General features: G+C 44.2%; 3 protein-coding genes across 3 annotated transcripts; 2 read left to right on the top strand and 1 right to left on the bottom strand.

Moving 5' to 3' along the window:
• The first annotated feature begins 6941 nt into the window (after positions 1 to 6941).
• Positions 6942 to 7886, top strand: LOC129374657 (psychosine receptor-like). Its single transcript, XM_055053174.1, is given in 1 exon segment — positions 6942 to 7886. A coding segment is annotated over 1 exon segment (945 nt).
• An 8512-nt stretch (positions 7887 to 16398) lies between these two features.
• On the bottom strand, positions 16399 to 35487 carry kcnk10b (potassium channel, subfamily K, member 10b). The gene is made up of 7 exons (XM_055053518.1): positions 34783 to 35487; positions 28557 to 28972; positions 23135 to 23249; positions 19580 to 19740; positions 19196 to 19388; positions 18977 to 19119; positions 16399 to 18070 (listed from the first exon to the last, which is right to left on the bottom strand). Exons 1-7 carry the CDS (start codon positions 34835 to 34837, stop codon positions 17420 to 17422), a joined length of 1734 nt encoding a protein of 577 aa, XP_054909493.1. The 5' UTR covers positions 34838 to 35487; the 3' UTR covers positions 16399 to 17419.
• A 3438-nt stretch (positions 35488 to 38925) lies between these two features.
• On the top strand, positions 38926 to 48428 carry LOC129374781 (F-box only protein 33). Its single transcript, XM_055053419.1, has 6 exons — positions 38926 to 39796; positions 42022 to 42132; positions 42649 to 42809; positions 42892 to 43100; positions 43172 to 43469; positions 43825 to 48428. The coding sequence occupies exons 1-6, from the start codon at positions 39369 to 39371 to the stop codon at positions 44088 to 44090; spliced, it is 1473 nt and encodes a 490-aa protein (XP_054909394.1). The 5' UTR covers positions 38926 to 39368; the 3' UTR covers positions 44091 to 48428.
• The last annotated feature ends 23241 nt before the right edge of the window (positions 48429 to 71669 follow it).

Below are 71669 nucleotides of genomic sequence, written 5' to 3'. Positions count from 1 at the left end.
TTCAAAAAGCTCTGATCGTTCTTGGAGTTAATTTAGAAATATTTACTGTGACTGAAACAGACGTTCCTGTTCTGGTGACTCAGAAACACTTTAACGTGTGACACCATGGCAGCCTCAGGTTAAGTCTTTATTTTATATCAAAGTTGTTTGTTGTAAGAACTTTTTCAACCCAAATAAGAGTAATTTTCTCTGGAGGATATTTCTTTTTTCCTTCTGCAAATTAAGCAACACATCTTCCAAGAGTTTTTATTAGTTTAGTGGGAATATTTCATCTTTTCTATTTCCCAGCTACACAGATGATCTCAAGAGAATAATTCCTAAATTAAATCTCCACATATTGTGTTTTGTCCACATTGTATGCTGTGCAGGGAGAAAACATGAGTCTTTACTTGGTGAGCTGTTACTGACCTGGCAACCTGTCAGCTCCTAAATGTCAACATATTGTGGCAGAACTGTAAACAGCTGCGTGTGTTATCTGGTCAATGTCACTTTCAGTGCAGGGAAACAAGCCTCTGCAGCACTATATGTACGCATATATCAGTAGGTAGACTGCTCTTTTCACATGACACTGATACTTAAAGCAAAGTAATTCACATGTTACCTGGCAACCTTGGATGAGCTGAGGGTGTGTGGTTATTTTGTCCTCTCAACGTTTGACGCTGTGATACAGAAAAGATGAAACACACATTGAACTTCCATTAACATGTAACAGGAAGGTTTATTGTTCTCATATGACGTACTGTTTATTCAAACCTTTTGCATTTTTAACTATCAAAATAAAAGCACATGAATTAACTATTCACAGCTTTCACAACTTTAACTCTGTACAGATAAAATGTACTTTAATATTTAAACATCTTAGCTTGTAACTGTATTGTTTTACTGAATAATAGTATTTTATCCGTTACCAAAAACCTACAAAACTGAAAAAGGTGCAATGCTCCTTTAATGCTGGTCTGTTCACTAAGCTTTGCTCATCAACAGCCGTTAGTTCACAATGTGGTAACAATATGGTTTCACTGGTTTTTCAGAAAGAAACTCCATTTCACTGATAAAGACATTAAAACAGCGAAATGTACAAAATCCAACAGTTCAGTGAATCCAGGAGTCCTGCTGCTGTTTCTCAGCTGCTCAACAGTCTGCTAGCATTAGCATCAATTAGCCTCCAGACTTATGTCCCGTTTTCTACACAGTACTCATCACAAACTGCATCACGTGACTCACTAGTTGACTCCCGATTCAAAAACCTCTTCAGCTCCTAAAGGTCATCAACATTTATGCATCAAGATACATTTTACTGACCTGAGAGGCAGAAAACATGACACACAAACGTTGCGCTTCCATTAGCATCGAGGAAGGTTTATTCTTCTTCTGCGTGCACAAACACCAATGCGACAGACGCCCCCCAGCGGTGGTATGTGGAATCGCGCTGAAGCTGAAATAACGCTAAAGAACGTCTTCCAATGAGAAACTAAAGATAAAGAAATAATGTTGGTGTCTGTGTTTGTTCTCAGTGTTTTCATCACTTACAGCTTGTTTGTTTTTCACGGGTCGACACACACAAGTTAATTTCGAAAATAGCTAACTCTTCACAAATTATTGTATTCATATATTCCAAAAAAAAAACTGAGTGGAAGGAAAAGTTGTGGTAGAAAAAAGTGCACAAAAAGCAGATATCAGCATTGTGAGATTGTTTTAATGATTTTATTCTATTTTCAGAAGATGAGCCTGATATGTTGTGTCTGCATTAGAAAGCTTTAATGTTGTCATCTCTACCTCAACTAAACTACCTGGTTCCAAACTTAGAAAGGTCACACATCTTGGTTACTAATAAAAGGAATTTTTTCTAAGTTTAGCTGAAGTTGTTATTAAAACAACCTGGACTTCCTGAACAGAACCGCAGCCTGATGTCCTCCATGCCACGCTGCATTGAAGCAGTAAACAGGCCCACCTTTCTGTATTAAATATCCTTTAATGGTGTTATATAACATTCTAATCTTCTCATTGTTTTTTTTAATTTCATTTCATTTTGGAGAATAAAACTAAAAACTCTGCATGCATGTTCTCCCGATTCGCCACATGGGGGCGCTGTTGTCCTCCACGTCCATCCTTCATGAAACAGCAACACTGAAGAGCAACCAGAGACCTGCAACATGTTTCAGGCAACTCCATGTTTCCAATGAGCAGCAAAGAGAAACTCAACTCAGAGACTTTCTGTCGTTTCTGTGGAGACAGAAAAAGACATGAGGTTTTAAACGCGCTGAAGGTAAAAGAGCTTTATTTTAAACAGGAACATGTAGAGCTGATAAGTGCTCTGTGGACATGGCAATAATGACCGACAGCCGACAGCCAGTCATGATCATCACCAACGTAACGACGCCACAAACATGAAGCCTCTCACTATGTGTGCAGATTAAAACTGGCCTCTGTTTGTTTTTCTCCTGATGGACAGAAACATGAAGCGGGACTAAACTACGCTGCAGGTAGAAACTGTGAGTAATCAGCTTTGAGTTTTAAACCTGAAAAAACTGAACTTAGTTCTTCATGTGTTAAAAATAGTATTTTATTTCTTTTATCCAAGTTGTTGTCCAGAACTAATGTTTGATGAGTGTCCTCCGGTCGGGTCAGTGTGGATCCTTTCACCAGAACTGAAATGTTAGAAATGTTAGAAATGTTTCATTTCATCCAAAAGTTCAACGCTCCAATAAGAAAAACATCATAACTCTGTTTGTGGAGCTCTGATGAATGAATTCAATTGAACTTCTGTAATTTAACTCATGAACTCTACATTATGACCTCTACATTGTGACCTCTACATTGTGACCTCTACATTGTGACCTCTACATTGTGACCTCTACATTATGACCTCTACATTGTGACCTCTACATTATGACCTCTACATTATAACCTCTACATTGTGACCTCTACATTATGACCTCTACATTGTGACCTCTACATTGTGACCTCTACATTATAACCTCTACATTGTGACCTCTACATTATGACCTCTACATTATGACCTCTACATTGTGACCTCTACATTATGACCTCTACATTGTGACCTCTACATTATGACCTCTACATTATGACCTCTACATTATAACTTCTACATTATGACCTCTACATTGTGACCTCTACATTATGAAATCTACATTATGACCTCTACATTGTGACCTCTACATTATGACCTCTACATTATGACCTATACATTGTGACCTCTACATTATGACCTCTACATTATGACCTCTACATTATAACCTCTACATTATGACCTCTACATTGTGACCTCTACATTATGACCTCTACATTATGACCTCTACATTGTGACCTCTACATTGTGACCTCTACATTATGACCTCTACATTGTGACCTCTACATTGTGACCTCTACATTATGACCTCTACATTGTGACCTCTACATTATGACCTCTACATTGTGACCTCTACATTGTGACCTCTACATTATGCCTCTACATTGTGACCTCTACATTATGACCTCTACATTGTGACCTCTACATTGTGACCTCTACATTGTGACCTATACATTGTGACCTCTACATTATGACCTCTACATTGTGACCTCTACATTGTGACCTCTACATTGTGACCTCTACATTATGACCTCTACATTGTGACCTCTACATTGTGACCTCTACATTGTGACCTCTACATTATGACCTCTACATTGTGACCTCTACATTATGACCTCTACATTGTGACCTCTACATTATAACCTCTACATTGTGACCTCTACATTATGACCTCTACATTGTGACCTCTACATTATAACCTCTACATTTTAACCTCTACATTGTGACCTCTACATTATGACCTCTACATTGTGACCTCTACATTATGACCTCTACATTGTGACCTCTACATTATGACCTCTACATTTTAACCTCTACATTATGACCTCTACATTATGACCTCTACATTGTGACCTCTACATTATGACCTCTACATTGTGACCTCTACATTATAACCTCTACATTTTGACCTCTACATTGTGACCTCTACATTGTGACCTCTACATTATGACCTCTACATTGTGACCTCTACATTGTGACCTCTACATTGTGACCTCTACATTATGACCTCTACATTATGACCTCTACATTATGACCTCTACATTGTGACCTCTACATTATGACCTCTACATTGTGACCTCTACATTGTGACCTCTACATTATGACCTCTACATTATGACCTCTACATTATGACCTCTACATTATGACCTCTACATTATAACCTCTACATTATGACCTCTACATTATAACCTCTACATTATGACCTCTACATTGTGACCTCTACATTATGACCTCTACATTGTGACCTCTACATTATGACCTCTACATTGTGACCTCTACATTATGACCTCTACATTATAACCTCTACATTATGACCTGTACATTGTGACCTCTACATTGTGACCTCTACATTATGACCTCTACATTATGACCTCTACATTATGACCTCTACATTATGACCTCTACATTATGACCTCTACATTATGAACTCTACATTATGACCTCTACATTATAACCTCTACATTGTGACCTCTACATTATGACCTCTACATTGTGACCTCTACATTATGACCTCTACATTGTGACCTCTACATTGTGACCTCTACATTGTGACCTCTACATTATGACCTCTACATTGTGACCTCTACATTATGACCTCTACATTATGACCTCTACATTATGACCTCTACATTGTGACCTCTACATTGTGACCTCTACATTGTGACCTCTACATTGTGACCTCTACATTATGACCTCTACATTGTGACCTCTACATTATGACCTCTACATTATGAACTCTACATTATGACCTCTACATTGTGACCTCTACATTGTGACCTCTACATTATGACCTCTACATTATGAACTCTACATTATGACCTCTACATTGTGACCTCTACATTGTGACCTCTATATTGTGACCTCTACATTATGACCTCTACATTGTTACCTCTACATTATGACCTCTACATTATGACCTCTACATTATGACCTCTACATTATGACCTCTACATTATGACCTCTACATTATGACCTCTACATTGTGACCTCTACATTATGACCTCTACATTATGACCTCTACATTGTGACCTCTACATTATGACCTTCATTGTGACCTCTACATTATGACCTCTACATTGTGACCTCTACATTATGACCTCTACATTATGACCTCTACATTATGACCTCTACATTGTGACCTCTACATTGTGACCTCTACATTATGACCTCTACATTGTGACCTCTACATTATGACCTCTACATTGTGACCTCTACATTATGACCTCTACATTGTGACCTCTACATTATGACCTCATTATGACCTCTACATTATGACCTCTACATTGTGACCTCTACATTGTGACCTCTACATTGTGACCTCTACATGATGACCTCTACATTATGACCTCTACATTATGAACTCTACATTATGACCTCTACATTATGACCTCTACATTATGACCTCTACATTGTGACCTCTACATTGTGACCTCTACATTGTGACCTCTACATTATGACCTCTACATTATGACCTCTACATTATGAACTCTACATTATGACCTCTACATTATGACCTCTACATTATGACCTCTACATTGTGACCTCTACATTATGACCTCTACATTGTGACCTCTACATTATGACCTCTACATTATGACCTCTACATTGTGACCTCTACATTATGACCTCTACATTATGACCTCTACATTGTGACCTCTACATTATAACCTCTACATTGTGACCTCTACATTATGACCTCTACATTGTGACCTCTACATTGTGACCTCTACATTGTGACCTCTACATTATGACCTCTACATTATGACCTCTACATTGTGACCTCTACATTGTGACCTCTACATTGTGACCTCTACATTATGACCTCTACATTATGACCTCTACATTATGACCTCTACATTGTGACCTCTACATTATAACCTCTACATTGTGACCTCTACATTATGACCTCTACATTGTGACCTCTACATTATAACCTCTACATTGTGACCTCTACATTATGACCTCTACATTATGACCTCTACATTGTGACCTCTACATTATGACCTCTACATTATGACCTCTACATTGTGACCTCTACATTATGACCTCTACATTGTGACCTCTACATTATGACCTCTACATTATGACCTCTACATTATGACCTCTACATTATGACCTCTACATTGTGACCTCTACATTGTGACCTCTACATTATAACCTCTACATTATGACCTCTACATTATGACCTCTACATTATGACCTCTACATTGTGACCTCTACATTGTGACCTCTACATTGTGACCTCTACATTATGACCTCTACATTATGACCTCTACATTATGACCTCTACATTGTGACCTCTACATTGTGACCTCTACATTGTGACCACCGTTCAGTAGGATTATAAAGTTAGTTCTGGGGATTTTGATAGTTTGGCTCCAACATGGTTTGGGACGTGGCCTCTAAATAATTTTTCTCTGATAAATTTGGGCAAACAGCAGACACTGACCAGAGGATGTGACAGATGTGCGTTTTCTCATTTTAAACACATTGGACCTTATTAAGAGCATGAAAGTATTATGACAAAGTGAGCTGATTGGAGGCATTATTGGCAACATCCAAATGAACTGAATGGACTTGAGAGAAAGAAACTGGAGGAAACATCAGAAAGAGAAACTATCTGAATGTATTTAGATGTGAAATAGTAACAAATCTTATCTTTATGTCGCCAAACTCTCTTCTTAAAGCAGTTCAGTCAAACTAAGAAACGGCAGACAGAACTTTAATATTTTACCCTATTAATCTGACACACAGTGAACTCAGTGAATGTTGCATCAGTTAATATGGAAAGGTTTTCCATCAGTTGCTGTTTGTTTCTCTTCCTCCTGTTTTCCTCCAGAGGTCGGAGGTCATGGAGAACCTGACTCTGGCGGCCAACGCTTCAGGATGTTTCCCGGTGGAAACGCCGCTCAGGAGGAAGCTCTTCCTCCTCTAGTACCTGACCATCATCATCCTCTCCATCCCTGCAAATGCCTTCTCCCTGTATGTGTCGTGTCAGCACATCAGGCAGAAGAACGACCTTGGCGTTTACCTCTTCCATCTGGCGTTGAGCGACCTGACCTTCACCTTTGGCCTCTCGCTGTGGATGGACTTCCTGTGGAGAGGCGTCTGGACCCACGGAGGCTACGTCTGTTTGGCCTCCATCTACTCACTCTACACCAACTTCTACACCAGTGAGGCTCTCCTCTGCTGCATCGCTGTGAACCGCTACCTGGCCGTGGTTCATCCGCTCAGGTTCGGCTGGATGAGGAAGGTCAGCACCGCCGCCGGGATCTCCGTCACCGTCTGGGTTTTGGTGATGGGCTTCAATGTGTGCACCATCACCTGGGCGGACTCCTACTATGAAAACAACATGTTCTCTTTGTGCTACGATATCTTCCTGCCGCTGTCTAGTGCCAGCATCGCTCGCTTCGTGCTGGGCTTCGTGGTTCCGGTTCTGATCGTGTTTTTCTCCAGCCGGAGGACGCGCCTGGCAGTGAAAGCCAACAGAGCCACGATGGACCAGGAACGGCTGCGGATCTCAAAGCTGCTGACGGTGGTTCTTCTCTGCCTGTTGGTCTGCTTCGGACCGATCCATGTTGCTCTCATGGTCCGCATGCTGTTGGACGGCTGCGAGAGTTTTAAATGGTTCCTCCACATTTACAAGGTCAGCACTGCTATATCGACCATGAACTGCCTGGCAGACCCTCTGCTCTACTGCTTCATCACCAGAACAGGGCAGGAAAACATCCAACAGGCTCTGCTGTTCTTCTTCAGGAAGCAGAAAAGGACAGAAGTCATGAACTGTATCACTTAAAGAGGAAAAGTTTTTGCAGAATCAGCAGGTTTTCATTCTGCTGCCCACTGATTTGAATGTTTAAGCTGAACATAAACATAAGTGGACATTAAATTCCTCCTGGATGATGAAGCATTTCATCCTGTCTCTACAGTCAGACGTCCAGTCAGGAAACTCATTTTTCTGTCTTTTAATTTAATTACTACCAAAACCTCGACGCCATCAGGTCCTCATGTAGGAGGAAACTTCACCGTCTGGATCTGGTTTTCTGGTTTTCTGGTTCCAGGGTCGATGGCTGCTGCAGGATGAGAGAAACTGCAGCAGCAGCCTGCAGTTAGTTTCAGTTTAATGCAACATAATGACCCAAACCAGAATGGCCAGTGTGTTTTTAAAACCATCAAACTGGTTCAGGATGAACTGGAAACAACATGAAGGCGTCGGACATTAAGACAAGAACATCCTGAAGATTATCGGATTTCTGTTGTAGAAGAAATATCACAAATTAATTCAGCTCTTCAACCAAAGGTGACTTTGATGTTTTTATAAAGATGATCTATACCTGCATTTCATAGAACGCTGAGAAATAAAATTGCATAAAAAAGAAAAATTGTTGTTCTAAACCTTTTAACTGATGTTTGAAGAGGAGTGTGAAGGTCAACCATTTAAAATGATCTGAACCTTTTGATGGATGCTGTAACTCATGCTATGTTTAATGTGTTTTGTATTCATATGGTCACATGAATCCCATCCTGACGATCCGGTTCAGGCTTTTATCTTGGCTTCCTGTGTTTCCTCAGGTTTTGCCAGGTTTTTCTGTCCAGTTTTCTGTATTTGCAGGATGAGGAGCGATAAGGTGCTGCAGTCTCTGCTCTTTAATAACTGGACCAGTTAATGAGCAATTGTTACCATGAGACGACGGTTTGAACTCCGGCCTCCTGACTGTCACAGCTCAGTTTATTACTCTGTTTTGGGAAATATGTTGCTTTAGGTAAATATAAATATTTCAATGTTTAATAGTTGCTATAGTCATGTTTCAGTGTTGAACACACATACTGCTGAGATGTGAATAAATATCCTGGAAACTCCAGGCCTTCCTGTGATCCATCCTTCATTTTTACTTTATGTTTTCATTTCTCCCACCAGGTTTGGTAGTTTAATTAAAATCAGTTTGCAGGACGAACTTTATCAGCAGAACCTCTGCTGTGATTCTGCTAACAGGAACGTTTGTTTTCCATCTGCCCAGCAGGGAAACATCAACTGATTTTAACCTTTCACCTTTCGTTGTTTTTATAACAGACGCTTTATTCAGCCCAATTTCTGTTTAACTGCATTAACAGATAAATATCCATGACAAACAAATATTATCACAGTTTATTCCTTTGCAAATTTGATTAATATGCATTTATTAGTTTTCAGTTTCTTCACATTTCTGAACGTTTTAAGCAAAAATAGAGACTTTAATAATTTCCATCCTTAAAAGGGAAAACGTCCCACTTTAAACTGTAAATATTATTCACTCTGTGGTTGTGAAACGTTTGCAACAGACCTGTGGATGTATGCTGCTCTCTGGTGGACATTGTAGGAAATGCAGCCACACTGATTTGCAGTTTAACTTCATATTTTTCTGTGATGCCAGGCAGAATAAAAACATTTGTTCACTGAATGAGAATCATCTAAAGCCAAACTTTCATTCCTCTCATTGATGACGATAATCAAGATTCTATTTTGGCTTATAAAGTCTATCTAAACCCACAGACGTTCAATAAACAAGAACATTATTGAAAATTATTTGAGGAACTTTCACTCGTTATATAAAAATATTATTTAGATAAATTACACTGTGATCAATATTTGCAAGCCTCTATTTCTGTTACTTATGATGATTTTCCCAGGAAATGAAAACATTGATTTTATTAGATAAAATCAGTAAGAATTCATTGCTGATTAAAATAATTACGGTAAGTGGAGTTGTTTGTTTTTGATAATATTATTATATATGTTCACAAGTGTTTCCTCTAATATTCATCACTGTGTTCATTTAGCAGAATCTAATAAACATGAATCATTAAAAACTTGTTAATTATAGAGTTCAGATGAACATAAAGTTCAACAACATCAGTTTGGGAAAACAGAGCTGAAGATTTGAATTTAAAATGTACATTTCTGCAGGTTGACACGACGACCTGCAGGATTGTCGTCTCCAGTGTGAAACTTTGTTCAACAAACTGCAGCTGCTTCACATTTATCTCGCTACAAACGCAAACAACATGTTGAATGTTGCATGTCACCAAAAGCAGATTATAGTTTGTGAAGTGGAAAGAAAATGAGATGATTTTCAAACAAATGCTACAATCAAAAACAGAGAAGTTTGATGTGCTTTCAAGAGTAGCAGGTCTGCTGATGTCACGGACTTTTGTCTGATTTTATGAAAAAAATCATAAAATTGAGCCAAGAAACCAGGAAAAGTGTTGATGATTGTCTGGTTCATCCTTGAAAACAGATCCACATTTATCCATTTATTAAACAGTAAGTTCGACAGCGAGGAAATGTCCGGTTCAGAGATGGACGGGTTCTGGACGGGTTCTGGACGGGTTCTGGACGGGTTCTGGATGGGTTCTGGACGGGTTCTGGACGGGTTCTGGACGGGTTCTGGACGAGTTCTGGACGGGTTCTGGACGGGTTCTGGATGGGTTCTGGACGAGTTCTGGACGGGTTCTGGACGGGTTCTGGATGGGTTCTGGACGAGTTCTGGACGGGTTCTGGATGGGTTCTGGACGGGTTCTGGACGGGTTCTGGACGAGTTCTGGACGGGTTCTGGACGGGTTCTGGATGGGTTCTGGACGGGTTCTGGACGAGTTCTGGAGGGAATCGTCTGAATCAACCTGGAACAAACTAACAGCTGAGTTCTGTCACCAGCAGGGGGTCCAGCTAACGAGCCTCAGGAACCCGCTGGGTTCATTTGTCTCAGAGTCTCTGTGTGACAGACCGGCCACCTGTCCAGGGTGACCTCTGCCGCTCAGCCAGTGACCCCCGACAGGGCCACAAATCTGCTGCTTGCACATTTCACTGGGTCTGAAAAAGACTAAAAACCAGCAGAACGAAGAGAGAATTTACACATGAAGGCAGCATCTGCTGTTCCTCACTTGTTCCCTTCACAATTCTCCCAGCAGCCAGAAGATGTTGTGAGGAAGTGAAGAGGTGATGCACTAAGAGCGACAGGAAGAGGAAAAGTTGGAGGAAGTGCCAGACGGTGGCCCCGAGCGGCGCAGCGGGTTTGACATGAACTGAAACGCAGAGACGAGAACGCCGCCTGGCAGCTTCGACATCTGACACTGAAATGAAGAGGTGCGACGTGAAGTCATCAGAACCGAACCGGACCGGACCGGACCGGACCGGAGATCCGGAAGAGCAGCTGGTTCCAGGAAGGTTTCATCAGAACAGGAGCAGTTAGCTTCATTCCACCTCAGTAAATGTGCTAAAACTGTTGAATGTGACTGAAACCATTCAGTTACTGCAATAAAAATGTGCATTATTTTTAGGTTTGTGGCATAAATTCATTCCCAGCTTCAGAGGCGTCAGAATCTCTTTTCTTCTTCACACTTTGCGCCACACAGTGGATATTTTTAGAGACGGAAGATTTCCGACGAACTGAATGAAAGTAAAGCAACAAGTAAAAACATTTTCCAGGTCAGAACAAAATCTGAGCTCGCTTTTACATTTTGCAACAAAAATATGAATTCTGTAGTATTCTGGTTTTTCTACTCGGCTGGTTTTTACCAGATTTCTGTACATTTCCTGCATAAATACACGCAGTTTTCTCTGTCTGACATGAAGTTAGGCTGAGGTTTTATGTTTGTTCTTCTGAGTTTTGTAGATTTAAGCTTTCACTGCTTTGGTAAATCATTTAGTGTGTTCGTGTTTATTTTGGTTTTCCTGAGTGGAGCAGCAGCATGATGCTGCCACCACCGTGCCTCGCTGTGTGGATGGTCCTGCCCAGTTTCAGTGTTTTTATACATATTTTACCCCGAGGTTCAGTTCTGATCTCTCATCACTGAGCTGGTAAATGTTTGTGGAGTTTCTACTATTTTCATCTTGCATATGAAAGATCAGAAAGTGCGTAGGAAGCTCTAAGTTACGATCTTTGTTTGGGAACTATTGACAGCTGGGTTTGAACTCGTTTCATGCTCCTCAACCTTCCTTTGATTGCTCTGGCTAATATTAGGTTGTGAGCCCACGCATGCTGTCAGCGGCTCCGGATGGAGCCTTTATTCTCACACACACACACACACACACACACACACACACACACACACACACACACACACACACACACACACACACACACACACACACACACACACACACACACACACACACATGCACCCACGCACAGACTCCTCACTGATGAATTGCTCCATTAAAGACGCCTCAACAGTCTCTGTGGTGGAAGGAAAAGTAAAGTAGCTGCTTCTAAACTCTGGTACAAATCAAGAAGCTCGGTTCCTAAAAAGATGCAACAGGTCGAGACTTTCAGATGAATAAACTCCTAACAGTTTGTTTCTTCTCATTGTGTTGGTTTTTCTGCTTTTATTCACACTTTAACTGTTCAGGATGAGATCAGACTCTGGTGGTAAATACACACGTTTACAGTTGTTTAAAAAAAGAAACTTTTATCTTTATCACAACAAAATATGGTGCTCAACTTTAAGTCCCTCCTTCACAGACGCATGGTGGTACCAGGCTGGGATGAGGTTCTGAGACCGACCCGTTCCTTCATAAACAGTCTGCTGAACAGCTGCTGAACAGGACTGGTGCAGATTTCATTTCAGAATCAATACAACTTGATTCCAGCAGACTGACTCATTAGTAAGTCAAAGTGAGTGAAGGTTGGATGGTTTCTGCTGCAGATCGGGTCGTTGCTCCTCCTGACAGAAGATGCAGAGTTATGTAACACTGCAGCACACCGGAGATTTATTTAAATATCTCTCAGGCACCAAAAACCATTCATTGCATTTTAGAAATGCCGATTCTTATGGGTACGTTCGCTTCTCCTTTTGCCACTTTATTGCTGCTGAGTCTGTTTGAATTGATTTTCTTTAACGAATCGCCTGCCAGCTTCCTGCCCTGTAAATAACTCTGACTGTCCACCACGACAATGTCCAGCCAACGATGCGTCCAGAGGAAAAGCATCTAAAGAGCCGCAATAGAGGCAGTGGAGAGAGGGAGCCTCAGTGGGACGGGGGGCAGAGGTCACATTCACCTTGAGGTGAAGCTCTGCAGACACACACACACACACACACATACCCCCCCCCACACACACACACACCCACACACACCCTCCCCCCCCCCCCCCACACACACCCCCCCCCCCCCACACACACACACACACACCTCACACACACACGCGCACACACACACACACACACACACACACACACACACACACACACACAATCTTATTATTAATGCCTCCTGCCCTGCCTGGCTGCCTAATTGCCTGATGACAGAACCGGACCCGCGGTTCGGTCCGGTTCTGTCTGTGGCTCAGAGGGAGGGAGATGAGCGCACGCGAGGACCCGGAGCTGCAGCACGCTGCAGCACACTGCAGCACGCTGCAGCGTGCTGCGGGTCACTCTGTCATTTAATTACCTGAAGCTCCAAACACACCAGAGGAGAAATCAGCTGCAGGCTGAGAGACACAGAGCCGAAAGTTTGGCTTCAATTCAAGATGCTTTATGTGCCTTTTGTTTAACAATTCAGTCCAATTTAAATTAAGAACTAGTCTCTGGATTCCAGATGAAGAACAACAGAAAACCTACAAGTTTTTCATCTTAAGTATAAATTTTATTGTAAAAGAGCAAATGTAACGACTTCCTGTTTGGTAGAGTTGATGCTTTTAATACCAGGATTTTCTTGGTCAATATGAATAAAACAGAAACCAAAACTTTGAAATCAAACTCAAAACAAAGAAAGTTATTATTATTAAATATATATGAAAAAATAAACTTCAAAATCAAAGTTTTTTTTTCTATTTTATGAAGTGTTTAAAATATAAATAAATCTCTGCGTTTATATTCATCAGACATTTTAGCGGCGCGATCTATAAATGTCTGATTAATCCTATCAGGTTAATATTGTTTTTACTTTTAACACATTAACACAATCTGTCACAGACTTTAATAAGTGATCAAGCGTCACAGCCAGAGGACAAAAATAATGCTGATGATGTCAATAAGAAGCTCAGGCTGCAGAGGTCGGTGGAGGTCATCCCAAAGCCTCTGAAGTTTTGGTTTCACTCTCAGCCAATCAGGGCGCTGCAGCTGAAGGCCAATCAGGACTCAAGTATCGAACAAGAGTCACTGAGCTGGAGCCACAAACCACACGTCTCATTTCAGGGAACATCTGTTCGCCACAGTTTGTTTCTGCTTCACCTGAAAGGGCAGCGAGTCTGAAGGACGGAGCAGGAACTTCGGACCCGCATGAGAACACGCCCTTCTTTCTGCTGGTTCTGCTCAGCATGACCTTTGGTTTATAAAGAAGTCTAGTTGTCTCGGAGAGAAGAATGTTGCATTAAATAATGTCACTTACAAAAACATGTCTTTCCAATAATTATTAAAACTGTGACGATTTGTTATGAGACAGATAATCTCTGACAAAAACAACCAATCAGAGCCAGGAGGCGGCTCTTAGTGCTGTAGGTCAAGCTAGTGCACTCGCTGCTAAATGTGGAGAAACAACTTAACATGACAGGAAAACCATTCACATGTTGTTGATTAGTTAGCAGTGAGCATGCTAACTGGTCTTAGCATTTATGGCAGCTCTGCTGTGGTTAACCAGCTGTAAGCAGAGAGCAGGGGACGAGTGCGAGCAGCGCCTTCATGAGCCTGACTGACAGCGCTAAGACCCTCCTCCTGGCTCTGATTGGTCGTTTCTGACTGAGTGGTGTATTTCTGTGGTTGGTACTGGGAGTACTGGGAGAAGGCACAGATTTTTCCCAGGTTATCTGGTCATATTATGACATGGTGACAGTTTGATATGTTCCATATTAAAGCCATTTTGGATTTTCATTGACTGTAAACCAGAATCATCAAAAAGAAACAAACTTAAAATGCATCTTTTGTTTTGGTCTGGATGCAGGAAGACGACGCCGTGTCAGCATGAGCTGCAAACATCAAAACATTTTCTGCTGTAAGGATTTAAAACCTGCAGCTGCTCATCATCAGGCTGGTTTCCAGGGCATCCGCCTGTTACCTTCAACGCTCCACCTGCGGCAGTCAAACATGCTGCTGAATAATTCTGAGTGGGAAGCAGAAGAGGAAGAACAAACGACACATTCTGCATATTTCTTCACTGTGTTTGGTCCAGTTGGGGTTTTGGTCTCAGGTTCTGACCCATGCAGTTCTCGCCCTGTCTGGACTCTCAGCTTCCTGTCACACCTCCAACGTCTCCAGCAGAGTCCAACAGTAACACATGAAGGCGCATTGAGCCTACCTGTCCCACCCACCTGCCTCCAGCTGGACGGACAAGCCTGTGATGAGGCTGCAGGTCCAGACGGGGCGGGCCAGACGGGTCGGGCCAGACAGGTCGGGCCAGACGGGTCGGTGTTGCAGGATCCAACCTGCAACACATCATGACAGCCTCAGTTCTAACGTCCACCGATTTATCACATTCTGGCCCAAATCAAGCTGAATTAAATCTGAACATGATTTTGATTTATTATCTTTGAGGACACGATGCTGACATCCTGCCCAGATGTGATGAAGACAATCTGTTTGCTTTAGGAGTCCTAATGTTACATAGAAAATAATCATAATAAGTTCTTTTAAATAGACTTGTTTAAGATCTTGGAGAAGCATTATCTCCACCCACCCAGTTTGGCTGCATCAGTCCCAGTTCAGTCCCAGTTCAGCAGGAAGTCTATTGATCGATGGACATGTGAATCGGTAAAGCAGCTTTAAATGTCTAAGTTCTTCTTCCTTCAGCTCCACACATGGTGAGGCAGCGTTTCATATTAACTCCAGCATTTTATATAAACTCCAGCATTTTATATAAACTCCAGCATTTTATATAAACTCCAGCATTATGCATTTCCCACACAAAATTATATGACATTTTCATAAATAACCTTTATGTAAAAGAGCAACTAATTAAAAATGATTGAAATTTGAATTGCTTAATTGATTTTTATAAATGAAAAATATACAAACAATATATTTTCCAGCTAAATAAATTGAAAGAGAGATGCATGTGATGAGGACATGAACATGATCTCATCTGGTTGATGAATCCAGAGATCAGACTCCATCGAAAACATCCGTCGTCCTCCAGCGTCCAGGAATGAAACCCAAACATTTTGTTTGAATTAGGAGGTTAGAATAGGACAATAAATAGTGATTCTTATTCAGAAATGTAGACTGAGCTCTCCAACCGATATAAAACATACAACACTGTAAGTTTACTGGGGATTTGGGTGAGCATCCAAAAATGCTTTTGTATTAAAAATAAAACACAACATCACTATGTTTTTGTTCATGTTACAGTTTAATGGAAAATACACAAAACCGAGGTGTATGGCTGATAGAAAAACAAAGAAACACAGATGCAAACATGCTAGTGAGTATAAAAATCAACAGCATCACATTCATGAACAGAATCAAGGCAGACATGTCAAATCCTGATACAAAGAAAAGGCAGATTGAAAAAAGTGTAAAAAACTTGTGTACAATAAAGGCTGCTGACAATCTGAGTTATTTGGATGTTTGTGTTAATTCACAATTTGACGTTACAAAAACACATCAGTTTTACTGTGGATGAGCAGAAACCATGAGTGAAGCCAAACATTGTATTTTTTCACGAGAAAGGAAACATGATAACAGCTGTAACTCTTTAGGTTATTCCAGCTCGCTGCTATGGTTGTGTTTTCAGAACCATGCACTGTGTATAGTTTGTTTTCATTTTTTTATCACAGATTTTAATATCTAGTTGTTTTTTTTCACTGTCAGGCTACATATGCAAAGCCACATACAATGTAGGGATAATTGTACATGTGGTCTAGGTAGCTACTAGCGTCGTTTATTGATCCAGCAAAACTGAAACTTTCCAAACTGCAGTCATTAAAGTTGAAGTCCCTCCACAGCCTCGCGGTATGAGATGACAACATGATCCATAATGTCTCTGGAGATGAATGACAGGAATCCAGCTCTCTGAGAGAAAAATAAGATTCGGCGTGAACAGATGGTCGTCTGGTGAAAGACAACAGAGCCGAGTGTGACAGCTCAGTTCACATCACAGGTAGCCCATTTTACAGCAACATATGTAATGAGGTAATCGAACAACAGGCTCTTCTGGATGTTTGTTTGATTCATTTTTGGCAGCAGGTTTTCTTCCCATTGCTATGGCACGATGACTGAATTTGATGGGAACGGTTCCAGTCGAAGCATAGGAAACAGAAAAGGCACGTTTCTTGACATCTCAAAGGACTGTGAACTCTCCCTGTGACTCAGTCCCACTTTCTTTCTGTCTCTTTCTACAGTCTGTGTCTGCAGCTGAGGTGTTCATGCGTTTGAGATCTGATCGCTCTCTCTGTCCTTGGCCTGTGTCGGTGTGAAGCCGTTGAGCTTGCTGCGCTCCGCTGCGTACTGCGACAGGTTTGTCAGGCTGATGTTTTCCTCTTTCTTTTCTCGGCTCTCTTCGTCTGGCTCCTCATCCTCGCCCGTTCTCTCCTCCCCTTGCATGGGCGTGTTGATGGCCATGCTGGTTCGCCGGGAGTCTTCGGTGATGTTCCTGCACAGGTCGCGGTTCTTGTTGCGCCGGGCCAGCTTGGTAAGCGAGCCGAAGCGCAGGTTGAAGAGGTTCTCCTCTGAGGAAGACGCAGTCTGCGGCGTCTGCTCGCTGCCCTGCTGGTCGTACGTCTCGCTGGCGCCCTTCAACCTCAGGTTGTTCAGTTTTCCGTTGATGCTCTCTTGGGAAGAAGTCTTGAAGCGGCCGGCGTCCAGGCTGGCGAACATCGCCCGCTTCTCTGGAGAGAGAATGTCGAGCGAGTGAGCGCGCTGCTCCAGGCCCAGCTGGCGGCGCTCCATGCTGCGGATGGTGGCGGCCCGCTGGAGCTTGTCATGGATCTCCACGCTCAGGCGCCGCCGCGTTTCACGGAACTCCGCTCTGACGTTAGCCTTCCACTCAGCAGCGTGAGCCTTGATCTCCCCGACCTGCAACAGAAAAACCAAGAGGACATTACTCACTGACAGGTTCTGAACAAATCACAATATCATCAGTAAACGCCTTTATTTCAAAGCAATACATTCAGTAGGAAGAGAGACGTTTGTAAAGTTACCAGTAAAAAAAATGGGAGTTTATTTCAGCATATTATTTATAATTTTATAAATCTCAGCATCCCAAACAAAATATTTAATTCACAAGCTCAATATTTAGCTCAGAAACTAAACATTTAATGCTCAAATTAAATATACAATTGGAAAGCTAAGTATTCAGTTTGGAAAATAAATATTTGCTTTGGAACTAATTATTTATTTGACTAAATATTTAATTTATTAACTAAAACATTAGTTGGGTCCTAAATATTTAGCCCATAACTAAATATTTAATTTGAGATTACTGTAGTAAATATTACTTGAATTAAATATTTGATTGAGAATCAGACAGTAAGAAATATTGCTGTTAATTTCTTACTGTGTCTCTGCAAATGGTCTCCTGTGGGTTAGTCTCCTTTAATCCATTTGTTATTAATTATTAATGCAGCATGTTTGCCTAGAAAGTCCAGTTCGTTTATGGAGGTGTGAATAGACAATCGAACCAAAACGATGAACTCTGGCCCTCCAAACCTCCGTCTGGGTTCGGTTGAAGTGAACTCTGATGTGGTGTGTATGTACATGTGAACGCCAGGAGGTTGTCATCGATTGGATCTGGTTTGCTACTCTGTGACCTGTGAAATCAACATCATTGTTCAGAACTCCTGTTCTTTGATTCGCCTGTGTGAAACTCATCCTCAATGGGAGAAATCCCAGATGGAGCATTGAAGGGAGATGAGAATTGAGCTGAATTGCGTAAGAAAGCGACTGCAGGCCTGTTGAAGATGAAGAAATATGGACGCTCACCTCTTCCTTGGTCTTTTTAGAAAGAACTCTCAGCCAGTCTCCGATCATGCTGAGAACAGCAGCAAAGTACGCCAACCCCACCAGGATCCAGAACCACACCAGAGGCTTGTACCAGTTCATATAGTCGATGGTGCGATTCCCACCTGCAGCAGGAGCAAAAGCCATTTTAGCGGACCTGAGTCCCGCAGCGTCAGTGAAAGGCTGCAGCTGTGGGACGACCTGCCACGTAGTCGCCGATGCCCACGGTGGTGAGGGTGATCACAACGAAGTAGATGGCCTCCAGCGTGGTCCAGCCCTCGATGTGTTTGAAGATGACAGCAGGGATGGTGACGAAGACGATGCAGCCGGCGAGGATGAACAAGAGGGCGGACGTCACTCTTATCTTCGTCTGGCTGATCTGTCTGTGTTTTTGCTGAGCAAACCAAGAAAGAGATTAGAAACTATTAAAAGGTTCAAATATGACAGAGTCTCATTGGATATCGTTTAAAAAATAAAGTGATACATACAGAAAGCAGTTTTCAGACACTGGGGATCATTACAGAGATTGAATAGACCTGAGAGCTAAAAACATACTGATAAAAACAAAAGCAACACGTTTCTCACCCTGAATATCTTTTCAACTCGCAAGATGCTTTTCACAAACATGGTGCCCAGCTGGTCTCCGATCCCCGCCAGCAGGAAGCCAAACAGAGGGATGCCAAAGATGGCGTAAAGGATGCAGAAGATCTTGCCACCCTCCGTGCTGGGAGCGATGTTCCCATAACCTGCAGAGATCAGCAGAACGTTTCAGAACCCGCTCAGACCCAAACACAGACCCAGAAAGGCTGGCGTGAGGAGGAAGACTCAATCAAGCTCCTCTTCTGTAACTCAATCAATTGATGGCCTTATGCAATACCTCTTAGTGCATGGAAAAACTCCAACAGCCTGTAATTAGGTTTAATGGAAACTGCATTAATAATGACTTTTCTGTAACATACAGAGACAGAGGTCCAGTAAAACTCACCCCCAGAAACCCGCTTCTCATTTAGGAAAATGATCAAAACTTTTCAAGCTTTTGTTCAGCAGCAGCTGGAAAAATCACTTAAAACTCACATTTTATATGTTAAAATGACAAATTTCTGTGTATTTTAATAATTTTTAGGTTATGTGAAGATCCAGGAAAATGATACAAATAAGAAAGTGTTTGTTAGTATTTGCACCACTCTGGGGAACATTTTCACTCTTTTGGGGTTTTTCTCTAAACTCTAAAAGTTTTTGCTGTTTTTCTTTGTAAAATGTCTCAGCAGTAAAACCGAGCCGGCTTTAAACTGGACCGGACCTGCTGCTCCGCCCTGGGACTTTATGATGCTGATTGTTCTCTAATGTTTTTAAAAATATAATCTTTGTGTCTATCACATGATAATAAAACATGTAAGCAAGTGGTGTGTCTGAATTGTGTGAAGCCTGAAACAGAAGCTCCTGTGTGACGGAGCTCATGCTGGTGTTTTAACTGCTCTCTGAATCGTCACCATGTTTGGTGGAAAAGCAGCAGAAGCTGTTTCAGGAAGGCGGCTCGTCGTGAGAAAACAACATGTTTGCATCAGCAGTTTCTCTAAGCAATTATGAGAATGCTGAGCTTCACAGGCTGTTAGCTGCAGGAGGATTCTGGGAACCACGTTCAAATCACCCGGGTCTCAATAATGATGAGACCCAGATCAGCTGAGGTTCTACTGCATCTATTCAACCACAGCAAATAAAACTGGAAAGGACAGAAAAACGTTTACTGTAAAAATGGGAACAATGAAATTCATTTTCATAAATGTTTTGTTTTATATTAACTCTGGTTTATGACCTTTGCTGATAGGCTAGCTCCTTTTAGCACAACCAGAACACAACAATAGTTTTCCAGCATCCAATCGGATGGTTTCGCAGCAGAACTGGACCCTCAGTGGGTCAGAGGAGCAGCTTCATTCTCCTTCACTGCTGCCAGCAGACTGCATCACAGTTACAGGCAAACACAGGATTTATGTATTTTAATAAAAACATGTTGCTGCTTTCTGTAATTGCATGTTACTGCAATTACTTTGCAGTAACATGTTGAATGCATGAACTTTAACTTGTTCATTTCTATTAATTCATTGCATAAATTTTAGCATGTAAAAATGTTAATGCAGTCATCAGTTTCATTGCATCCTGTGTGAGGTTTTATATTAAAGACTCGGCATCAGCAGGCTGAGGCTGCAGCAGCGTGTTGAGGCTGCAGCAGCAGGCTGAGGCTGCAGCAGCGTGTTGAGGCTGCAGCAGCAGGCTGAGGCTGCAGCAGCGTGTTGAGGCTGCAGCAGCAGGCTGAGGCTGCAGCAGCAGGCTGAGGCTGCAGCAGCGTGTTGAGGCTGCAGCAGCAGGCTGAGGCTGCAGCAGCGTGTTGAGGCTGCAGCAGCGTGTTGAGGCTGCAGCAGCGTGTTGAGGCTGCAGCAGCAGGCTGAGGCTGCAGCAGCGTGTTTGAGGCTGCAGCAGCAGCGTGTTAAGGCTGCAGCAGCGTGTTGAGGCTGCAGCAGCAGGCTGAGGCTGCAGCAGCGTGTTAAGGCTGCAGCAGCGTGTTGAGGCTGCAGCAGCAGGCTGAGGCTGCAGCAGCGTGTTGAGGCTGCAGCAGCGTGTTGAGGCTGCAGCAGCAGGCTGAGGCTGCAGCAGCGTGTTGAGGCTGCAGCAGCGTGTTGAGGCTGCAGCAGCAGGCTGAGGCTGCAGCAGCGTGTTGAGGCTGCAGCAGCAGGCTGAGGCTGCAGCAGCGTGTTGAGGCTGCAGCAGCAGGCTGAGGCTGCAGCAGCGTTGAGGCTGCAGCAGCAGGCTGAGGCTGCAGCAGCGTGTTGAGGCTGCAGCAGCAGGCTGAGGCTGCAGCAGCAGGTGAGGCTGCAGCAGCGTGTTGAGGCTGCAGCAGCAGGCTCATGCTGCAGCAGCGTGTTGAGGCTGCAGCAGCGTGTTGAGGCTGCAGCAGCGTGTTGAGGCTGCAGCAGCAGGCTCATGCTGCAGCAGCGTGTTGAGGCTGCAGCAGCGTGTTGAGGCTGCAGCAGCGTGTTGAGGCTGCAGCAGCAGGCTGAGGCTGCAGCAGCGTGTTAAGGCTGCAGCAGCGTGTTGAGGCTGCAGCAGCAGGCTGAGGCTGCAGCAGCGTGTTGAGGCTGCAGCAGCGTGTTGAGGCTGCAGCAGCAGGCTGAGGCTGCAGCAGCGTGTTGAGGCTGCAGCAGCGTGTTGAGGCTGCAGCAGCAGGCTGAGGCAGCAGCGTGTTGAGGCTGCAGCAGCAGGCTGAGGCTGCAGCAGCGTGTTGAGGCTGCAGCAGCAGGCTGAGGCTGCAGCAGCAGGCTGAGGCTGCAGTAGCGTGTTGAGGCTGCAGCAGCAGGCTGAGGCTGCAGCAGCGTGTTGAGGCTGCAGCAGCAGGCTGAGGCTGCAGCAGCGTGTTGAGGCTGCAGCAGCGTGTTGAGGCTGCAGCAGCAGGCTGAGGCTGCAGCAGTGTTGAGGCTGCAGCAGCAGGCTGAGGCTGCAGCAGCGTGTTGAGGCTGCAGCAGCAGGCTGAGGCTGCAGCAGCGTGTTGAGGCTGCAGCAGCGTGTTGAGGCTGCAGCAGCAGGCTGAGGCTGCAGCAGCGTGTTGAGGCTGCAGCAGCGTGTTAAGGCTGCAGCAGCGTGTTTGAGGCTGCAGCAGCAGGCTGAGGCTGCAGCAGCGTGTTGAGGCTGCAGCAGCGTGTTGAGGCTGCAGCAGCAGGCTGAGGCTGCAGCAGCGTGTTGAGGCTGCAGCAGCAGGCTGAGGCTGCAGCAGCGTGTTGAGGCTGCAGCAGCAGGCTGAGGCTGCAGCAGCAGGCTGAGGCTGCAGCAGCAGGCTGAGGCTGCAGCAGCGTGTTGAGGCTGCAGCAGCAGGCTGAGGCTGCAGCAGCAGGCTGAGGCTGCAGCAGCGTGTTGAGGCTGCAGCAGCGTGTTGAGGCTGCAGCAGCGTGTTGAGGCTGCAGCAGCAGGCTGAGGCTGCAGCAGCGTGTGAGGCTGCAGCAGCGTGTTGAGGCTGCAGCAGCAGGCTGAGGCTGCAGCAGCGTGTTGAGGCTGCAGCAGCGTGTTGAGGCTGCAGCAGCGTGTTGAGGCTGCAGCAGCAGGCTGAGGCTGCAGCAACGTGTTGAGGCTGCAGCAGCGTGTTCTGCCTCCTACCTATAGTGGTGATGACCGTTCCAGCAAAGAAGAAGGCGCTGCCCATGTCCCAGTAGCTGGAGTTGTTCGTTTCTCCGATAGGCCTCACTCCTGCACTCACAGCGTCTATAGCATGCTGCAGGAAACAGGGAGCAGTGACACTGAGCAAAACTCAACATTTATATAGAAATAAACTGATCAAAAGAGAAAATGGCTAAACATGAGCAGGTCAGCAGGCAGAAACAGATCATTTCTCAATGATCTCTGGCTCCGTTATGCACCCAGGAACATCAACCGATTATCTTCTGTTCTTTATAATCTCTGTCTTTGTGGGCATTAGATGAGAAGAGCATTTATTTGATCATTTTCATATCCATGTGCTCAGTGATATTCCGAGGGAACGTTCACTGTGAAACTGTTTCCTCTCGGCTCTGCTGGAGCGTCCTGCTTTTATCTTCATTCAGGGCAACCCCCAATCTGTTCACGCACGCTTTCTGAAAGCTGCAAGGCGTTAAAATATGTATGTACTCTTCTGACACACATTTCCAAGCAGTAATGGCATAAGACAACCTGCAAACATGCTGCTGCACTTGCTTACTCACCATCATCTGATTGGCTGAGCTGCAACAACCCAACTGATAACAGCCAATCAAAATCTAAAAATAATCACTTTCAAAATGCTCCAGGTTTCAATAAACATGAATCATTTAAGAGGGAATTTATTCTATCAAATAAGTCAAAGATTTCCTCATTCTAGAGTCGAGGGACAGAAATACACAGCTGCTCGATGTGTCTGAATATTTAATAAGGATTTCTATTTTTGTCCCATAACTTTCACAACCACACTAAAAAAGGATCCGTCTGAAATGCAAGTATCAGGTTGTCCAAAGAACCACTAATTTATTCAAATCAATAGTGAAAATAAATATCTGTTATGTTAAGACATTATTTTGCATCTAAATCAATATAAACAGAGTCATTTCCATGTTGGCTCACAGTTCCACTCAGCGCTGCAGACACACAGCCAGTCTAGTTTTACATGCTGTCAGTTCCAGAGCACAAAGCGTCCAAGAGACTGAGCAGGAGCTTCGGTCACACCGCAGCCCTTATTCCTAAACGATGCTCCAATCAGAACCAAACAGCACACAAGCTTCAGACACCAGGCTTCATGTTTTTAAAAAACCAGAAACTTTTCAACTTTGTTCTCCACTCTGTGTCTGCGTTCAGATGAAATTCACTTTGAATGTGAACGCAAAGCGGAGCAGAAGCTGCTGGAAAAGCAGGAAGTGGACCACAGCGCAGGGCATTCTGGGTAAGTACAACCAAAGCTAACATGTTAGCCTCGCGCTAGCAGCAGAAATGGCTCCTGGTCTTCAGCCAAAGACTAAAGAGAAATCACTAAACTCTGACGCCTCCATCTTGGTTCATCTGGTGAAACAGGAAGTTGCTCTCAGTGTCTTCAGAGGTTTTCATGTTTCCTGCAGTGGTTGTTGGTGCAGCGCCCCCACAGGCCAGGAGGGGAACAGGCTGGTTTGACTCAGAGCCACAGCAGCTGCAGGAGGAGCAGATGTTCTGGTTCCATTAGAACCGGGTCCACTGGGCTGTCAGGTGGGAAAACGTCTGATGTTTTGTTGTTGTTTGGAGGCAGACAAACTGGAATAGTCAAAGGCAAATGATCTTTATGAGATTTAATAAAAACTGTGTGAAGAGTTAGCAGCATTTGAGAAACAGGTGAGAACTGGTGGATATAAAAGCAACACAAGGTTTCATTTTTGAAGGAAGTTAAATGTAAAATGACCAAGACTGCTATGGAAAGTCTCAGAGTCATCTGAGGACTGCGGTTTGTTCAGGTTTGTTTTTGTCTGATGTGAAACTTTGTGAATTTGGTAATTAGCCAAACAGTTTGTTTTTCCGTAATGTTCTGGTCTGCAGGTGCAGAAACGCTGCCACCACCAGCTGGCTCTTGGCTGATGTGTTTCTCATCATGGCTGCAGGATCATTAGAGAGTCGCTGCAGATTTCCATCCTCTGAGCGGCGTTTCCTCCCTCAGCAGGCGACGGCAGCGATCCGGGCAGCAGCTTCCTCACGCTCTGCTCTCCTGCTGCATGCTGACACGCTGCCAGCATCTCTGCTCTGCAACACTGTTAACATCAGTCACACCTGAACACTGATCCAAACCACCAACAACCAAGAACTGAGTGCAACAACAATAGCAGGTGGGTTTTCTATTACAGAACCATTTCTGAAACTAATACTTTAAGACTAATCCCTCCTCTGCAGTTAATCCTTAGGAATAAAAGCAAACCCAACCTGTTACACTTTTGTCTTATGTTACATAATTTATGACATGCTCGAGTGTCTGATGTATTTTTACTTGCGGTAACCCAGCGAATGCAGAAGTTTATTTTCAGATTAGTGAGTCATCAATACATGGAGCCTAACTGGAGACATAATGCCATGGTGAGTCATCAACCAGCGCAAAGCCAATTAGGACTGCAGTGTTTGTGGCACTCAGTGGGTGAGTGGGCATCTCCGGTACCGGAGCAGACGTGACGAGGTCAACAGACGCGCATGGCCGCATTAAGTCAGCACACGCTGTGCGGCGAGCCTTAACGAGAGCCGCCGTCCTGATAGATCGGCCCACACAAGCTTCCAAAGGTCGCCATTTCCTGTCAACTTCTTCACCAGAACAGTTTGACAACAGAGCGTCGCGCTGCCAGCTCTCCGGCGCAGCGCCTGCAGCGCCTGCAGCGCCAACAGATAACTAATAACCAAAGCTGTGAGGGGAGCAGGCAGACTTTCTGATGATGGAGGTGTGAAGCAGCAGGTCCTGCAGGTCTTTTCTTCAAACAGCAGAACAGAAAACTCAGTCCTTCTGTTACTTTAAGAGCTGATTGAGCTCTGACCTTTATTAGGAATACGTTTGACTAATATTCACTTTCCATCAGTGAACATGTCATCATTACATCAGTGCAGTAATCATAAAGCTGCTGCCAGTCAAGCTGAAAGCTGAAACTCCAGCTGGGCGGTGATGGCTGCTGTGTGCAGGCAGGAGATTCACTGAGGACGCAAAATCAAGACTTTATTCAAGAGAAAACCAAACCTTAGAAAAACTCCCTGGTTGTTCACACTTCGCTTCAGTTCAGTTTCTCTTTTTATTCTTGTTGTCTGATCTTTGTGCAGTTAAATGAATCAATCTTCGATCGGCTTTATCTTCTCCTCTTTGCAGTTTGAAAGTAATTCATTATTTTCCTTCTATTTTCTAAATCTTTATAAAACAGTGCAGTTGGAGGTTTCACTGTGACGAAGTTTAAAACGTTGAAGAGTTGTGCATTTTTTGAGACGCTTTGAAAAGTTTGAGAACTGAAACTCTTTGACGTGAGGAACAGAAATGAAGATCCATGTTGTCACTTCATTACAATAAGACAGTTAAATGTAAGTCTTGCTGCGGTTGGTCCAGCCTGAGCAGAATCTGCGGTACAGACTGAGCCGCTTGGTCCAGAAGACGCTGCAGGCTGCGATTCACTCCTGGACGTTTGTGTCTGCAGATCTGCTCAATGAATAATTGATTCCTCTGGATCTCAGGCTCGCCACGCTAAAGGTTTTCATTTCCACACGTCTTCTTAGAAAGTACTGTCATTGATCCTTTTCCAAAACTGATGATGGAGCAGCAGAGGCTGAAAGGCTCAGGACGACAAAGGAAAGCGGTGCAGAAAAAGGACGGATCCCAAAGAAAGTTTGAGCTGCAGAGGTAGAGAGGCCGTGTGGAGCAGAGTGGGCGATCAAATGGAGTTATTCTGGGGGAAAGACGAGCGGTTCCGACCCGTTTGGGTTAGTTCAAGGACTGGGCTGCAATCCTCTGACTGAGACCTTCTGGAAAACTGACATAAGTTTCGTTCCTGGACTTTATGCAGCAGATTGTAAGGATTTCTGGCTGATCTTCAGTCCTGACCAGTGAAGTTTCTGCTCACCGTTCTCCGGCACGTCTCAAAGCATTTTCCCGTTTCCACTTGTGCGTGTCGTGGTGAGGCAGTGACCTTCAGTCTGGACGATAAGTCAGTTTAAAGCCAGAGAGCAGAATAAATCACCGCTGTGCTTCATCTCACTGCTGCTGACTGTGTGAAAACAGCTGAATGGTCGGTTAACTTGGATTCTGTGTTTCTGAACTGACAACAAGGAAATTCACCGAGTTGTGCTGATAAATCACTGATTCACTGATCAACTTTCTACTGGAATCAGAAACTTTTTCCACTTCCATGAACTCAGCATGGAATCATTCTGTCCCTTTTCTCTGGAATCAATTGAATCAATACTAACCTTGAATTGGATAGAAATACATCTGACTTCCTGACTGTGAGTCTGACTGAGACAGACATGAGGATGTGATGGAGGAAACACAGGTACACACACACCTCTGCTCCGCTTTCACAGCAGAAACGAGGGACTCTGGAAACATGAACATCCTCAGATATCACACGCAAGTTCAGAAAGAATTTATCATTTAAGTTCTAGAAATAAGATCTGAGATCCTCCAAACGGTGTTTTAATGAACCTGAATTAGCTTTTCTTATAGCAGATGTTTAAATGTTTATTATCATCTCTTCTTCTCCTGACCTGCCCAACATTTTCCTTTTCTTTATGACAAACAAACTGATCCGATTTCCAGCCTCCAAAACAACGTCTGACAGATTTACAGCGAATCTCATCACTGAGATGAACGCCAGGCTGATTTTAGCTCCATAGAAACACAATATTAGTCTGTTTGGTTAAAAACAGACTGATGGATTCATAGTCAAACATTTTGTTTTTAAATCAAAAGCAAATGAGGAGAGTTTCATCGTCTTGATCTGGTGTATTTCCATCTGTTCTTGTTTTGTTGTTTGTCTCTAGTTTTCCCTCCATCCCTGTCCTGCATGTCAGTCTGTTTTAGTCACTTTTATTCTGCAACACTTCCTGCCTTCGCCTGCTCTGCCACAACCTGATATGGTGAAGACAAACCTTTTGTCTTAGTTGACAGTGGCGTTCCTCAAGGTTCTGTCCTCAGTCCCTTTTTCTTCATCTCTTTCCTTTTGGTAATTTCTGCTGCAGAGTCGATATAAATTTGGTTGCAGTGAAGTTTACACTCAACTCTTCTTTATTTTAGGGCCTCAGTCGCCTCTCTTTCCTCTTTCACCGTTCAAATGAAACTGAATTCTGGTTTATCTCAAGATTCCTCAGATTAAACTGATAAAACACAGATTATGTTCATTGGTATAAAATCAACGGTTTCTATTCCTGCTGTTCCATGACTCTCCCTTCCCTTAGGTCAAAGGTCAAGGAGTTATCCTTCACTGAGTAACTTACTCTGTCCTTCAAGAACTGGACTTGCTCTCCAACTCCTGAAGCGTTTTGAAAGCCGTTGGAGTTGGAGACGAGAGGCAACATGGATCAGATCCCAACCCACCTTGATGATGGCGTCCAGCTCGGTGGGAGTCACGCAGGGGTTCCTCTCCAGAAAGGAGGCCTTCTCCAGGGTGATGCTGGTCTTCTGGTCGCTCTCAAAGGGCTGCTCCAGGGCCTTGAAGGCCAGAGCTCCGGCCACCAGGTAGAGGACCACCACCACGAACACCGCCATCACCGTCTTCCACTTCATCACGGACTGCAGCGCCGCGATGGAGCCGTCGGTGCTGGCGTCCAGGCTGGCCACCATGCTGGCGGAGCGTGAGGAGATGGAGAGGCGCGGCAGGGCGCAGTGGCCGTTGGCCCGCGGGTCGTAGCCCATCGGGTTCTGCATGGTGGCCACGCTGGCGTGGACCAGGCTGGACTTCACCATGCCTGCCTGCATCTTTTTGGGTGGCACCAAGTGGGTCTGGACCGCCACTAGGAAACAAAACCAGCAGAAATGTTAGGTTTTATTTGGACAGGCGGAACATGAAAACATTTTCAGGTCCTGGAGGGAAAAGTGCGATGAACATGGAGATTTCTTCTTTCCTGTGAAGCGAATGAAAAGGCATTTTGTTTGGCTGATAGGATCCCAGAGCCCAGACGTCTGTTCTGGTCTGTGGTGAACAGCTTGCTGACATGTAGAATTAAAAATGTAAACTAATGACTTGGCTTTAACTAAACCGTTTCTAATGGTTTGCGGTTTACATTTAATAATTGGAGATACATTGCTGCATACAGACATAAGAGCATTACAGCCATTAAAAACCTATTATCCCCACTCACAAGGTCTAAAAAGCTTTTCTCTGCCCACTCTGGACAAACAGAGGCTTCTTGCAGAGGAATGCTAGCAGAAATACAGATGCTATCCAAGCTAGGCTCTCTCTCCTCCACCTCCAAATTCTTCCAACGGGAAAATCTGGAGACGTTTCAGATGAACTTCAACATCACAAAACTTCTGCTTCAGTCATGCTGGAAGGAATTAAACAATGTTCTGATCTAACAAAACAATCATTTACAAACAGTTACAGCTTATTGATACGGGCAATACGGCTCTCACCCAGGGCGCCACTGTGTCAGGGGATCACAGTTAGAAAGCAAAGAAAAAACAGAGTTGTTTGTTGCACCTCAAGCAGTTTTTATGTTTGTTGTTATTTTCCATCAACAGAGAACAGATCCTCCCTCCTGTCCTCTGTTTGGTTTTCACAGAATGACTGAAGCGTCGTAAACATGACGGCGAGTCGTTCATGACGATGAAATGCTTTCTGATTGAAGGGGGGCCAGATTTTAACCATCTGACTGGACGCTGGAAAACACCAAATGGTGCTAAATAGTTAGCCAATCAACAAAACATGAAACAGCATGCTAACGCTGTAGCAGCTAACGCTAATGTCAACACATCTGGAGGAGATCCATTAATGATCAGGACTTCCTGAAATTCTGGAAAGATCAACTTTATTCCAATCTGTCGGTTGAAGAACATCTTTGTTGTTGAGCTCATTTGTCTATTTATCCAATAATTTACCACAAAATGGGACTTGAATTGAAAATATTGTTTCTTCTGGTCAATATATGTTTTTCAGTTGAAATGCATGAATTAAAAACAGAGCCAGAAATGAATCAGATTTAAAGGACAGTGTTCATGCAAACAGTAAGCAGATCTTCCAAACATATTTCATGAAGAAATGTTGCCACTAACATCACTGCTGGGTTAGGTATTAATACATGCATGATGTCAAACATACAACAAGCCACAGCATGAAGGAACCAAATATAAAATCCTTTAAATGTATTGATTTGTGAAGCTCCTCTGCCTCCACCCAAACGCCCACACCTCTCCGGCTGGAGCGCCTCAGGGCGGCGGCTGTCTGTGCTGCTTCTCATCTCCACATGGAGGGTCGGGTGAGAAATGGCTTTACTGAAGGAAGAACGGTTCTGCTTTAACGCCACTCTATGCCAAACATCCACAGGAATCAAGAACAGCCTCTGATGGAGGAATCTTTTGAGTTATTCACTAAAAGTTCAGTTAGAAATAAACCAGAAATAAACCAAACGCTGCAACAAGCTGCACAGGAAAACAGCTGTTCAGAGTCCTGATCAACATGTTCCTGTTCGTCAGGAAAACCCTCAGTTCATTTCATCGTTGGGTTTGTGTGTAAACTGAACACCCGGCGCCGACGCTTCCTCAGGTTCTGGATCTGTTGGTGAGGCTTCCTGTGGAAACTCAAACCTCGGCTGAAGCCTCCAAGTCTGCAGGTCTAATGCAATCAGTTCAGACAACCTCAGGAGCTTCCTGATTCTACCACCAGGGGGCGTAGCTACTGCTACATCAATGCTAAGCATTAGAAATATGTTTCCAACTGAAGCTTTTCAGCTAAGTGACTTTTTGTCATTTTCTTTGTGTAAGGCAATAATCTCTTTTCTTAATTAAGGCTTACACTAAAACATCACTATCAACACTAAGGATATTTCAAGTGTTTTTCTTTCAAGGACAATTTATGCAATGAGTGACTTGAAAATAGGATTTAGTGATGAATTTGGAAAAGATTGGTTTTATTTAGACATTTAAACTCTTGATAGGTTAATCTATTCATTGCAAACAGCTGGGTGACTCTAAATGTTCCCAATAAACTGAAAACTTCAGGGCCAAATGCAGCAGTACGTCTTCAGAGGAAGTGGATAACTAACGTTTATATCGCTGATAACGTCGATAAATGATGAAAAAACAGGAAAAATTGTTTTATTTACCTTGTTTTTTTTTTACAGAATACATTTTAGGTGAAGCAGTTTTCCAAGAACATTAACTGTCAGAAAGTGAAGGTGAAGAACTGCGGCTCACCAGGAAGCCGCAGGAAACCATATTTTATGACACTTAGAAACCTAAGAAGTCAAAGTAGGACTTGCAGTCCAAACCAAACTGCAGCGAACATAAGACCGTCTGGCTTCCTGCAGATGAAGGTGGCATTACTGTAAAATCATTTTGAAGCTACTGAAACAGTTTCACATCGATTTCTGTAAATTAGATCAGCAGGGAGGGAAAGTGTTTTACTCCATTAGATCCTTCACCTCTCTGCCCTCACACTGCGATCGCTGACCAGACAGGAAGAAGGAAAATACACACATGATCCATAAAGGAAGAGATGGAGCAGCTGATGGTGGAACCTGCAGAACCTCTGGGCTGCAGTGGGTCCACAGCCACTTACAGTAAAACTTGAACTTTTAAAAACGATTTGAATGAAGAGTTGATTCCATGTTGGTTCTGTGTTGGTTCTGTGTTGGTTCTGTCTTGGTTCTCTCTTGGTTCTGTGTTGGTTCTCTGTTGGTTCTGTGTTGGTTCTCTGTTGGTTCTGTGTTGGTTCTCTGTTGGTTCTCTGTTGGTTCTGTGTTGGTTCTGTGTTGGTTCTCTGTTGGTTCTGTGTTGGTTCTCTGTTGGTTCTGTGTTGGTTCTGTCTTGGTTCTGTCTTGGTTCTGTGTTGGTTCTGTGTTGGTTCTGTGTTGGTTCTCTGTTGGTTCTGTCTTGGTTCTGTGTTGGTTCTGTGTTGGTTCTGTGTTGGTTCTGTGTTGGTTCTGTCTTGGTTCTGTCTTGGTTCTGTCTTGGTTCTGTGTTGGTTCTGTGTTGGTTCTGTGTTGGTTCTGTGTTGGTTTCTGTGTTGTTCTGTGTTGGTTCTGTGTTGGTTCTGTGTTGGTTCTGTCTTGGTTCTGTCTTGGTTCTGTGTTGGTTCTGTGTTGGTTCTGTGTTGGTTCTGTGTTGGTTCTCTGTTGGTTCTGTGTTGGTTCTGTGTTGGTTCTCTGTTGGTTCTGTGTTGGTTCTGTGTTGGTTCTGTGTTGGTTCTGTGTTGGTTCTCTGTTGGTTCTGTGTTGGTTCTGTCTTGGTTCTCTCTTGGTTCTGTGTTGGTTCTGTGTTGGTTCTCTGTTGGTTCTGTGTTGGTTCTGTGTTGGTTGTGTGTTGGTTCTGTGTTGGTTCTGTGTTGGTTCTGTGTTGGTTCTCTGTTGGTTCTGTGTTGGTTCTCTGTTGGTTCTGTGTTGGTTCTGTGTTGGTTCTGTGTTGGTTCTGTGTTGGTTCTGTGTTGGTTCTGTGTTGGTTCTGTGTTGGTTCTGTGTTGGTTCTGTGTTGGTTCTGTGTTGGTTCTGTGTTGGTTCTGTCTTGGTTCTGTGTTGGTTCTGTGTTGGTTCTGTGTTGGTTCTCTGTTGGTTCTGTGTTGGTTCTGTGTTGGTTCTGTGTTGGTTCTGTGTTGGTTCTGTGTTGGTTCTGTGTTGGTTCTGTGTTGGTTCTGTGTTGGTTCTGTGTTGGTTCTCTGTTGGTTCTGTGTTGGTTCTGTGTTGGTTCTGTGTTGGTTCTGTGTTGGTTCTGTGTTGGTTCTGTGTTGGTTCTGTGTTGGTTCTGTGTTGGTTCTGTGTTGGTTCTGTGTTGGTTCTCTGTTGGTTCTGTGTTGGTTCTGTGTTGGTTCTGTGTTGGTTCTGTGTTGGTTCTGTGTTGGTTCTGTGTTGGTTCTGTGTTGGTTCTGTGTTGGTTCTGTGTTGGTTCTGTGTTGGTTCTGTGTTGGTTCTCTGTTGGTTCTGTGTTGGTTCTGTGTTGGTTCTGTGTTGGTTCTGTGTTGGTTCTGTGTTGGTTCTGTGTTGGTTCTCTGTTGGTTCTGTGTTGGTTCTGTGTTGGTTCTGTGTTGGTTCTGTGTTGGTTCTGTGTTGGTTCTGTGTTGGTTCTGTGTTGGTTCTGTGTTGGTTCTGTGTTGGTTCTCTGTTGGTTCTGTGTTGGTTCTGTGTTGGTTCTGTGTTGGTTCTGTGTTGGTTCTGTGTTGGTTCTGTGTTGGTTCTCTGTTGGTTCTCTGTTGGTTCTGTGTTGGTTCGAGCTGCTTCCATTCGCTCATCAAGCTGCAATTCAACAGCTACATCTTCCGGTAACAGCAGGATTTCAAAATAAAAGTCATGCAGTCAAATATTTAAAATGCACAAACAAGTAATCTGATTAAAACAGATTTGAGTTATTCAAATATAAAAGTTTTAGAGGAAAGAAGTGAGAATAAATTGGAGACAATCCACCTGTATTCACATTCATGTTTATGGAATTGTTTATTTCATGTAGAAAAAATAATTTTACTGTCTGGTCTCACATGATACAAAGTTCTTAAAAGGCAAAGTGAAGAAATTAAAAAGCTGATTCTGTTTTGAGTCATAAAATCTTCGTTCAGTCGATGACATCACAAGAGGCGAGAGAGGAAGCTGCAGATCTGCTGGTTTTCACACTGCCTGCTTGAAAACTTTTACAACTTTATTACTGCTTCAAATAAATGAGTGAAAAATCATCTTATTAAAGTTTAGCTGATATGCACATTTTTAAAACAATTTAATAAAATTTCTTTCATCTGTTAAATTTCTATAATTTCTAGTTTTACATTTTTATATGAATATAATTTGTCTAACTTGTTACAGAGATTTGTAACATTACATTAGAGAGGACAGATGTAAACATTTGGAATAATACTGCAGAAGTCATCTTATTTATTATCAATTAAATTAATAACAGGAGCAAAAATCAAACCACTGTCTAAATAATTTAAATTTGAAATATTTATTCGGATCGTTTGGTTCTGCTCGGTTTCTGGTTTGTGATTAAAAGTCACTGAAAGAGTTATAAATGTAAATGACTTTATGCATATGTCTGATTTGACAGTTTATCAGTGAATCCAATTAATTTATATGATTTTATAAAACCGGTTTGAACTGGATTTCTGTTTGACTGAATGTGAATTGGACCTGTTTGACTTTTACTGCCTTAAGATGTCAGTCGATAATACCAACAAGCTGAACTGAACTGGAACCAACATGTTAACCAATATGTCCATATTTTAATGAATATTATTTATGTATCTCTGAAAATGAAATGAAATATCTTTGGGGTGAATTTGGAAAGTAGCTCTTCATGCTTTTGTTTTGAAAAGCTTCGTGTCTCAGACATTCTGCTGTTCTGACTTTCCCATCAATGCTGCTTTGCACAACTAAGAACAGGAATGATGGAGATCAGCCTGTCACAAACACATTCTGCTGTTCACACACATTTGCATGATCCAGACTGTCAGTGGAAATAAAAGACAAATGAGCAACAGAAGCAGCAGAACTGTTCAGGCGTGTGAAGAATGTAATGCGGATGGATGTGCTGCAGGTAGCAGCACCTCAGCGAGCCGCTGCTCTGCCAGGCTCCATGCAACTGGCAGCAAACTCAGGACTGAAGAGGAAAACATGGATTCACCAACCTTGCTCTGGGTCCCAGTTTACTTGCTTTGTCGGGTTTTCTATTGGGAATTTCATCTTTGATTTGGTTCCTTAGCAACCAGGGAGGGCAGGAAAAATATTCAGCGCGAATCCCAAAATAAAAAAGAAAGAAATGAAATCAAGTCACGACGCATCATTCCGTGTCCATTGCCTGTTTTCTCAGAGAGCAGCAATGAGCGCATCGACCAGCCGCATTGTCTGCCTCTCCGCTGGAGCTGCTCCTCTTCCTCCTGCTGCTCCTCTTCCTCCTGCTCCTCCTCTTCCTCCTGCTCCTCCTCTTCCTCCTGCTCCTCCTCCTCACCCCCGCGGTGTGTTCAGACAGGCTGCTTCAGATGCGTCCCCCCGCGGTGCCGCACCACTCGCTGGTCCGAACCACATCCCGTGTCGCACTGGAGCAGTGGTCCGGTCCAACTCGAGCTGCCGGAGCGTGTCTATCTACGCGTCTTTACGCACGCCTCACAGCAGCAGCGGGAACAACGGGAGGACGCTCCGCTCTCCGCCCTCCCTCCCAGCAGCCACGACTCCACCTGCCTCTCCTCCGAGCCGCATCAGCGTCACTTTGCTTTTAGCGGTTCATTCAGATCTCTGCGCTAATATTCACTCACTCTTTATTTGTCCACAAACCAGGAAGATCTTCTCTTCATTTGGCGGCCGGGAGATGAGCGCGCGGCGCGCAGCGGCGCCAAATCATCAGCAGATACTATTACATCACTCACATGTGGAGGTGTGTGTGTGTGTGTGTGTGTTGTCTCTGGTGTGGGTGTGTGTGTGTGTGTGTGTGTGTGTGTCTCTCTCTGTGTGTGTGTGTGTGTGTGTGTGGGTGTGTGTGTGTGTGTGTGTGTGTGTGTGTGTCTGTGTGTGTGTGTGTGTCTCTCTGTGTGTGTGTGTGTGTGTCTGTGTGTGTGTGTGTGTTAATTATTAATGAAGTGTGATGGATAGGAACAGTTGACCTTCTGTGACCCATCAGACCAGAGTTCTGTCGATACTCCTGATGGTGGATTAAACTGGAGCTGCTGGTTTCATTGGAGGCTTTTATTTCAGTTTAATAAAAATAATGAAACACTGACATGTTGCTCAGAATCACATAGCAGCAGGATATGTTGGTAAAACTATAACAAATATTAAAATATGAATAAATGACTGTCTCTGCATTCAGAGAGGGAATTTAATAATATTGAGCATCTTTTCATATTGAAAAGAAAAGTTAGTTATGAAGCATCAGACAAATTAATCTGCACAAATTATGGAACCAGATCAGAAACAAGTGAATCGAAAATGTCCAAAAGTAAAATTGTCATGAAAGTGGTGTATTGGAGGTGGTGAGGCAGGCGCTGGAGACCCAGATATGGTGAATAATGAAATATTTAATGAAAACAAGTCCACAAAAACACAGAGTCCGCGGCCAGGCAGCACGGCTGGGCGGAAGCCAGGGCTCACACCGGTAGCAACTGGTCTTAAGGGCGACACAAAACAAACTAGCGACAAACGGCGACAACTTACGACAAACAACGACAAGGACCCGACGAGGAACAGAGGACACAGGAGGGACTAAATACACAGAGGGTAATCAAGGGAACAAGAGACACCTTGGAACAATCAAGGGGAAGACAGGACAACGAGGAGAAATCAGGACACAGAAAAACACAGAACCTGACAAAAATAAAATAAGACACAAAACTGGAAAATGCTGTTTTTATTTCATTGTTAGAAAATGTTTTTGTTTTCTTCCCAAATTGGTTCATTGGTTTTCTATGATTTTGGTTTTTAACCTTCAGATGATCCTGTGGATTGAATCCTGTTTGCAAACACTTGGAGCAGCTTTTAAAAACTGAACATCATTTTTACAACCCTTGCTTCTCTGTCATTCTGTGTCCATTGCCTGTTTTCTCAGGCGATTGTAATTCACCAAATGTTTGTGACTGACACGAGGGGTCAAAAGGTCAGAGAGACAAACAGGGAACATGTTCCCACCCTGCCCTCTGCGTCAGGAGGCCAGCAGCTTCACAACGCAGCAAGACGTGTTTCTAAAGCATCAGACAAAGATCAAAAACAGTTTTCAAATTATGATTTTATGTATTAAAAAGGAAAATACCAACTAAAACTATCTGGTAATAATAAATAATCCCACTGATTTTTCTGTGTGTTTCCAGTTTGAAAAGATTTCTACCTTAATAAATGAAACCATTTAAAACTCATTTCTGAATTTTTCTCAGATTCTGTGTTTGAAAATAAGTTTAATTTGAATCATTTAAAGACAATAAAAAAGCATCAACAGCAGAAAAGTGTAAGCAGGTGAATATTTCAAACCTGGAGCTGATAATAGTCATTTACTAAATGATTCTTATTTTACCTGGTTTCAGTTCAGTTCAATAATATTCCTGAAATTGTTGTCTATTTATGATTCTTCTAAAGTAAAGACAAGTGTGAGAACATTATTACCCAGGTGTATTTATCATGTATTCCATTATATTTTTACTCAGGTTTGGTTATTTTACACCTGGATCTTTGGTTGTGTTGCTCTCTTTCGCCCCCTGCTGTGCTCTTGGCGTGATAACATCCTCACCAACTACAACGAGAGAAAAAGTCTTTAACAGCTGAAGCCCTCTGGCGCCACCTGCTGCTCAAAAGATCACACCTTATTAAAACAGCATCAAATAAAGTCTGTCTACAGTCTGTAAAAACTTATATTTTATCATAAGGAAGAAATATTCTAATGCAAACAAAAGCAAATTAACATAAGAGGTACCGGAAAAAATATGTGTAACTTATACAATTTTATCAAACCAATTAATCAAAATAAAATGTAAAATTATTTGAAAGTATTTGATACACTGGTTATTTTTAAAAAATATTCTGACTTACAGAAAGCTCTATCATTTTCATCATACGTTCATCTCAAATATTAGAGACAGAATTTAAATATCAATCCAGAAAAATCACATTATTATAGTGACTTTCACTAACTAGCATTTTATTTAAATTAATTGATTTGTTAGAAAAGCACAACTTCTATTTGGAGCAGAAACCTGTGTTAACAGAGTTTCCTGTGGTTCTGGACCCGGTTCTGGTCCATACAACCTTTCAGGCCTTGGGGCTGTTGCTAGGCAACATGGGGCACTTTTTAGATTATAATCTCACAGTGACGATCATTTCTCATAGTTGGAGTGTGATGATCATTTCTCATAGTTGGAGTGTGATGATCATTTCTCATAGTTGGAGTGTGATGATCATTTCTCATAGTTGGTGTGATGATCATTTCTCATAGTTGGAGTGTGATGATCATTTCTCATAGTTGGAGTGTGATGATTATTTCTCATAGTTGGAGTGTGATGATCATTTCTCATAGTTGGAGTGTGATGATTATTTCTCATAGTTGGAGTGTGATGATCATTTCTCATAGTTGGAGTGTGATGATCATTTCTCATAGTTGGAGTGTGATGATCATTTCTCATAGTTGGAGTGTGATGATCATTTCTCATAGTTGGTGTGATGATCATTTCTCATAGTTGGAGTGTGATGATCATTTCTCATAGTTGGTGTGATGATCATTTCTCATAGTTGGAGTGTGATGATCATTTCTCATAGTTGGAGTGTGATGATTATTTCTCATAGTTGGAGTGTGATGATCATTCTCATAGTTGGAGTGTGATGATCATTTCTCATAGTTGGAGTGTGATGATCATTTCTCATAGTTGGAGTGTGATGATCATTTCTCATAGTTGGAGTGTGATGATCATTTCTCATAGTTGGAGTGTGATGATCATTTCTCATAGCTGGAGTGTGAATAGTTTTGTAAGTCTGGTGTGTTCATAACTGTCTAGTTTTCTTCTGTTTTTCTGTCACTGCATTTATTTTATTATTATTGCTCATGTTTAAAGTGCGTCAGTGTGTTTCCGCTCTAATGCTGATACATTAGGATTTTATTCTACACAACACAAAGGATGAATGTTTTTTATTGTAATCTTCCTGACTTCACTCTGTTGTCTCCATTTGCAGCTGGCCGTTCTGCAGCAGCCATGTTTTTGGGAGTGACATCATGTTGTGTCGCTGGTGCTGCATCGCTTTGCCCCCACATGAAGCCCTGCGTCAGATTTTTGCGGCGGGGTGTGAACGTAAGAGGGAGCGTCACGCTGGAAACAAACACCAAAATAAAGATCACGTGTTGGCTCCAGTTTCTCTTTTTTCTTTAACGGCTGGAGAGAAATAGCGCCCTCTGCTGGACGGCAGCGATATGGCAAAAATACGAGCGCCTCCGGACGAAACCAAACACCGAACCAGCGGGAAATAAAACACAGATCAGGTTCATTTGGAGGCGACATAGCGATGTGTTTTCAGAACATAAATGAAAACAGTCCAGTCGAGTTAACATTGAAGCGCTAATTTGCGGGTTTTTGCTCTGGCGCGTTTTGTTCCCCGCATCCTGCGTGGAGTGGTTCGGTCCGGTAGTGAAGGCGAAGCTGCAAAAGAGCGACTTGTTTTCAGGGGAGGAAGAAGCGTCGCGGACATCCAGCGCGGAGCGCAGCGTCGCTTCCAGCAGAAACGGTTTGAACATTAGCAACTGGCCGCCATGGCTCTGTGCCGCCATGGCGTCGGGGCCATGGCTTTACCCAGCGAGCTCATCGTTCACATCTTCTCCTTTCTGTCCGACCGGGACAAGCTGCGGGCCTCCGCCGTGTGCTCCCGCTGGAGGGAGTGCCTGTTCTACCCCGCGCTGTGGACGGAGCTCAAACTGCGGGTCGGCGGATGTAACGGCTCCGGTTCCGAAGAGATGGCCAAGCTGGACTTCCTCATGCGGAAGTTCGGCTCCTTCGTGCGGGAGCTGCAGCTGGAGCTGGCCCCGGTGGAAGGGAACCTCAGCCCGCTGAGCAGCGAGCCGGCGGCCGCCAGGATGGAGCAGCCTCCCGGCGGCCAGGAGGCGCCCCAGCGGTGGACGGACGCCATGGCCGCCTACTTGGACCAGGTGCTGTGTGTCCTCACCGGCATCCGCAACAACAGGTAACGGAGACACGCTGCTGCTGCTCTGCCGGAAAACCTCCGGGCATTTTCACCGCTCAACATTTTCAGCTTTTACTGTAAACAAACCAGCTTTAGGAGTTACGTAATCATGTCATGTCTGTGCGGAGGACGCCGAAGTTGGCTTCCGATTCGCAGCAGAGGTAAAGGGCTGTTTCACCGTTTTTAGGAAGTCAGACATCTGCGTGAGATCAGCTCTGTTTACATTGAGAAAGTTTCATACTGTTCTAGATATGCATATTAATGCAACAAAATACATCTAAGGCCATTTTATTAACGCTTTACCAAAATAGATGCAACTTTTTGATTTAATGGGTTTAAATTAGGACGAGGAGTTAAATCTGTTATTTTATGTTGAGTCTGAATCTCGTTCCTCCATCCAGGAGCCGGACGCACGTTTTGGTCATCTTTCATATGTTCATAATCAGCAGAGCAAAAACTGAACCTGAATTATTTGACAGTGATACAAAATATTGTTTATGAGAACAAAACGTAGCTGATTATAATTATTTCCAAAGAATACAGTGTAAATGTTTGCTTGGACTGGACAAAGCAACATTTTTATTTATTAATTAATCAAAGATTATTAATTTAATTAATTAAATGACCACAATAATGTTCCTTTAGATTACATTTGATGTGACTTTTAATCATCAGCATAAAAAGATGAAATATTTCTTATGTATTCTAATGTGTTTTCTGGAATCTTCATAAATAAAAAGCCTGGAGTTTCCAGCTCTGGGTTTTTAACCAGAGCTAATCACCATCAGCTCATGGAAAATCAGTGAAATATCCCTTTAATGAAGCTTTGAGTCACACACCAACTTCAGCATCGTTGACAGCGTTCATCTGCAGACGTTTTCATCTCATCAGCAGTCCTACCTCTGCTGTGTGTGTGTGTGTGTGTGTGTGTGTGTGTGTGTGTGTGTGTGTGTGTGTGTGTGTGTGTGTGTGTGTGTCAGAACCAGCAGGTACAATGCAGCTGCAGAGAGCCTTTGTTGCCTCTGACCTGCTGACATCAGCATACGTGCAAACACACACACACACACACACACACACACACACACACACACACACACAGACACACACACACACACACACACACACACACACACACACACACACACACACACACACACACACACACACACATTCACTCTTGACGTGGAGACGTGTTGGTCCTGATGAGCTGCTGTGGGTCAGAACCCACCTGAGCAGATTACACAGATAATCTGGATGAATAATCTGGAAACTTTCCTTTTCCCGTCAACAGCTTCTCCTACGTTCTCTTCAGGCTCCGCAGGACTTTCTAGCAAAACAAGCCCCCATTCAGACCTGCTTACTTTGTCTAGGCCACGCCATCATCTGTTGTTCTGCTTTTGTCGTTTAGCAGCTTCTGTTTATCGATTATCTGCATTTTAAAACTTTTGCGCTTCAAACCAATAACTGGATGATATTCTTCTACAGTAGGAAGGCCTAGTTAAAGTATTTGATGATCAAACATGGCTATCTTACAAGTAGCATCGAAAGAGGCAGCAGTTGTCTTTTTTGACCTTTGACCTCCCCAGTTTGATTTGGACTAATTGTTTTTATCTCTTATATTAGGAATTAAAATGGTTTAAGAGAAAAAATAACGCATGTTGTTGATGAATACTTTAGTTTTGTCCACCAGTGAATGAATCATAGATCATCATTAAACTGCATTAAAGTCGGCGTCGTTGCTTGATGCATTCATGGACCAGAAACTGTGGGACTTCTTAGTTTTGAAGAGTAAAACAGATTCTCAGTTGATCTGAAGTGGACCAGCTGATGGGTCCATTCTAGACAATCTGTTTGCTGCTTCCTGGTTTCACAATCTGGAAAAGCAAATCTACGTCGGCAGCTGCTCAGGAAGCGGCCTGGCTTCACACCGCATGCAGCCGCCTTCCAGACGCCGTCATGGGAGATGGAAACATTGTGTTTAGGTCAATGTCCTCTGCTGCCCTTTGACCTTTGCTGCAGCTCACATATAAGAGCTTAACAAAGTGACGCATTATTTCATGTTGACATCTTAATGAGTCATAATTTAGTTTGGAAACATCGACGCTGCTGCTGACTTCTGACCGACTGCTTGCTGCCGAAACGCAGAAGAACAAACGTTTCAGTAAACCAGGCGGTAAAATGTTTCCCGCCAACATGACGACTCGTTTTTGTCTTGTTCTCTGCAGAAACCTGCAGAAGCTGAGTCTGTACGGAGACACCTTCATCCTGCAGCAGGACGGACCGCTGGACATGTCCAGCCTGCAGCAGGTCCACCAGGGGGACAAGAAGATCAACGAGTAAGAGCAGAGCAGCCGCCATGTTGGCAGCACTATAGAACTAAGTACAGGCGCTAAACCAGGCGCTAAACCCCTGGGTCAGCTGGCAACATGACAAAATATGAAACTGGGCCCCTGCTGATGCTCCGTCTAGCCGGTCTGACCCATGGGGGCGGTACTGTAAGGACCGGCTGTCTTCGGTCCAGAACTAGAACAATATTCACTGTAGTTCAGTAAATTCAGTTGGTTTTCTGCTTTTTGTTTCTGATCAGCTGATACTAAAGCTCAGATATTGGTATCAGAAGTGAAAGAAGTAGATCAGTGCTGTGATTAATTGATAAATCATTAACTGGAGCAGACAGACTTGAAATAGGCCATTTATTGAGCCATAACGAAACCAAAACTGGACAAAAAAATCTACATTTAGTATTTAAGATTAAAGAAACTGTCATTGTTTTTTAATTTGCAGAATGTGGCGAGTTTTGAGATCGATTAGCGATTGCTGATTTGAAGTGACCTTTGACCTCTGACCTGCAGGGTCCAGCAGCTGTTCATGGAGCTGCTGTCCAACAGCCGCCAGCTGCGCTGGCTGTCGTGCAGCTTCATGCTGGGTGTGGCGACGCCCTGCTCCCTCTCCTGCCTCTCCAACCCGGCAGCCGAGACGCTGCAGCACCTCAGCTTACTGGACCACCAGCTGGGTCAGTATCCGTCCGGTTCTGACGGCTGCAGAGCCGGATCGGGTCTGAGCGGCGTGCTGACGGTGTCGCCCGTTCTCCGCAGGGCCCCTGGTCTCCCCCTCAGAGCTGGACCGGCTCTCCAACCTTCACTCTCTGGGTCTGGATTTCTGCGACTTCACGCCGGAGCTCTGTGGTCTGCTGGCATCGCCACGACGAGCTCCCCTCCACCGCCTGTCGCTGCTGCTCAACGGCGCCGCCCTGGAGTTCAAACCGTTGGAGGGCACGGCCACAGAGGACGACTGGAAGGCGCTGGTAAGTCGGCGCCGCGGCAGCCGTTGCTGTTGACTCCGGCCGGTTCTGACGGAGGCTCCCTGACGCCGCAGGTCCGGGTCAGCGCCGACCTGCGCGTTTACATGATGGCTCTGGAGGTGGACAGCTCAGAACTGCTCCGCGTCCTGAAGCCCAGCCTTCCTCTGGAGCGCCTCCACCTGGACAGCTACAGCACGCTGGTGACGGACGGCGCCCTGGAGCTCATCTCCCAGCAGTACAACAGAACCCTGACCCACTTCCTGCTGCTGAGGGACGGGCCCGGCTTCCCCGACCTCAGCATCAACCGCAACGAGGACCCGCTGGTGCTGCTGGCGTGGCGCTGCACCCAGCTGGCCGTCCTGGTGATCCACGGTGAGTTCAAGGACCGTCGGCAACTTCCAACCTCACCAGGGAATAGAAATGCTTTGCTCTCAGTATTGGTAACGTTTGAAGGTTATTGATCAGTTATTGCTGGTATTGAAAACTAAAACCACTGATACTTTATGAAATATTCACTTTTCAGGTTTATTTTTTGGATTAACTGATGATTAATAAAAATGATCCTCAAAAACTGAACGTTTGTGTTCAGGTTAAAAAACGGAGCAGAGATTTTAAATTTCTCCTGAAAAATTCTGAATTCAGTCATGAAAGCGTGCAGAACCCGGGTTCTGGTGGTTCTGGTCGGGGTTAGCCCTGCAGCGCCTGACCCCCCCTCTCCGTCGCCTAGGTTACACCGTGTGGTCCCATAACCTGGTGGCCATCTCGCGCCTGCGCGGCGCCAGCCTGCGCGTCCTCACCGTCTCTGAGGAGAGCGTGGACTTCGACCCGGACCAGTCCCTCTACGTGGAGGGCGACCCGGTCCACAACCTGGTGAAGGAGGTTTCTCTGGGCCTGGGCCGCGTCTGGCACCCCTGCCTGGACTCCGCCGTGGTTCTGTCCGAACCCACCCAACACTTCCACCGCGAGCTGCGCGCCTTCAGCGCCGGCGTGTAGCGGCGCCGGACGGACCGGACCAGCTGGAAACACAGCAGACCTGAGTAAACCATGCAGAGCTCACACTCACAGGATCGGCTTTTATTTTAGTTTTTATTTCATTAAATTTGCTTCAGTCTTTATTTTTCTTTTATGTTTTTAATTTAGAAATCGGAACAAATTTCTTCATGAAATTCCTGACATTTTTAACTAGTCAGCTGAAATGACTTTGTACAGTCTGGGCTCATCCAGTCCGATCCGGTCTGGTTTGGTCTGATCCGGTCTGGTCTGATCCAGTCTGATCCGGTCCGGTCTGGTCTGATCCGGTTCGGTCTGATCCGGTCCGGTCTGGTCTGATCCGGTTCGGTCTGATCCAGTCTGATCCGGTCTGATCCAGTCTGATCCGGTCTGGTTTGGTCCGGTCCGGTCCGATCCGGTCTGAACTGATCCGGTTTGGTCTGATCCAGTCTGATCCGGTTCGGTCTGATCCGGTCTGGTCTGATCCGGTCTGATCTGGTCCGGTCCGGTCTGATCCAGTCTGATCCGGTCTGATCCGGTCTGGTCTGGTCCGGTCTGATCCGGTCTGATCCGGTCTGATCCGGTCTGATCTGGTCCGGTCCGGTCCGATCCGGTCTGATCCAGTCTGATCCGGTCCGGTCTGGTCCGATCCGGTCTGATCCGGTCTGATCCAGTCTGATCCGGTCTGGTCCAGTCTGGTCCGATCTGGTCCGATCCGGTCTGGTCCAGTCTGGTCCGATCTGGTCCGGTCCGGTCCGGTCCGGTCTGGCCCACAGTGGGATCGGTTCTTATTCCATCACCCTAACCCCCTGCGGAGCCTCTGTGTGATGTAACTCTGATCCCTGTTAGTTTTTTGCCCCCCCTGTGTGTTCTCTGTTTGTTTACCTCGTGGTGACCTTTCACCCCTGCGCCCCATGTGTTTGGACACAGACTCGTTGTGATCCTGCTCAGACGCAGCAGGTTGGTGACGGAGGCCAGGCCGACTGCTGCAGCTGCTTTTCTTTCAGGTGGGGGTGTTATGTTTTATGATCTGACTGGTTACTGAATGTGTTATTTTCCGGTATTTTAAGGTCAGAGGTCAATTCTTAGGGCGTGTCAGGCAGTGTCACAGAGAGTTTTGTTACTTCCTGTTGAGCCTCCAGCTGATCAGAACCATCTGATGTTCTGATTTTAACTTTCACAGCCGGCCGACTCCAGTTCTGGCTTTATTCTTGACGAGTCGGGTTCCCGGCGTGTAAAACTGTTTGGACCGGGCCGGAGCAGCGGCTGAGTTCTGCAGGCCCGGTTCTGAAGAGCTGGAACGCTGAATGTAAACTGGGCTGAGCTTCACGCATCACAGATTCCTTCCTTCCTTCTTTCTGGAACCTGCAGCACATTAATGGTTCTGGTTGCGCCAGCTCAGGGTTCGGGTCGGGTCGGCCTGCGGCGTCGCTCTGATGCTGATGATGTGCAAAACAATCACCTTTCTTTTCCTCTGATGTCACAGTTGCCTTGGAAACGGCTCCCCGTTCTCCGGTGTAGTAGTTTAGATTTGTTGTGCGTCTGGCCGTCTGATCGGACCCCCGGCCCGGCTCGGATCGGCCCGGCCCGTCTGGCCGTCTGATCGGACCCCCGGCCCGGCTCGGATCGGCCCGGCATGGCCCGGCCCGTCTGGCCATCTGATTGGACCCTCGGCCCGGCCCGGCCCGGCCCGACTCGGCCCGGCCCGACTGGCGGTCTGATTGGACCCCCGGCCCGGCCCGGCTCGGCCCGGCCCGGCCTGGCCTGGCCCGGCCCGGCTCGGCCCGAGGCCCAAAGAACCTAATCATACATTTGTTTTCAACGATTAAGGTTGACGGGAGACGGCGGGTCCAAATCTGGTTCTGAGTTTCCAGAACTTTACCGGCTGCAGGAAAGCCTCGGCGCCAGCGGCGACCGGGTCGTGGTTGCCATGGTGTCCTGGACTGAACGCAGCGCTCTGGCGGCTCAGGATGGTTGCCATGGTCGCAGCTGGGTGGCAGAGGTCAGAGGTCAGCGTCTTTTCCTCTCCGTTTTGTCAGAATCTGATTTTTGCAGCTTCCTGCTGCGTTCGACTCAGACAGGAAGTCAGACTGAAAATCAGTTCCTGTCGTTCTGAGAGCGGATCAGCGCCGACTCGGCCCGGTCCCACCGGTTCTGGGTCCGACACGCGGCAGCACAAAGTGTTCTGAAAGGAGACAGCTTGTGGAGTCCCGCAGGGCTCATGGCTCTGCAGGCCCGGTTCTGAACCTTTGGGTTTGGCGGTTCTGGTTCTGGTCGGTCCGCTCCGGTCCAAACTGCTGTAACGATAGTTGAACCAGCGTTTGCAGTTTTCTGGTGCATCCTGTGTTCTCCTGTGTTTGTGACGCGGCTGACAGGAGACCTGTGTGAGCGATGAATCCCTCCGGACCCGGTTCTGTTCTGCTGACCCGTTCTGAGGAACAACCTTCACTCCTGCTCTCTGGACCGGGTCGGTTCTGGATCTCACAGGGAAACAAAGCGGAGCAGGAAGTGGAGGCGTGGCCAAGCCGAGTCCTTACCTCTGATTGGCTCTCAGGGTCCGTGTCATCAGGAGTTCTGGGCTCACCGCCTTCTTCTCCCGTTTTCTCTGTGAGGAGCGAGGCAGTGTTACCGTAGGGTCAGGGGTCATGGGGTCGCGGGTTCTGGCTCCATGAAGCTGTAAACTGATTTAGGAAAGAACATTCCACATGAAGGGCGGGGCTCCTTCCTTCCATCAGTGTGCATAGACAATGATATCTATTGACAGATCGCTATGTTGTTCGTGCAGCAGGTGGCGCTGTTCAGAGATGATCAGCTGATTTCACGTTTCCATCCAGACTGGGGGCGTTATCATTCTGACATGTTGAAACCCGTCCAGGAGTGATTGGACGATCCTCACCTTGGGTACAGTCGACCCTGTACCCACGGTGACCCAGAGGTCAGGCGGGTGTCCAATCAGAGAGCTGGCCTCTAACTCTCTGTGTCCCTCTGCTGGACCCGCTCAGCTCAGAACCAAAGTAGCAGACGGTCAGATCTGCAGGGACGCCAGATTTTTAAGATTCCCGTCTCTTATCTCAGATTCCTTCAGCCTGACGCTGAAGCGGCTCCTCCGACCAGAAGCTCGGTCAGAAGGAGCGTGCAGAGAGCTGGACTCGTGCAGGAATGTAAATGTGAGAAACACTGGATGTGCAGCGGAGGAGCTGCTCCTGGGCCTGATGCTCTGGCCCAGGAGGCTGGCTAACCCACCAGCGGTTCTGGTGAGACTCCTCTGGACGTTAAAGGAAGTCAGAGATCAGATCTGCTTCTGGCTGCTGAACAGAGTCCTGATGGACTGCAGAGCCGATCAGGCGGCCGGGCCGGCCTGCTGCCCAGTCCAGCATCAACTATGCAAGAGGAACGCGTTTAATCCAAACTTTATTTTTCTGTTTTTATATTTGCTTTCCATTCTCTCGCCGTCACAGAGCAGCAGTGGTAGATGTGAACTAAGAGAACGTGCAATGACAATACTTGGCCTTATGATGATGATTTCTGAGATCTTTTAGTCTGAAGATGTTTTGAAGTGTGACCAGCCAACCCGGCGGCGGCGGCGGCAGCGGGTCGCTCTTGGTCTCCGTGAGACCGGCTAGACGGCCCCCGGTTCTATCGTGGTACGAATGTTGTGCATTTGTTTCAGATCAGGACAGTTTGCAATAACAGCAGTTTCACAAGCGGCCACAAGGGGCAGTGCTGACGGCGCCCGGCTGCGCCTTCAGAAAACCATAGAGGAAGAAATAGAAACTATATAAAGAGATGAATATATATATGGAGTCACTCAGTGCATATTTGTAACGGTGTCAGCGACTCGTCGTGGTGTTTCCTCTTATGCAACTTATTCAGATTCTGAACATGAAGTTGATTCTAAAACCACGAATCAGAGTTTGTACATCAGACCCCATGTTGTTGTTGTTTTGGCTTTTATTTTTGCAGAAATGGTTTTACTCTGAGTGTAACTTCCTGTGTGACTGTTTGCTGATGTAAGCGCTGGTTTCTCCTTCCTCCTCCAAGCAGAGGCCCTGACCCCCGACCTCCAGAACACACAGCTGGACCCTCACACACAAACCCGCCCACTTCCTCTGAAATCTGCACACATCAAACTTGAATCTGACCTGAGAAGGTGCAGCTGGTTTCAGATCATCCCAGCTGGGGGTCAGAGGTCGTCTCTCCTTGCAGAAGGGCGGGGTTGTTTTGGGGAGGGGCAGCAGGACCTCTGAACTGAGCGGGTCGGAGCGGGTCGGCCTGCTGGCTGCTGATTGATGCTGAATGAATGCTTCTCTTTTAGTCAGTGAATAAAAACATTAAAAAGTCGTTTTGCTCTTTTGTCTTTTCCTTCAAATCCTGGATAGAAGCAAAAGTTTCTCTTCATTCATCTGCAGATGATGTAGTTTATAAGCAGTCAGGTCCAGTTCATATCCAGACATGAACAGAACCCAAGAACAGAACCCAAGACCGATTCTGAGTTTATATCATTGATCTGATGGGATTTCTGTCAGAACTTTGGAACAACGGTAAAAGCCGGAGAAATGACTGAATTACAAAAACTAAGCCAAACATCAGTTGACTTCAAACTGATCAAATTAGACAATAAAAGTTAAAACTGCAACTGTCGTCAGTCAGTGACCTCAGGGTCATGTTGACCTCAGGGTCATGTTGACCTCAGGGTCATGTTGACCTCAGGGTCATGTTGACCTCAGGGTCATGTTGACCTCAGGCCATGTTGACCTGAGGAAATGAATTCTGGTTTTCCAGGTTTCTGAATTCAAGGTGCAGCAGGTCGGATCTCGATGAAACCGTCAGACTGCAGCTGATCTTTCACAAAGGAAGCAGTGAAATCTCAAACAGGAAACAGGAAGTCACTTTAAAAGAGTCGTCAATAACAATGTGAGAAAATGATTATTGTTCATTTAGCTTCACATCATGTCTGTTTGGTTTGCTGAGCTGAGTGGAGGTTGTGACCACTACAGTTGGACAAACTTATATTTTATAAATATATAGTTTAAATCAATTCATTTTAAAATAAGTGCAATTCTTTCACTCTATTTTTAAGTCCATACATTCTTCCTGTATTCCTGATTATCCAGAGAATCGTAAGCATTTAATCTGACTGCTTTATGAAAGAGTAAAAACACTCAGGTTGCATGAATTACAGCATAATTAATATGATCTGGTCTGATTTGATTTATCAAACCTGAAGTGCATAAAATTAAAATGTGTTTATAGTGAGTGTGAAGCTGCTTTATGACGACTGGCAGCTGCTGGATGTCAGAGGATTCAGGCTTTACTGAAGCTGCTGATGAAGATAATAAAACATGAAATCCTGCGATGCTAAATATAGATATGAAAATCAGCTGTGCATTAATACTCAGATTTTAAATGTTGAGCCTGTCAGTTCAGTTAGCTGACAGGAATCGAAGCAGCAAACAGAACCGGGATGAACTTCCTGTTCTGATGACAAACCCAAAACGTTTCATTATTTCACTTTCCTGCTTCATGTTGGGATCTGTTCTGTTTCCTGCTGAGCTTCAGGTTTTCAAGAGAACAGATGAAGAAGGTTCATCATCATCATCAAGCATCTGGGGAAATGAGGACACCTAGTGTCCACAGCAGGAATAACAGCCATGCTTCAAACCCTGACTGCTGCTGTGTCTGCAGGGTCCGTCTGTGGAGTCACAGGGACTTTTACTTCAGTCTAATGTCTGTAAAGTATTTACGTCTTTGCAAGCTTTATATTTTTGCATTTCTTCCCGCAGCAGCAGTCCCTCTTACTGCAGTATTCCCAGCATAAATGTGGGTAGAGTGATAATAATAAGGAACCAGCCCTGGTTTATTCTGCGTCTTCTTACATCAGTCTGATTGGAAACAGGAGAAGTTTGATCATTTGGTAAATATTTATTACTGAGGGAGAATCAATAACTGAACATAAACAGAAACATGAGGGAGGCCTGCGACACTTTAGCTGTTTATTCTGGTTTTAACATGTTTACATGATTCCTTTGTAAAATCAAATCATATTTGTTTAATTTTTATTAGCAAAAATATCAAATTTCCATGAAAAGTCAATATTTGCAGAGTTGATTCTCCTCCTGCTGTTCTGGACCGATTCCTGCCTGGTGACCTGCTCTTCTGTTTGGACTTTAGAGTTGATCTGATCGATGGATGAAATGCTAAATAATGTATAAATGAAGCTAATGAGCAGTCTGCAGAGGGACATGGGCTCCGGCTTCCTCCTGAAGTGTCCTTGAGTAACGGCGCTAATCCCACTTGTTGGCTGATGCTGCAGTCTGACCAGAGGCAAAAACACACTTTCATCTTCATCACAAATTAAAGTACATCACTTCAAATGAGTCCTGATGCAGCTGCATACTAATGTGCAGGAGGACGTGCCAGAACTGTGAAGCTCTGTGTTGTTTTCGGAGCGCAGTGATGGAGCTTCTGGCTCTCATGTTGACACCTTGATGATGCTTCACACGTCTCTGTGGGAAATAAGCGGGAGACACGTGTGTGTCTGAGGAGACAAAAGGAAAGTTGACTGCAGCGAAGCTCAACTCAGGTTTTGTAGAGACGTTCCTCCTGGCAAGGAAGAGAAAACCTTTTCCTGGTTGCAGCCTGCTGATCAGCGGCAGCTGCCAGACTCACCTCACTGCGCTGATTGCTTGGAGACATGTTGCTTCTTCCCCTGAATGCTCATCAGGTTCAAGGCTTTCATCACACACTCACACACACGGCCAGCACACCGCTGGCATCACAATGCATCCAGTTCAGCATCCAGAGACGCTGAACTGGATGCTAAACAAACCGAGTTTACATAAAATTAAACGCAGAGCATAAAAATACTGAGATATGATTAATGTATTCAGCTGAATATCAGTCACCTGCATCAAACCAAAACTGCAGGATTTCTGCGAATCACCTGCAGCCTGTGGGTTGTTGCAGGTTTGCTAACAACCAGCAGGTGGCAGTAGAGCTCCACGTCTCCGGCCTCGTTGGTTTAAACTTCTGCTGAAGTTTAAATCAACGGTCTGGTCTCTGCTGGATTCACGGCAGAAACCAGAATAACAAAGTGATTTTCAGCCGTTTTAGCTGTAATGAGATAAAAAAAGAAGCATTTCTACACCTGGATGTTTGCACTGCTGAACTAATACAGGCTGAGGCTGTGAACACGTCTGCAATCAGGCTATTAGAGAAATTTACTTTTTATATTGTAAAGGATAAATGTCACATTAAAGATGGAAAAAGTTTCAAATGATGATTATAGCTTCAGTTTTCCAGTTTTAACAAGATTTTCTACACATTAGTATCTTCTCTAACTTCATAAAAAATGGTTTAGCTCTCATTTCAACTAAAATATGAAAGTAATCTATCACAGTTTGCTTCACTGTACATCAGCTGTAAATATGCTCATATTTCATGCAGTTATAATTGCTGAAGCTGTTTGCAGGTGAAAGGAGCCGCGGCAGGATGCAAGCGAATGAGGAAAGAGCAGATCAATACGCAGCATGAATAAATGATGATGACATGATAAAATATGGAGGTTTGCAGGGATATCAACACCGCATGCTCCTCTATTTTTTACACTGACAAATACAGATTTCAAGTTCCCTGAACAGACTGCAAAAAAGCAAAGAGAGATGAACCGCAGGGTCAGAGGCATGCTGGGAAAAAGAGAAAAAAAATCATCTTTGTCCGCCCACACCTTTGATTAGTTTTAATTAAAGTGTTATTAATTGTAATCATCATGCTGGACCGGTCTAGTGATGGTGCTCTGAATCAATACCTGAAACATAATTAGGATAATTGATACCAAAAAGCAGAAGAAAAGCTGGAGGAGGATGAAATCTTCTCAGATTGTTCTGTGATTAGTGAACAGATTATAAAACCTCTTTGGGTCACATTTGTTAATCACAGCTCAACTCTTCCTCCACCTGTGAGATTTAATATCATCCAGATTCATGATGCAGAGCTGCATGATGGAGAACCGACCGGCAGCGAATCCCAGCCAGGCATGGAGTTCTGTTCCGGGTCCAGTTTCCTCCCACGGTTCACAGACATTTACATTAGGTCATGAAAGGTCGTGAAAGGTCATGAAAGGTCGTGAAAGGTCAGGTCACCCTACACTGTGATCATATATGTGAGTTCTGTTGACGGTTGAACTGATTTTCTGTGTTTTCATTGAAGTGGTTTCCTCTGCAGTCCTTCCACTGGTTCCATAACTGGTCCTACTGGTTTCCTGGAGCTGCTGTTCATCTCTGAGCAGCCGCAATCAAAGGGTTACTCACTTATTTCCTCTTTGTTTCCATCATTTAAAATAATTTAGGGCAGAAAATGTGTTGTATTGGTAAACCTGATAAACACTGAATATGTTTTTATTTCGTTCTTCCTGAAGCAGGTTGATGCTGAGAGGAATGGGTCTATTTGATGCAGGTGTTTGCAGCCATGATGTTCTGCATGCTGTAATAGATGTGCAGGAATAAATTGTGCTGCAGTGGGCAGAGCAAACACTGCACTCCCAGGTATTCATGCTGTGTATATCGCAGGCTGACAGAATGAAAGAGGAGGGCTGAATTATTACTTCAGTCAATACGACACGGAGCCGGAGATGCGTTACAGACTCTGTTTGTGCTCTGAAGGAGAAATAACTCTGGATGTTGTTGATCTATGAAGCAGGTAGAGAAAAGCAAAGCAGAGCTAAATCATTCAGAAAAATACGGATCCACCTCTGCTGCATCTAAAGCTGTCCAACCAGACAGGACATGATTTATTATGGAGGATTTTACCTGGTAATGGGTTTCTCACCCAGTACAGCTCCCAGTACAGCTCCCAGTACAGGTCTCTCTGTCCCAGTGCAGGAAAACCAGTGTCCTGAGAATCCGGATGGTCCATGACGTGTTCTGGTCCCCAGAGGGAACAGATACATGAGATGCTCCATCAATCATTCCACTTCTCGTTGTGTTTCTGTCTTCAGGAAGTTTCCTAAAGACAGAAACCAGCTGGAATCTCAGCGTCTCAGATCCCGCCTGCTAGGCACTGCAAATATCCGTCTCTGGGTTTCTCCAGACCTTAGAGACCAGAACCAACACTTTGAGGGCTTCAGAGCAACAACTTAATCAAACAAATCAACGAACCAATTGTCTGGTTCCAGAAAGGGCCGCCTGGCAAAAAGCATGCCTCAGAAAACGGACTGCATGACAAATGCTGCCAGGGAGCCCATCTGCGTTAAGTGCATTACTCACAAGAAGTCATTTGCAAAATTGCTTTAAGCACTCAGTGAAGCATAGCATAGCTGAAGGGATAGGATTGAGAATCCATGAGGGAATTGAGTTCCCAGCAGCTGAAGGATGTGTTAAAGAGATGAGGTCTGTCTGAGGATGAAGAGGTTCGTAACGACGCCATCATGTTCTGATGAATGAGATTCATCTCAACTGAAGGGTTGATGGAAGTTTTAAGTGAACCAGGACTGTTCAGTTCAAGTCTGTTTGTTTTGCATCATGTTGTCATCCTGAGCATGCATGCAGCGACAGTGGGAAGAAAAACTCCCCTTTAATTGGAAGGAAGGGTTAGGTGAGGGCATGAAGCCCAGTTCCATCTTTTTCTGAAATCCAAGATTTTTTTACTTTTGTTCTCAGCACTAATTAAATATAATACAGTCAGACCTCTTTGTGAATAATTTATGACACACAGTAGCTCCGTAGCCATCGTACCTGGGTGATGACTACGATACCTGCAGGAACGTAGCGGTCACCCAGCAGCCTCTGTGTACGGCAGTAAAGATGGCCGCCGTCTCTGGATGGGTTGTAAAGTTGCTGAGCGCCACTGCATGGACCAGACAGTCAGCAGATAAAGGAATAAGAAGCGAACAGCTGCGGCCTTTAGTGGAGCACTGACTGCAGCTTCTGACCCGGTTCTGTTTGGCTGTGGAGTCGGACCGGGTTGGGATGTGATGCTTTCACTGACTGATTTCATTATTATCATTTTCTGACGTCCAGATTCACTTTATGGATTCTTCTGATGCTGAATTATGATGCATGACTCACGTTGATGATGTAAAAGTCGGATAAATGCAAGATGGCTGTTCAGACTGCAGACGCTTTAAAAACTATCGGATATGATTTAGTTCCACGTAGAGAAGCAGGTCAGATCAGGTTTATGGAGGGAAAAAGATCTGAATAAAAATGTTCAGAAACAAACTGAAATAATCAAATTCATAAAAATATTCTCATTTGCCACTCATGCTGGGAATCAATAAGGCCGAATTTGGCACGTTAGCATTAGCTTCTGGTTGGTATAGCACTTCGCATTAGCATTTATAATTAGCGCTTCAGGGTTAGCACAGCTAACTGCTTAGCTAGCAGTACCAACCATGGCACATTTCATCTTTTATTTCTGTTCAATATAATTTCTTTTAGCTATTAGATTCCTGATCAGCCTCAAATTTGGACTCATTCATTCAGAAATGTAACAAAAATCTATGAATAAAGGAGTGCAATATCACATCTACCTGAGTTATTGTTTTAAATTCTGATAGATAAATAGTTTTGTAGTTTTCCTGATGCAAGTCCTTTAGAAAACAGAGAAATGCTCAGAGGAGGCCAGGTCCTGCTGGAACGTTTCATCCTGCTTAACTGGGAGAAAAACATCCCAAATCCCATCTTTAGACGGATTAGAACATGTTGGACCCAAATTAGAAGTGTGGTCTCTGAACTCATTAGAAACAGCTCTTTGAAACCAAAAAGTAAGCTATTCATGATTCATGATTCAGACAGAAAAAACGTTCTATTGTCTGAGCTAAATTCATCCTGGACTTTCTAATCTGAGCGCTGAGCTCAGCGGCGGCCGCTTCAAAATGTCGACACGGACAGATGGACCCATCGCCTGGCTCAGAAACAGAATATTCCTCTAATTAAATTTGTGGGAACAAAGTGTTTCTGGTCTCAGAACAAACTCAAAAAGGAAACATGGGCGGCCACCCATTTCTTTAGCCTCCGGGGAAGAGCTGATATCTGCCAATGAGAGGCCAGATTTCCAACAACAAACTTTCATTCTGCTCTGGTTTCTGCTCTGACCCACCAGACCAACCAGACATGAAAAACATCTACAGCTGAAACATGGAGCAGGCATTGACAAACTGGAAACAAATAAAGCAAATCTGGTTTTATGAAACACTTTGGATGAAACGTGTGACCAGCTTCACCAGGTCGACCAGAATGTTTCTGCCTGGCTGAAATGACGGAAACAGGAGAGTTTATACCGTCAGCCTTAACAGCCATGATGATTTCATTCTTATTCATAATGACGCCTCTTCTTGTGTTTGTGCTACTTAATATTTTATTTAGTTAGCAGCAGTTCTCTGAAGATTCAGCCGCTTCGTTTGGAGCAGCTGCGGCTTCATCAGCAGGAATCATCTGGACTCTGGATTTCTGTTCAATAAGCAGCTGGAAAAAATATGTTACTTTATATTAAGCATTATTAGAGCAATAAAAGAGACACATGTGTGATATGTTTAGATCATGCATAATTCAAAGTAACATGAATTTTGTGATGCAGTCGTGTTCAGGAAGAAAACTGTCCTGATGCAAAAAAGAAAAAAATCCAGCAAGAAAAATGAAATGTGGATTATTTCTCATATTTTAGCATCTGCTGTTGCTGAAGAGAAAAATCCTGTGACTATATATTTACAATGACATTTCTTCATCCTCCGTCATTGCTGCTCAATAATCAGATGAATTTGATGCTAACTGCTAACACTTCAGCTGGAGGAAGAAACTCTACTGGGTATTTTTCAAAAAATGAATTTAGTGTAATTTTTCCTGAGTATCTTTTCATTTCTGTCTTGTGTTCAGTTCTAAACCTCCAACTCTTTAAATATTAATTTGATCCAGGAACATCTAACATTCAGCTGGTTAAAATCTGGACTGTAATCTAAAGTTCTGTGAGATTCTGTAAATTACTGATCCTGATTTCGTCTTCAGTTCAGCTTAGATCTGACAACAGTTTCTGTTTCCACTGACACAACATGCCTCTGTATTTTATAGCAAAGTGTGCTGCGGTCATTCCTTTGCACCAGATCAGTCAATCTCAGTGATGGAGTGAGCTGACAGAGGAAAAGGAACGACAGATCAGCAGGAACCCAAGGTGGGCCAGGAGCAAATTTAGAAAAAAAGGACAAATATCAGTTAATCCATGGTATCAAATATGGAATTGATCTTCATGATCTACAGGGATTATATTGTGTGTGTGTGTGTGTGTGTGTGTGTGTGTGTGTAGCAGGTATTTATATCCTTATGGGAACCTACTCCTGTCTACAATCTGGTTTATGGGGACCATGGCTTCTTGTGGGGACATTTTCTTGGTCCTCATGAGGGAAACTGTTGTTTTTGGGTCAGTAGTTAAGTTTTGATGGTTAGGGTTAGGCTTAGGATTATGGTAAAGGTTAAGCTGTAGAAATTAATGGAAGTCAATGTGAAGTCCCCACAAGTGATGAAAACACGACTGTGTGTGTGTGTCAGCAGGTGGTCTGACTCAGATTTCATGCAGTTGTAACAAAACATAAGACATCTACTAGATTTAATACAAAGTAATGATGTGAAGTGTTTCAGTAGAAGACAGCTCTCACAGATCTTCAGTTTGATCTGAAGGAAAACATCAGAGTTTAAAAAATTAGCTGGTTTTATAGTTCTCCAGATTCGCAGCTGTAATGTAATTAAAATGTATTTTATTACCTGCAGAACAACAATTAACTCCTGAGCTGAATGAATCTGTTCCACTGTTTGAGAAGAAACAACTCAATACATTAGCAGCACATTTCATTTCCTAATGCAGCTAATCTCACAGGTAATTAATTACAATTACACATCCTCCATTGCATAATTAGACTGGGTGTGTTGTGTTGAACATGTGAGGAAAACAAAGCTGGCTTTATGCTTCAGCTGCTAATGAGAGCAATAAATGGTCCGTTAGGACCAAAAGGGGAAAACACTGCAGACCTCTGGAAAAAATGGGATTTTATTTTAAAGACAAAAAGACTTCATGAAACATTAAAAGCCACAATTACAGACTTTCTGTTTTTGGCAGTGGAAAAGCGAAAGGCCACTCTAAGAGAGAAAGTTGAGAAGAAATGGCTCTCACAATCAGAAGCAGCTCTTACTGAACAAAAAGCTTTTCTGCTGCTCGCTTTTCCAGTCCTGCTCCAGCTGAAGGAGACGATTTTAAATGGAGATCCAGGTCACTTCAGGTTATTTTTTCATTCTGTGAAAATGTTTTTCTGCGGCTCAGATAGACTGATAGCCGACTAAACAAACCGCCTCGTCCAGGAGGAGTTGGAGTTGTGAGTCGGGCGTGGATCCTTCAAGAGACTCAAAAAGATAGAAAGGCAAACCTTCAAAAAGTTTTTTTTTCTGCCGTCAGTCAGTCTGTTTCAGCCTGATCCGCCTGACCTGCGCCCTGTCAGCACAGCAGCATCTCGTCTTCAGGAGTTTTACGTTTGTCTTCCTGCCACAGAACTAAACGTTTCATTTATGAGCGTCAGCCTGGCAGGATGCCTCACTGTGAGCTCTGACATCCTCCATCCTGCAGCCTGTATCCACAGAGATGATGAACCAGGAAGTTGTTCAGAACTACATGAGAGCAGGCGTCACATCTGTAAGTTTCCATTCAAACATTTTTTAACAACATCGTTCCCAGGATGTTCAAAGCCTGTCTAATTTCAGATATGATCTGTTGATCAGTTCTGATCAGTTTATCTGGTTTGTTTCTGAAGAGGTAACAGATGCTCAAACCTCAGATGAAGCTGAGAAATAAATCATTTTGTTTAGTTTGATTTAATCCAAACTGTACACTGCAAAAACAAATACTGAGTCATTTTGTCTAGTTTCTAGTGCACATAACTTATTACACTTGAAATGAGACAAAACTAACTTACAAGTTACTTAAAAGCAAAATTTAGGAGCTTATTATGAAAATACTTACAGATTCCTCGCCTCTCAATAATACGGAAAGTTTTTCAGTTCTTAGCTTTGGTAATATTGACACAGCAGATAATATGCAGAAAATATTACTGTCAGATTCCTGGATGTAAAGCAGGATGCAGATGTGGTGCAACCTGCACAAAGGAAGATCATCTCTGTCTGCCTCCACACACACACACACACACACACACACACACACACACACACACACACACACACACACACACACACACACACACACACACACACTGATGGAGCCCAGCTGTGGCCGAACTCACATTCAGTGACGTTAAACTGTCCGTTTCTCACTACAGGGACAAGAGTCCAGAGGATTTGGACATTAAATTTCCTTCCTGTTTGTTTTATTTTGCTGCTTTTGGTTTTTATCAGGATGATTTCCAGCTGATCTGACGGATCATCTGAACAGGATTAGCGTTTTATTGAAACTGAGGGAATGTGGGAGTAAACCACATCCCTGTTCATTAGTATTTCTCTTCCAATAACCTCATTCATCATGTGTTTAATAATTGAATTTCATATTTAAGAGATTCAGCTGTGTGTTTGAGAGCCGCTCTCAGCCTCAGGTGCTGCTGCGCCTGGAAAGCCTCAGAAAGTTCAGCTTATTAATGATTTCTAATTAAAACATTTCAAACGGTGCTGCCCTCCGGTGAGAGATAAAAACACATTAGATCCCTTGGTTTTAATCATGACTTTCAGTGAAACCTTCTGACTTGACCTGGTTTCAGGTGATGATGCCAGCAGGACGCGGCGCTGTGAGACGATGAGACGGAGAAGCATCTTTGGGTCAGAACGTTTCTGATGGTTCTGGTTTCACAGAACATCTGATCGTCTTAAGGGACCAGAGATGAATTATTTATTCAGAAAAAATGTTTAGAACTGCTGAGTCTTACAGCAGCAGTAATCTTTACAGATTGCTGTTTCTTTATTCTTTTTATTTTAATTTATTTTATTCAAAGTGAAGCTACAGATAATATTTGCTATATTATCATTAGTTGGCATATTATTATGCAGACAGAGAGGAGGCCTCTGGTTTGGGTCACATGTTGAATTTTTCTTAAATATTTTGTTCTATTTTCTCAGTTTTTGCTGTAAAGTTTTTGCTCCCAGGTCATAATTGAAGATGTTTCATAGTTTTGTGTTTGATTCTTTCTCACCTGCTTTTTCCTGAAACTTTTCAGTCCAGTTTGTGCAAAGAGTTAAACATGGTGAGAATAAACGGAGCATATTGATGAAACTGAGCTCCACTTTGGAGATAATAAACCATTCTGATGCTGCTTGAAGAAAACCTTGAAATGCAGCAATTAGCCTGCATTAGCGCGCCAGCTCATCATCACGCTGAATAATAACTCTTTATGAGGCTTATGGATTTGTTCCAGCTAAGACCATAATCAGGTTTTACCACTTCCTGAAGTGATCTTCTTATCTTTTCATGCAAAACCAAGAATTAGAAAAAGAGAAATCTATTATGTGATGACAATTTCCATCCTGGTTCTGCTGTGCTGAGCACAAAGTAAGTCTGTCATTTAATCAAAGCCATCATTTTCTCATTACTGCCGACCTCTTCAGTCTGAATCAGGAACAATGTGGGGCTGGCTCTGCCAGCAGCATGAGGACGACTCTCATAAACCTATTAATTAGGAAAACTTGGAGTGAATATGTGCAGTTTAGCCTCGTTGACCTCCAGTAACCTCACATCTCTCCTCTTCTCAATAATGTTTCCTTTGTGAATCGACTTTCCCCATAACTTCAGCATAAACATGACACTCCTATGTTATTAGATCTGCAATAATATAGTTTTATGAAAATCATATTTACCCTCCAGGGTTTTCTGTTCAACCATCAGTCATGTAAATGTAAATAATCAGACTTTTCTGAAAGTCATAATGAAAGAATTTGTCTGTTCTTTGTAATCCAGGCTCAGTTCTCTCTGCGTTATGATGGATTTATTTTACCGGAGTCGACGGTTCAAGCACATCGACTTTAGAGCAGCTGGCTGCTAATCAGCTCCATGGAGGGACTCAGGTGGAGCGCTCACTTCTTCACCTGCAGGCCTCTGCAGTCTGCAGCAGGAACAACGTGGGGCTGGCTCTGAACCGTTTCTGCTTCCCTCACTAGAAACACGACATTCTCCACAAACTGAGGCTCACAGGCTTCCATAGAAATATGATCACTAAAAATATTCTCTGGTCGCTTTATGAACAAAGCTGAAGGCCTGAGGTAGAATACAACTGAAAAGAGTGATAGTTATACTTATTAATTTATCTAAAATGCCAGAATATCGTGGCTTTGGAGGCTTAACCTGCAGGACGTAAGTAATCAGACTTTAATGACTGAAGAGCTACATTTATTTTAGGGTCTCACTGGCGCACAAAGAGGGCGGTGGGTTATTAAATTTAAATGCGGAGGGTATGACCAGCCATATGAATGTTTAATAATGCTGTCACCTTAAAGAAAGTCTTTACAGTCAGTGTGTGAGCTGAGAAACTCCTCTTCCTTATTATTCCTCATTTTGAATCTTTCACTGCAGCTGTTCTGGTTCTGAGACCAGGAACCCAGCAGGTCAGAGAATGACCTGGAGAAATGCAACGCAGGTTCAGGTTAGCTGTCTGCTAGCCTGTTAGCCGTCTGCTAGCTAACAGTTTAGATAACAACCTGAACTGTTAGTGTGTTAGCTGAACTAGCAGTGAACATTTAAACTCAACTATTGTGGAGTTTAACTATTAAACAAAAGTGTTTGGGTGCATTCGCAGCAACGCGTTTCAGCGTCAGACACGTCCGGCCTACATCTCTGTAGCGGCGGGTCAAAGGTCGTTGTGGCACGTTTCCAGCATCCAGCATGGTGTGATGGGAACCGTTTGACGTGTCGAGTGTCTGACGCACCACAGAGTTTAAATGTGAACCAGACACTCCTGATGCTCAAAGGGCGTTTGCTGTGAACACACCATTAGCTGTCCGTTAGCTAACAGTTTAGCTAATGGTGCTAACAGGTTAGCTAACGCTTCATGCCCGTCTCTTTCCTCCATTGTTTCTGTCTACAGCAGATTGTTCTAACAATGCAAACATTTCAGAAAAACTTCTACAACTCAACAATATCTTCCAGTCCATATTTTAATTTAACTAACTTCTGTGTTTCCACATGAAACTGATCTGCTGAGGTCGGTGCTGATAGCGACGCTGGATTCCCTGCAGCGTTCCCGAATCGCTGCTGCTGGTCATAATCCCATTTTTCAGAAACAAAAGCTTCACTGACACCATATCTGACAATCACACTGCAGACGCTTTACTGCCACTGAACGGGGATTTAGTGGTGAAATTGTCAGATTGGCTCCAGATGAATCGTTGTGGTTTTGTTTGAGCATAATTAACCTCAGGAGGCTTGTAACCACGACGAAACGGGGTTGGTGGGGAAATTGGGCGGTTCCTCATGGAGCAGAAAACGAAGATGAAGAAGAAGCTGAACATGTCGGCTCCACGGTTCGGCTCAACTTCCCTGAGATGAAACTGAATTTAGACCTGCTGCATCCCTTCAAACCTCAGGATGATGTTTATGGCTTCAGGCTGAAGTTGATTACAGGTAATTCTCTGGTTCAGATGCAGGGGGCGCTGTTGATCTGTACAGTATATTAATGTGTCATTGTATATGTATAGAGGTGTGTGTTTGTGTGAGCTTCCCCCTCGTTCTGCAAAACCAGGAATTAATGATTTCACCCTCTTGACTATTCTCCATCTCTCACAAAAATCACACTCTGCCCGTCCTTCCTGTCCTGTGAACACACACACACACACACACACACACACACACACACACACACACACCTGGTGCGTATCATTGTCTCCTGTCGTCACTCTGAGGTGTGAATGCTGCCTATAAAGATAATGACTTTCACAGCGTGGAGGAACGATGCCGTCTGGAAACATGAAGGTTTTTCTGTGTGATCAGTTGATTCTTTTTCTGACGTTTCTATAACTCTCATTTTGGCTAAATGATGATCTGGATGAAGCGTCTCTGCTTTAAGGTCACGTGATCAGTGATGAGATGAAGGTGCAGGTCCACTCATCCACTCATCATCAGCATGAATGTCACCACTGGGGAGAAATTTGACCCCTCAGTGTTTAGGATGTGTGCAGTTTAAGATTTTAAAGTGGAACTGAACTCCTATGAAAGTGTAGCCCCGCCCCCGGATAAAATATGGGCGTGGCCAAAAGTGGTGACAGTAACATGGAGGTGGATTTGGAGTTTGGTCACTTTCTAAAGATCATTGTGATTCTTCTATAATATTTAGATCTACTTCAGATCTGCAGGCTGGGTTTCTACAGATCGTTATGATCTGCGGCTGTTTATGTTTTATATTTCAGTTCCTTACAAACACATAAACCTTCATGTTGCCAGAGTAAAGACCCGGACCAACGTGTCAGGTTACGAGTTGATTTCAGGTTTGGATTCAGATCCAGATGGAGTCGAAGTTCAGCTGAGGACAGCAACCCTCTCCAGGAAAACCTGTCCACTCTGGAGGTGGAATGGAAAAATGTAATGTGCTGTGAGATGAATCGCTGCTGTCAGACAGAGCAATAACTGACAAATTACTTTTTGTGGAACGAGTCTTCTCTCTTAGAAAAAAAGTGAAAAGTCGTCACTGCAGCCAATTACATTTTAACAGATCGGTGTGAGCTCTGAACCGCTCTGAGCCCAGTAAAGGGAATGGCTGAGCCGCGTTTAATCTTTGGGTTTATCTATTTCAGTTGCTGATTATGTTTTTTGGGGGAAACTTTGAGCTTTAGAAACACTCAGGACTGAATCCTGATCCTTTCTTTTCGGTTTTTGGTCCTAAAAATCTGAAAATAATCAGATTTTTGTGAGAATGACTTTTGAGTTCCTGCATTTAGGGTTTGATTCAAACAGTTTTTTTTACTCATGCAGTTTATGTAAACAATCATTCTACTACTTTTGGATTTTCAAGTTAATATATTTGTTTAAAAATAAGCTAAATGAAGCTGAATCTCTGTCTCTAAAATATTAAATCTGATGCTTTTCAGAAAACAATTATAAAGGGATATGTAAGAATTAAGAAAAAAACTGACAAGTTGTGGTTTATATTATTTTTCTAACAATTAGTGGATGTCCGAATGTTCTGTGCACCAGTCCAGGTGTTTGGCCAAGTTTTTTTTTTTTTGTCGCCCTCCATAGTAAACTGATAAAACTTATTTTAATAAATCGATCACATTGATGATCTGAAGTTACCAACTGAATTTAAAGCAGCAACTAAACGATCCATTGAGTCTCAAAGCTTGAGGAATCAGTCGGTGAACTTAACGTTTTCATTCTGACTTGATTTGATCTTTATTTGATCCATGACAGCCCAGAATCGGCTGCGTGTTTTTCTACAGGTTAAACTCTGTAAATGTTAGGACTTGGTTCATATTTGGTGTTTTTATTTCCATTTGCATGTACATTTTTGGTTGTTTTTTAAAATGACATTATGTTTTTCTGGTTGCTACGTTTGAGGAAAGTGAATGAGAAAATGTGAGCAGCAGGTATTTGTGAGTTTTTCCACCCAGCAGCAGGAGTCTGGATCCTACCTGAACCTCGTCTCCTTTGAGCTGCGGACGCTTTAGCATGACTAATTCATGAGTTTGCTCTCTCTGCCTACCTTGTTTACTGTTTCTGAGTGAAGAGCAGCCAGGATGGTCAGACCTTTGTATATTCACCGCTGCTTTGTTATATAATCCCCATCATTTCTTGAAAGTGATGAATTAATTAAACTCTTTTCTACTGACAATCCGACACGACTGGTTGTGTAACTAAAACCCTGGATATGCAGAGCAGGTCGGGTTCCTGCCAGCACTGTGTGCTCTATCATGCATCTGCTGTTGTGTTTCTAAAATGATAGTGATTTATAATTTAGCTCTGCTGGGATTTTATGAATTTTACACGGCTGACGTGCCGAGATGGAAGGGTTTGGGTTCTGTTAGCGTCACGGCAGAACTTGCATGCAAAAGAACAACCTCAGTCTTCATGGTAATGGAGTATAAATATGTAAAGGTGTCTCAAAATAGTTCCAGTTGGTACTAGAGGAATTGTTCTTGTGCACATCAGATATTCTGCATTTGATATGAGAAAGTTGTTGTTTTGTAGCTGAAATGAAAAAGACACTTTCAGTTCATTTTGGCTTTAGTTTCTACAAACGACGGCGGAGAATCGGCCGTGTGTCTCTGACTCCACAGCAATACCGAGCATGGAGCCACAGTGGAGAGGAGAAACTCCACTTTAACAGAACCAGAACCTGGATCAGTACCAGAACTATGGTCTGGTTCTTCTAAACCAGAACTGGTCCAGGAGAACTTTCTATGTTCGTGAAAAGTAAAAAGTTCAAACGCCAGACCAGGTGGAACTCCGATGGAGAGAAAACCTCCTGAGAAAACAAAAAGTTAGCGTTTAAAAGTTAGCATTTAAAAGTTAGCATTTAAAAGTTAGCATTAGCTCATGATTAAAAACCAGCTGCTTGTCCCGAAGGTCCGGACTCAGCCAATGAGAAACAAAATATTTTAAACTTTGCTTGATCTCCAGCGTTTGACCCTGACCTGTGCTGGTCGTTCCCAACAATCGTCTCGTTTCTCTCCTCTCGCTGTGGATTCATCCTCCAGACGGAGCGGAAACGGGTCGGTTCGGTTCTTTTGTTCCCATGTTTCCTGTCGGTCAGCCTGCTGGAAGGTTCTTTAATGTGGCCTGGTTCTGTTTCTCACATGCAGAATTATATTGTTTTAGAAACATAAATGAAAATTTTGCGGATCCAGAATGTTCCGTTAGAATCGTTAGAATCAGGGTTCCTGCATCAGATCTGGGATTTTTCCCCTCAGCCAGTAAAATGATTAACATGATTCCTTTGTTTTCCTGGAGTTTTATCGATAACAATGTGAACAATTCTGACCGGACCAGTCAGGTGTTTAAAGACGTGAACAGGTGACGACACGTTCAAGTTTATGTTTACATCGTTAAACATGAACGATGTGGAATATTTTCATCAGTTTATGATCCTCATTCAGTTCATTCCCAGCAGCTGAGAGGCTCCGGTCTAATTAACCTACATTACGAAGGGAGACGTCAGACGTACATGTCATGTTTTGCATCAGAGCATGCAGACAGAAAACAGAAAAGTGTTGGTATTTCTGCAGCTCAATGTGCTCAGCATGACATAAGTAATCTCTCTGCATGAGGCTGAAAGCAAACACTTTATTTTATGATGTCCACCCACACGCAGCCTATAAACACCAGGCTTTACAGCGAGTTGGTGAGCTGGTCACTAAACAGATCCGCAGCAGAAAACAACCTTTATGTGCTCCGTCTCTCTCTGCTCTCCTCTTTCTGCATCGCGGCTGGAGATATTAGTCTTCTGTCTAATATTATCTTCAGCAGCAGCAACAAGAGACTGGAGATAAACAGAGAAATTCACCAAGATCATCACATTCTTCACATGACGATGAAACGCTCCAAGATTTATCACAAAAACAGAGTAAAACCCAAAGCAATGCTTAAAGTTTAGCACCGTTTCTGAGGACAAACGGTCCTGCTGCAGGATTAGAAGCTCCTGGTCCACATAGGATCCATATTAATTCCACATTTCTTCTCTTTCTCATCCAGAAATGTCTCCTAAAAACTCAGCAGACTCTGGATTCGCCTGCTGTGGTTAAACCAACATGTTGCATTTTGCTCCAGATCAGCTGGTTGTCCAGACGGAGCAGATTAACCCATGAATGATTTATTTAAGTTACTTCCTTCCTGCTCATCTAAATGTGATTCAGTTTCATCACCTGAGATCTTTCTGCCCATCAGGCTTTAACCCTGTCATACGTTCATCCAAACTGCGTCACAAACAGCTGTGACCTTTGAGTTTCTGATGCTTTTGCATTATAACAAACATAAACTTGGACAGTTTTACAAGCATAATATCATAACTGAGGAAGAACTGCAGCTGCACAAAGAGACTCTGTTTGACTCAACACTTTAACCGTATTTGGAAATTACACAGACACATACATTTGTTTTGGATGGATAAACTGCTTAATGAAGATGCCTAACAATTATTTACTGAGACATTTTTATCTGGAGCAAAACACCTGTTAGCTCTCAGTTGGAAGGACTCAGCTCTTCATGCTGCTCTGCAACAAAACATCCACAGAGTGAAAAGACTTTAGAGGCAAATACAAATAAACAGAATTATTCCAGGTGAGTGTTTAAGTCTGACATTATTATTCTAATTATGATGCACACAAGGTGAACATCAGGAATCTGAATGCCACACAAAAGGCTTCATCAACACCCACAGAAAATAAAAAGGAGGATAATGGAGGAAATGATTCACAAAAACATATCAGAACCATCTGCCAGCGAGTTAATGGTTTCTCTTTGTACTATCTTCAATATAAATATGTGGCATATTATAATATAACACATATTTATGTTTAGGTTGGAATATTATTTATTGCTGCTGCAGTTTTATAGAACACAGAAAGAAACTGATATTTACAAACACAATAAGACGTTTCATCATTTTATTCTGTCAGATATTGAATCAGACTGAAGTTGTTCTGCTTTTGGTGAACAAACAGGAAAAAAGCCACATTGTAACTAATACATGATGACACTGAGGGTCAGACAGATTCATTTATCTCCAGTCTTTAACTTTGACCTGTTGATTGTTGCCTGGTGTCTTCGTCAGTGAAGCGCAGCAGCCTCTCAGGCAGAGGTTTTGCTGTTTCTCTGCCTGAATCAGCTCCTGGTTCCACTGAAGACACACCTGAGGAGGTAAATGTGGAACGTTTCCAACATGTCAGGTGACCACGCTGTGTTTCCAAGCTGCTGCATCGGCGTTTTCCTCCTGCTAGACTCGGTTCGACCAACAACTTTAACATCTGTTCCATCTGTGGTTCTGTTTGAGTCAAACCAACCAGAGCCTTTGGAAAACCAGTTCCCCTCCTTGCCTGAGGGGGCGCTGCACCAAGAACCACTCATGGAAACAACATTAAACCCCTGAAGACACTAAAGAACTTCCAATTTTAGTGGTTGGAGGATTTTTCTTTTGCTAAAGACGAGTCATTTCTCCCACCAGCGCGACGCCAGCCTGTTAGTTTTGATTGATTTTACCCAGAATGCCCTATGTTGTAGTCCACTTCCTGCTTTTGGAGCAGAGGTTAGTAGTTTCTGCACCGGGCCAGAGGTTGGGTCAGGACGGCGTGTGATGTGCAGAACGGACCCCTGGGGTGAGCCTGCAGTGGAAGCTATTCATAGAAAGTGAAATGAGATATTTTATGTGTCAAGGTTAGTCATTCCACCTGAAGGAGACCACAGTCAGAACCAATGAAATCACTTCTTCTGTCTTTCTTCTTCTCCTCATTCTGTTAATTCTGTTCATTCTGTTCATGAACTGAAGGAGATTTAATGCTGATCGTCGTGTTCACTCTTCCTGACAGCAGCTGGGGAATCGGTGCCTTGCCCAAGGACACGTCAGCCCATGATGACCCTCATGATTGGTTTATTGGTTCATTACCAATAAACCAATGAGTCAATATCCTGGTTCTAAAGTTCCTCCTGCTTGAATACGACTCATTTAGAAAATGGGTCATGAATAAAGTCCTGAAGACGTTTGGACCGGGCTGATGTGGGATTGAACCGTTTGGGTCAAGTGTGTGAGAATATGGCCTTTGAATAGGACCTCAGAGGAGCCTGAGTGGATCTCGTCCAGGAGGTTCCCAGGGCGTTGCAGGAGGTTGGGTTCTTTTGGGTTCCTCTGGATGAGCAGTAAGAGCGAATGGCTCGGGACCTGGAACTGCCTCTGCATCTCTGCTGCAGGAGAGGGAACGAAATCCGACAAGAAAAACAAGGAATTCAGAGAAATCACAGCGAGCAGACGGCTCAGTGTGAGCGTTCGCGTTTCTCTGTTCTCCGACACGTCGCCTCCTCCTGCACCTCCCTGCCTCCTCCATCCACCTCAACGCCTCCTCCTGCACCTCCCTGCCTCTCCTGCACCTCCCTCCACCTCAACGCCTCCTCCTGCACCTCCCTGCCTCCTCCTGCACCTCAACGTCTCCTCCTGCACCTCCCTGCCTCCTCCTGCACCTCCCTGCCTCCTCCATCCACCTCAACGCCTCCTCCTGCACCTCCCTGCCTCCTCCTGCACCTCAACGTCTCCTCCTGCACCTCCCTGCCTCCTCCTGCACCTCCCTGCCTCCTCCTGCACCTCCCTGCCTCCTCCTGCACCTCCCTGCCTCCTCCTGCACCTCCCTGCCTCCTCCTGCACCTCAACGTCTCCTCCTGCACCTCCCTGCCTCCTCCTGCACCTTCCTGCCTCCTCCTGCACCTCCCTGCCTCCTCCTGCACCTTCCTACCTCCTCCCTGCACCTCCTTGCCTCCTCCTGCACCTCCTTGCCTCCTCCTGTACCTCCCTGCCTCCTCCTGCACCTTCCTGCCTCCTCCCTGTACCTCCCTGCCTCCTCCTGCACCTTCCTGCCTCCTCCCTGCACCTCCCTGCCTCCTCCTGCACCTCCCTGCCTCCTCCTGCACCTTCCTACCTCCTCCTGCACCTCCCTGCCTCCTCCTGCACCTCCCTGCCTCCTCCTGCACCTCCCTGCCTCCTCCTGCACCTTCCTGCCTCCTCCTGCACCTCCTTGCCTCCTCCTGCACCTCCCTGCCTCCTCCTGCACCTCCCTGCCTCCTCCTGCACCTCCCTGCCTCCTCCTGCACCTTCCTGCCTCCTCCTGCACCTCCCTGCCTCCTCCTGCACCTTCCTGCCTCCTCCCTGCACCTCCCTGCCTCCTCCTGCACCTCCCTGCCTCCTCCTGCACCTCCCTGCCTCCTCCTGCACCTTCCTGCCTCCTCCTGCACCTCCTTGCCTCCTCCTGCACCTCAACGTCTCCTCCTGCACCTCCCTGCCTCCTCCTGCACCTTCACGCCTCCTCCTGCACCTCCCTGCCTCCTCCTGCACCTCCTTGCCTCCTCCTGCACCTCCTTGCCTCCTCCTGCACCTCCCTGCCTCATTCAGTCCTTTTCTTCCTCCATGCCTCTCCAGCGAATGCCTCTGTAATTTCTATTCTTATCTCCTTGTCGGCTGGAGGACAGGAGCTTCTTTACTGATGTGCTGCTGCTCTCCTGTGGGAGGAGGAGACAGAGAAAACATTTTAAACGTCTTGATGACACACATGGCAGCAGCAGGAGGGTGGAGGAGACGTTGAAACTGGGCTGAGAGAAAGAAGCAGATTAATTATTCTGAGGTTGCTCACTTTCATTTTAGCTAATCCTGTCATGGGTGTGTCTGTGTCTCTCTGCTCTGAAAATCCCTCACAGGCCTTGAAGAGAACAAAATGGCTTTTTATACATGCGTCCTAACACACACACACACGCACGCACGCACACACACAGCAGAGGAGCAGAGTGATCTGTCGACACTCACCTGGCAGCCTCACTCAGCCTCCCTGAAACACTCGACGTTCGTCTGAATCAGAAATCATCACAAAACGATTCCCGTCTGACCAGCGTTTCCATTTCAGTGTTAATATTTTAAATTTTCAAAGGGCCAAACAGAGAGGATGATGGGAACTCATGAGGGAATGACTGGACTTGGTCTTAATTTATTAATTTTGCTCAGATGAGATGCGGCTGCATCGATTCATAAAGATGCTGAAAAATTAAGTCAAACAAAAATGATTGAAAAAAGCAACAAATGCATCATGTGACTAAATAATTCACTCCACACAAATCATCTCATCGTTCATGGAGACACATCTGATCACTCAGGAGAAACAAAGCAGTTATCTGAACTAAACATGTGGAAACAATTTATTGAGACATAAAACAGGATCTGAGTTTCAGGATTTTAATAAACCAGAAGGATAAAACAGACAAAAGGCCTCAATAAGCAGCTCTATAGATCTACATCTAGATCTGCTCTAGGCTGCTTTACTAATACTGATGAACACATTTCTGGTCAAAAATCATTTTTATATGAAAACCCAACAGGCCTGAATGGTTCTGTGCTACCTGAGCTCCGGCTTACAGCCGCATGCAGAGACCAGCGCACATAAATAACCCAGAGGCATGCTGGGAAAACTCTGTGGTAATGCAGGGAGACAGTACTGGGGATGGAAAACATGAGCAAACTGCATTATGGCTCCGAAAAGGAGAGGAAGAGGGAGGTTAGACATGTTAGGAGAGAAAGATGATCATCTGCAGGAAGATCTGAATGTAAAACGGCGAGAGAAAGAAAAATAAGGAGAGGAGATCCACCGAGTTCAAAAGGTTAGAAAAGAACAATTTGAAGGAGAAATAAGCCAGAAAGAGACAGAAGAGTTAGAAGAGAAAGATTTGAAGAGAAAAAGAAGCTGGGAAAAGACCAAATGAATTTCAATTCAGTTTTATTTATTTTCAGACAAAAAAAAATCTATTTATACACAGAAACAAAAAGTCAGTTTAATCCAAACATCAGAAAGATAAACACTATTTATCTGATAATGTGGTTCAGTTTATTACCTTCCTGATTGAACCGAGTCATTAAATCTGCAGCAATACTGAGAAATAATATTCATCATTCAGTGAAAGTTTGGATTAGGAGCAGAAAAACTCATTTGATTAAAAAAAGACAGTAAACATGAGTGTTGAGTGATTATTCCAACCTGCAGACATAAATTTGTGCAGCTAAAAGATCTCAGAGTGTTTAGTCAACTTCCACCCTGTTCGCTTCACCGCGTTTCAGAGGCTGTGAAAGGCCAGCGGCTGCTTTTCCATTTCAACCGCTGCGTCTCAGAGCTGACATGAAACATGGAGTCAAACGTCAAACGCCTGCTAACGCTTGTCGCTGTGATGTGACCGGTCGCTGAGGAAAGCTCTGATGTGATGTGAAGCGCAGCCGGACCCCCGCAGCCAGACCCCCGCCGTCCTGGAAAGCCAAATTCTCACCAGCAGGCTGTGATCTGCGCCCCATTTGGGTTCTGACCGGGAATCTGAGGGATGATGACACGAGCCGAGGATTAACCTGCTGCAATGAGCCGCTGAGAAACTCCTTATTCCCATTAGAGGTCCAAACCGATTCTCTCATCCTCAAACCAGGACATAGAAATGAAATCCTACAAGATTTCTGGAACAGTCCTTCAACAGAAGGTAGAGACACTGACTGCTGAACCTCCACAGCTTCAGGTCTTCTGCAGCCGATCAAACGTTTGAGCCACGGTTCTGGAGTCGAGTCCCAAATCTGAAACTTTTCATGTCCTTTCATGCATCATCACAGTGATGCAAAGGTTAGAAAGCAAAGCGTCGCTGCTGCCCTGCATCCCAACACTCACTGCTCACACCTTCACCTTTAAATCTAATTCAAGCTTTTTTATCTTCCACATCTGAGACTTTAATGCAAACTAATTAAAGTCAACTGGCCAAGTCAGAACCACATGGAGACATTTCCGTTTCCGCTGAGGCCACAGCTGAGCTGCTCATGTGATCTCATTACTGTAACTGAATGTTTGAGTCATTTCTCTGATTCATCAGCTTCACTAATTCACCTGGAAACAACGAAGAGCCGCTGCAGTT

Source organism: Poeciliopsis prolifica, unplaced genomic scaffold, assembly GCF_027474105.1.
Source record: "Poeciliopsis prolifica strain line A6 unplaced genomic scaffold, Auburn_PproV2 SCAFFOLD037, whole genome shotgun sequence".
In the NCBI taxonomy this organism is placed as follows: Eukaryota; Metazoa; Chordata; class Actinopteri; order Cyprinodontiformes; family Poeciliidae; genus Poeciliopsis; species Poeciliopsis prolifica.
Note: the sequence above shows the minus strand (reverse complement) of the source record. Positions and strands in the feature narration are given on the sequence as shown.

What these genes read in the sequence shown, in the direction of transcription:
- kcnk10b (XM_055053518.1), bottom strand. Translation starts at nt 34,837, where the DNA reads ATGAAATTCCCAATAGAAAACCCGACAAAGCAAGTAAACTGGGACCCA. An exon ending in AACGGTCATCACCACTATAG is followed by an intron (nt 19,741 to 23,134) that starts GTAGGAGGCAGA and finishes TGATCTCTGCAG; the next exon opens with GTTATGGGAACATCGCTCCC. An exon ending in GAGTTGAAAAGATATTCAGG is followed by an intron (nt 19,389 to 19,579) that starts GTGAGAAACGTG and finishes TGGTTTGCTCAG; the next exon opens with CAAAAACACAGACAGATCAG.
- LOC129374781 (XM_055053419.1), top strand. Translation starts at nt 39,369, where the DNA reads ATGGCTCTGTGCCGCCATGGCGTCGGGGCCATGGCTTTACCCAGCGAG. An exon ending in GGGGACAAGAAGATCAACGA is followed by an intron (nt 42,133 to 42,648) that starts GTAAGAGCAGAG and finishes TCTGACCTGCAG; the next exon opens with GGTCCAGCAGCTGTTCATGG. An exon ending in CTTACTGGACCACCAGCTGG is followed by an intron (nt 42,810 to 42,891) that starts GTCAGTATCCGT and finishes CGTTCTCCGCAG; the next exon opens with GGCCCCTGGTCTCCCCCTCA.